This window comes from Brachionichthys hirsutus, chromosome 7 (genome assembly GCF_040956055.1).
Source record: "Brachionichthys hirsutus isolate HB-005 chromosome 7, CSIRO-AGI_Bhir_v1, whole genome shotgun sequence".
NCBI lineage: Eukaryota > Metazoa > Chordata > Actinopteri > Lophiiformes > Brachionichthyidae > Brachionichthys > Brachionichthys hirsutus.
In genome coordinates this window covers 8919205-8980629 of record NC_090903.1, presented here as the reverse complement: position 1 = coordinate 8980629, position 61425 = coordinate 8919205, and the positions used below count along the sequence as shown (strand labels likewise).

At 42.8% G+C, this 61425-nt stretch overlaps 5 protein-coding genes and 1 non-coding gene across 6 annotated transcripts in view; 5 read left to right on the top strand and 1 right to left on the bottom strand.

Annotated features, from left to right (window-relative positions):
* trnad-guc (transfer RNA aspartic acid (anticodon GUC)) overlaps window positions 1-15 on the top strand; it is a 72-nt gene extending 57 nt beyond the window's left edge. The window contains exon 1 of the tRNA in view: window positions 1-15. This exon is cut by the window's left edge and continues 57 nt beyond it. This is a non-coding gene — a tRNA (tRNA-Asp).
* Window positions 16-4975: 4960 nt separating this feature from the next.
* scdb (stearoyl-CoA desaturase b) lies at window positions 4976-9111 on the top strand. Its single transcript, XM_068741561.1, has 5 exons — window positions 4976-5273; window positions 6080-6210; window positions 6915-7120; window positions 7778-8010; window positions 8912-9111. The coding sequence occupies exons 1-5, from the start codon at window positions 5036-5038 to the stop codon at window positions 9109-9111; spliced, it is 1008 nt and encodes a 335-aa protein (XP_068597662.1). The 5' UTR covers window positions 4976-5035.
* Window positions 9112-12426: 3315 nt separating this feature from the next.
* wnt8b (wingless-type MMTV integration site family, member 8b) lies at window positions 12427-16432 on the top strand. Its single transcript, XM_068741560.1, has 6 exons — window positions 12427-12497; window positions 13152-13185; window positions 13775-13913; window positions 14275-14400; window positions 14507-14649; window positions 15863-16432. Exons 1-6 carry the CDS (start codon window positions 12427-12429, stop codon window positions 16430-16432), a joined length of 1083 nt encoding a protein of 360 aa, XP_068597661.1.
* A 4824-nt stretch (window positions 16433-21256) lies between these two features.
* On the top strand, window positions 21257-27958 carry hif1an (hypoxia inducible factor 1 subunit alpha inhibitor). The gene is made up of 8 exons (XM_068740910.1): window positions 21257-21567; window positions 24036-24286; window positions 24705-24853; window positions 24979-25124; window positions 25358-25464; window positions 25898-25961; window positions 26042-26152; window positions 26423-27958. Exons 1-8 carry the CDS (start codon window positions 21388-21390, stop codon window positions 26474-26476), a joined length of 1062 nt encoding a protein of 353 aa, XP_068597011.1. The 5' UTR covers window positions 21257-21387; the 3' UTR covers window positions 26477-27958.
* Window positions 27959-28091: 133 nt separating this feature from the next.
* cuedc2 (CUE domain containing 2) lies at window positions 28092-31429 on the bottom strand. Its single transcript, XM_068740911.1, has 8 exons — window positions 31352-31429; window positions 31121-31264; window positions 30955-31016; window positions 30662-30774; window positions 30100-30267; window positions 29949-30013; window positions 29802-29862; window positions 28092-29709 (listed from the first exon to the last, which is right to left on the bottom strand). Exons 1-8 carry the CDS (start codon window positions 31423-31425, stop codon window positions 29563-29565), a joined length of 834 nt encoding a protein of 277 aa, XP_068597012.1. The 5' UTR covers window positions 31426-31429; the 3' UTR covers window positions 28092-29562.
* Window positions 31430-32470: 1041 nt separating this feature from the next.
* On the top strand, window positions 32471-33481 carry LOC137896096 (dynein regulatory complex subunit 4-like). The gene has a single exon (XM_068741624.1). It carries the CDS (start codon window positions 32471-32473, stop codon window positions 33479-33481), a length of 1011 nt encoding a protein of 336 aa, XP_068597725.1.
* Window positions 33482-61425: the final 27944 nt, after the last annotated feature.

Sequence of the window (61425 nt, the reverse complement as noted above, 5' to 3'; positions counted from 1 at the left end):
TTCCCCGACGGGGAGATGTTCTTTGCTGCTGGCGAGTTTGATCCATCCCCACTTCATTGACCATTTGTTCGAGTCTCACCACTCAATGATTAATATTAGTCTTGCCTGGATTGATGGTTTTCTTTTCTTTTCTTTTTGTTATTATGTTCAGGACTCAGGGATGGACCAAAGTAGAGTTCACAGATCCAGGTTGACAATAATCACCTCTTCACTTGGTTCAACACTGTGAGGTAGAGCTGTCAAAAACATGTTGACAATATCATGAAAAAAAATAATGGGCCAATAAAAATGAAATATGTGTTGGCTTGGGAAATTCCTGATCTTCAACCTCTATGTTCATTTAGATTTATTACTCTAGATCTGGGAGGGTAAAGTAATAAACTTTCTGTTGGGGCAAAGTGTGTTGGGTCGCAGTCCTGTAACACAGAGCGGTGGGGCATGATACATGGCTGAGATAACAAGGATTCAAAGTCATTCAAATGGATGGCATGTATCTGTGAATGGTAAGAAGTTCCACCTACGCAAATAGATATACACCCAACATTAAGGAAAATCGGATTTTCATTCTAATTCATTATTGACTGATGGCAAACACACGTTTGCAAATGTGAGGAGTTTGTTTCCAGGGTTGAGGAATTGGGTCACGTTGCATAATGTCCGAATAGAGTGACATCATTCAACTTAAAATGCTTATAATTAAGCACATAAGTTCTTTCAGAATGAACTTTTCTGTATAAAAACATGTTTATTAAGTAAAGTTTTTTACTTAATAAACATGTGGCGCAGTGGTAAGCACTGTTGCCTCACAGCGAGCTGGTCACAGGTTTGTCTCCGACTTGTGGCCATTCTGTGAGGAGTTTGCATGTTCTCCCCGTGTCTGCGTGGGTTCTCTCCGGGTTCTCCCTGTGTCTGCGTGGGTTCTCTCCGGGTTCTCCGGCTTCCTCCCACCACCAAAAACGTGCAGCCTAGGCTGATTGGTGACACTAAATTGCCCATAGGTGTGAGTGTGTGTGTGGCTGATTGTCTGTCTCTGTGTTGCCCTGCGATGGACTGGCGGCTTGTCCAGGGTGTAACCCCGCCTCTCGCCCATTGACTGCTGGGATTGGCTCCAGCTTGGCCCGCGTCCCGATGACGGAATAAGCGGTTGGAAAATGAGTTTTTTCCATAGCCTGGAAACTAAGTCCAGATTGTCCAGGTATTACACATACTTTTGCACAGGTATGTGGTCTTTGAGCTTTTAATTTTGATTATTGATTGCCTGTCATTTCCTCCTTACCCTAACTGAAATATTCTACATGTTCATTGGCATTAAAATACAATCACATTCATTATAGCTGGAACCAGGAAATGTTCCAACTTCTCTTTCAGTGCCTTTCTGTCCACGCTGCAGTAGCTCCATCCGAGCAGTAGATGGCGTCCTTGAAGCTATCCCTCTCGAAGTTGTCCTGCTCAGTGAGTTCACTAAAGGTCATTGCATGAGTGTCGAGAACGAGCGGTCAGGTTTTACATTTCCCCCTCAGAGTTTATTACAGTTTATGTGATTGCGACAAGCTGATTTGGCTGATCGGATGATGCTTTATCTCTCGAATGAGGAAATGGGATGATACACTTGTCTGCAAAATCATGGGTCACAGAGCAGTGACGTGCAGTCAGGGGAGGCAAGTGAGGCACAGCCTCACCTGTCATCATATAAAATCATATAAAAATCATGTATTTATATTATTAAAAATAATATAAAAATCATATAATATATAATATAACATCAGTGATATGATATTATATATTTTATGATTTCTTTTCATTTTTAATAATACAATTAGTGCGTCACGTGTTCTTGTGCTCAGCTGCATTAAAATACTGCAGAATGAGGCCATGTGTAATATGGCCTTCAGCCGATAGGAGACCAGTGAGTGATTCAGCGCACTCGTCAGCTGATCCGCTCGTTCGAGACGGGCTTGTAAACACGGAAGCGCTGGCTGTCTGCATGTCTGGACGTCAAGCAAGAACCCGTGTTTTCTGCTTTTCCTGCCTTCTTTTCTCAACTTCTGAAGATGTCTGGACTCGGATGGGATATTGCGACATGAAGAATTTACAGAGAAGCCTCCAAACACGAGCAACGACTGCGCGTATTCAAAGTCAAAGTGCGCTAGACACTTTTGAGATGTCCCGGGTAGACTTGGCTTTGGACGGACAGCGGAGACTTAACATCAGCGTACACAAAGCTAAGGAAAAGGAGAGCCGAGAGATTTTAATCTATTTATATATTATATTGCACTGTTGCTGCTTCGAGCCCGTGAGACCGGCGTCTGGCCGTTTCTGGGACCGATTCGAGCAGAACCGTGGCGGACTGGGCCTGACAGAGAGTCCATTAGATGGGAACGAGTGTTCTGAAACGTTCTGGAGAACATACGCTGTCAAATGAAGCCCAGCTTTTCCTCCATCGCTGGCATATCTCTGCCGTTCCGTTCTCTCTCTCTCTCTCTCTCTCTCAGCGCAGCCCCAGCTGGACACAGACACGCCTCCTCACCCACACAGACACGTCTCAGAACATGTGTTTAACAGTTAAACATCAGTTAAACTTTAACTAATCAACACACATGCGCCCACACACATTCAACGCTGCACGCACACTGATACGCAGAGTTGAATAATTTCATGTCATATAATTTCATTAAATCTCTTGTAAATACGCAGATTATGTGTGGTCTCCCCTTTTTGTCATAAACTGATGAGCCAGGTTTGTGACAATATGTAAAAAATGCTGGTACGAATTTTCAAACAAAACACATTAAATGTTGCCAATCAAATGATGAATAAACTGTATGTTCATTTATTTGTAAATCTGACTGCCTCACCAGACACGAACCTCACCGCACGTCACTGTCACAGAGGTTAAGAAAGGCTATAGGAAATGAGCTTTTGCATGCCCACAGTACTGCCTTGGTGCTGACACGGTTCATCCTCCTCCAAACTATGAAAAAGAAGTTTTATAATGCACTTTTATTGTCATAAAATGAATAAATTAATCAATCACCAGGAAAATAGTTTATAGAGAAAAGTATGTCCCCAATATGTTATAATCATTTAAAAAAAAATCACTTTCGCTAATGTGTTTTTTATGGTCTCTCTTTTGTTAATTTCAACATGTAAGGGGATTTTGTTTCACAGAGTTCTACTGGAAACTACCAAAAGGTTTTAGCTGCAACAACGACAGTTGAAATATTTTCAAATACCTGCTTTTGAACTGTTCAGATTCTACTGGAGAAAAGTGGGTGAGCGAGTCAGTAAAGGGTTCTGGCGTGCGATTGCCACATCGCAGACTGCGACTGCATGACAGGTGAGTTGACTTGCATTTACAACCTGTTGCAATCTATCGACAGATATGTAATCAAGAAGATAAAGATCGAGCTTATTAAGATAAGGTGTTGGCTAAAGATGATATGACCGCATGGTGAAAAGGGGGAGGGTGGATGACATAATGATTTAGCAAACAGCCAATGAGCCTGAGACGTGAACTCCTCCGTCCACCAACTGCTTTAAAACGATGTTGATGTCGGCTATAAGAAGACCTGCATGGCCTTCATGCTGATCAGGGACAAGTGCTACCGCTGCATTTTGAGTCTTTACCTGCATCTCACGTCCGACCGGGATCCACCGCCGTTTAATTCAAACTGGCCGAGGAGCACACAGTGAGTAGTAATCCAATTATGACATACTACAGAGGCTTTGTTTTTCGTACCTACTAACTAAAGCTATTTTTAGTATACAGGTGCGCAATGGCAAATAAGGTAGAACATTCCATGTTGCACTGACAGCAGTGATAATAACTGTAACTTAAATTACATTGCAAGGTCAGTCACATAGACCTGCCACTGTCATAAAGATCAGCAGCAGTTTGCATACTAGTAAGGATTGATATATGACACTAATGAAAGTGGCACAAAACCGGTATGCTGATGAAAAGTGGCAAAACGGGTTGTGAGTCACATTCAGCAGTAAAAGTCCTAATAATCACTAAGCAGGACCGATAATCTGGAGAGCAAACCAAGCATGGCATGTTCTGAAATGACAACTAGCGGTCTGGGCAGCACGTTGGCACAGTGGTACGCGCTGTTGCCTCACCGCAAGAAGGTCATAGGTTCAAATCTGATGCATGTTCTCCCCGCGTCTGCGTGGGTTTTCTCCGTGTTCCGCGCTTCCTCCCACCAAAAAAAAAACCATGCTAATTGGGTGAATTGGTTACACGAAATTGGCCATAGGCGTGAGTGTGTGTGTGTGTGTGTGTGTGTGTGTGTGTGATTGGGTGTCTGTGTGTGGCCCTGCAATGGACTGGCGGCTTGTCCAGGGTGTACCCCGCCTCTCGCCCGTCGACTGCTGGGATAGGCTCCAGCGTGACCCGCGAACCGGTAAAAAGCGGTTCGGAAAATGAATTTATGAACTAAAACTCTGGATAAAATCATATTGCTGCTGCGGTTTAATTAACATTTATGTTAATAAAACATACCTTTTCATTAATTAACATATTTCCCTGTTGCTAAAGATGTCAGCTTTGTTCTACTTTTTTTTAAATTGTTGAAATAAATTATGAATTTGATCATTGGGGCCCCTTTGCCCCCCCCCTTTGCCCCGTCCCCGTCCCCGTCCCCGTCCCCGTCCCCGTCCCCGTCCCTGTCCCTGTCCCTGTCCCAATATGGAGACCAGCTGCGCCACAAATCGTTTCAGCTTCGCCATCTCCGCGTGAAACGCCGCGTAATCCCGAGCACTAACCCACGGGGGGGGATGAATGATGAAGCGCTTCCGTTTGTAAAAGCTGCATCGTGACAAACTAATGACGGTGACATAACCCGGTACCGGTAACGCTCCCGGAGAGGGCTGATGCGTGCGTGCGTGCGTGCGTGCGTGCGTGCGTGCGCGCAGCCGCCATACTTTCCGCTCCCGCATCCACCCATCCCACTCCACGCATGTCACGGAGCGACGTGTGTTTGTTTTTTGTTTGTTTATTTGCGCACTGTCGTTGCAGAACCTCACCGGCAAAATGACCGAAACGGAAAACCGCAATCACGACGCCGGGAAGCAGCAGAACGGCGGCGGCGCCATGGCGGAAACATCGACGGTGGAGGATGTTTTTGACGACACGTATAAAGAGAAGGAAGGTCCGAAGCCGCCGAGGAGGCTGGTGTGGAGAAACATCGTGCTGATGAGCCTCCTCCATAGCGGCGCGCTTTACGGGCTGCTCCTCGTCCCCTCGGCGTCAGTTTTAACGCTTGCGTGGAGTAAGTATGGAGTCATCTCCCCTTTAGGACGCGCACACGAACAAAAAGAGTTCAGGTGTTGCTATTGAGGACTCTGATCAAAGGGAAGGAAGGAAGGAAGGAAGGAAGGAGAAGTCATGTTATGAAACGGATGTTGAATATTATGGAATAATGTAGCCTCCGGTCTGAATATGTACCCAAATAATTTGAATTCCCCGGATACAGGATAAAACAACGTGCCTTTTTATATGCGGATGGTTGAGGTGTGACAGGAATCTCAACTTGGCTTCTCCTCTGGCACTGGTTGCATAATTCTTTGTGTGTGTGTGTGTGTGTGTGTGTGTGTGTGTGTGTGTGTGTGTGTGTGTGTGTGTGTGTGTGTGTGTGTGTGTGTGTGTGTGTGTGTGTGTGTGTGTGTGTGTGTGTGTGTGTGTGTGTGTGTGTGTGTGTGTGTGTGTGCGTGTGTGTGTGTGCGTGTGCAATGCTGAGCTGCGTATTATTCCACTGGGAAAGACAAAGCACAATCATCGCCATCCCATAGTCATTCCATTGTGAGCTGTGGCACCACAACAGAATGTTCTTTGCTGGTCAGAACCCCCCCCCCCAGTTCTCAAACCTCGTGCTTGCGGCTGAAACGCATTCAGCCGAGTGGGCAGATTTTCGGAGTGTTTCTCCCTATTCCACATAAACATAGATGGAGGTTTTTCTCCTGACGAATAGGGTTGGCTGGGATTAGAACATGTTTGTCATCCTGCTCGCATGGAGCTGCGAGTTGTCTTTTTTAAATGCCTGTCCCCTCCACCGCTCTCTCTCTCTCTCTCTTCCAGCTGCACTGTGCTACCTCATCAGTGCTCTCGGCGTGACTGCTGGAGCACACAGATTATGGAGCCACAGATCCTACAAGGCCTCGTTTCCCCTGCGAGTCTTTCTCGCTCTCGCCAATTCCATGTCCTTTCAGGTAAAACAGAAAAGTAGAAATATCTCATGCGTGTCCTTCCGATTAAATCTGCACCAAAGGTGTGTCTTTGCAGAAGGCCACGCTTTCACAGGTAGCTCTTAAATACCTGGATGTGAAAGTAAGGATTTCATGACATCACACTTGGTTTTGGAAGTCGCATAAGGGAGAACAGGTTTAACGGCAGCGGTGCGCACCCAGTGGTTAATGGTTGAAAATGAAGCGCTTTGCTGCACGTCTGTGCGCCCGTTTAACAGGGGAGGGTGGGGCTGGGTGACAAAAGTGGCACCTATCTGTGAGAGGGGGTGTGTGGGGTTTGTGTTTATTGCCCTTTGCACGATAACCACCATGCAACAATCACAAGATAGTCTTTATTGCCTTTACTCTTCACACCGATTCTCTCTCACCCGCTCTTCTTAATCCGATCCACCTTTAACACGTTGAAATGAAATGTATGAACATATTTATACATTCCGTATTCTATAATGTGAGGAAAAATTCAGATGTTGATCTAATAATCTTTAGATAAGCAATTATACGTCACGTCGTTTATTTGTTATGACATTTACCAGCAAATTAAAGTGGCCATGATATATATATTTTTTTAAATGTGCATTATTTCAGTATATTTCTAGAATTGGAATGACATGCATCAATGGTTTCATCCCCATCTGAAGCCCTCCACGTGTGCCTTATCTCTTCTGCAGAACGATATATACGAGTGGGCGAGAGACCACCGTGTCCACCACAAATTCTCTGAGACGGATGCAGACCCCCACAATGCAAAGCGGGGTTTCTTCTTCGCCCACGTTGGTTGGCTGCTGGTTCGCAAACATCCTGACGTCATTGAAAAGGGGAAAAAGCTGGAGCTGTCAGATCTGAAGGCAGATGAAGTGGTCATGTTTCAGAGACGGTACGCAGACATGACCCCGAGCTTGTTGTGTGGGGTTTACCGGAGTTCGTTCTAAGTGTGTCTAAGGAGATCCGAGTCAACACCTGGGAATAGATCCACTGATAAAGGATGCTTTATTCAGACCAAATGTCTGGTCGCTGTCAGCAATGTTGCTCTTCTGGATGCAGTCCCAGATTTTCACTTTTGCTCTCAGGCGAAGGGGATTCGTTTTTGGCCGGAGTCACATATTATCTGGATATACCCATGCTAATGTGTTCTATTGTGTCATTTGGAAACCATTCATACAGTTTTCCTGGATTTTTATTTTTTATTTTTTTTGCATGGCAGCCTTTAGCTTAGAACAAAATAGATTGCATAGACAGGAAGTGATAAAGTGGAGCATCTTCCCAAATATGCTTAATGTACTGTGTATAGTGGTAATACATGAGAGAAAGTAAGAAGTACAGTTAAGAAATATTCACCATAGAAGATTAACATCCCGATAATAAGTAACTAAATAATTAAATGAGAATTTGACGCACCTTTTTGTGTTGTAGTAAAATACATTAAGTATCTTTTGCCAATGAATTTTCCAATATTCTCTGTTTAATCCAATGAGAGTCTTTTATATGGCTTTATCTTCTGAACTGAAGTCATTTTTTAAAATCCTTTTTCCAGGCACTACAAGCTGTCTGTGACGATCCTTTGCTTCCTCGTGCCCACCGTGGTGCCCTGGTACTTCTGGGGTGAAACCTTGGCTGTGGGATACTTTGTCCCTGGACTCATGAGATATGCTGTGATTCTCAATGCCACCTGGATGGTCAACAGCGCTGCACATTTATGGGGCAGCAGGCCCTACGACAAGCACATCAACGCGAGGGAAAACCCACTGGTTGCTTTCAGTGCCATAGGTAAGACGAATATGTCCTGCGGGAAAGGCCTTAAATAAGTATATCATTTTAATTTAGCGTCTTTGTGTGCCTGGGGGATATTTGAATCCTCATTTCATGACTTGCCGAAGTCGTGTTTTTTCATGTTACTGTAATTACTTCAAAGAGTCAAGACTTTGTGACAATGACTCCCCCCCCCCCCCCCCCCCCCCAAAAAAAACCCTTCTTTCTGAGTCTAATGTTTAATTAGGTACATCATTTAATTCTACGGTTCTCAGTTTTTCTTAAGAAACCACAGCAGATGTAGAAAACACATTAACACCGTTTATAAATGGAAATATAAAAGACCCGTACTTTGTTCTAGAGGCAACAAATTCCCTTTTTAGAAGTTTCACAACATTCATCAATACAAAACATAGTGCCATGGAGTTTTACAACAGGGTGCCAGAGCTATGAATATTCATAATGCTTTGTGATTACAATCAGGATTGAAGTGCAGCTTGAATATAAATTATCCAGCAAGTTTACAGAGTGCACCATGCTCGGAAAAAAAAAGAAGCCAAAACCCAGGAAATAAACTCTGAATTTGAGAAGAAACTAACTTGATATCAATGAAATTATTTGTCTATACAGCTTCAACTCATATTTAACCTTGGCTACATTGAACAGATGCAGCTTGACTAATGAAGGCGTGGCAGCAGTGTCTAATGGGTCCCACAGAGATCTGCTCTAAAACCCCCCAAAATAGACCAATTTATTCTGATTTTTCTTGTGTTAGTTTTCAGCTGCAAACACAGAAACGGGTCATTAAATGTCTCTCTCTATATATATTCTTTAATTAAACCACTGGTAGAGATGAGTATGAGTGTATAAGAATGGCTATAGTATATAGTGGATAAAACATATGTTGTTGTTTTTCCAGGGGAAGGCTTCCACAACTACCATCACACGTTTCCCTTTGACTATTCCACCAGTGAGTTTGGCTGCAGGCTCAACCTCACCACCGCCTTCATAGACCTGATGTGCTTCCTGGGCTTGGCCACGGACTGCAAGAGGCCAGCGAAGGAAACGATCGCTGCTCGCGTCCAGCGAACGGGTGACGGCAGCCACCAAAGCGGTTGAGTCGGCCCGGCTGCACACTGCAGTTTGACAGCGATGTGGCGAAGGGCCGTAACGGAACCGGACGGAACAGCAGGCGTAGGAGGGTGAACACCATGCAATTTTGATTAGCTGTTAAAACCTCCTCCTGAGACTAATATTTGCTTTAAAGAGAGTCGCCCACCTTCCCATAAACTGTACGGGTCTCCTTTTAATTACTATAGTGTCGCCGTCGACAACGACCGTATGTACAAGCACAGCTTTTTCCACGCTAATATAAAAATGTTGACGCGAGAGGGATTGGGAAAGGCGAGTTGGGATTTAAGTCTCTTTTTGGCAGCAGCAGGACAACCAAAATGCATCCGAGTGAGCGGTTGTAGATTAATTTACTGTATCTTATTTCTAAATGTGCTATTTATTGACAGTCTTTGGCACTTTCAAAGATTTATTGAAACCGCTAAATGTGAGGTTTCTCTAAAAGCGCGGATGAAGGTTGAGTTTTATTTTACAGGGAGTGGAGTTTATTTGTTTGCTTTTTCAATTTCAGCCTTTTCTTTATTTTGGTGAGCTGGTAGATTGAATTTCAAATCAAAACCAATGGGCGTGGTTCAGATGTGTATTATGGGATGCATCCTTCTAATCAGGATGGAGTTTTCTGGTATGAAACGGTGTTTACCTCTATTTGGGTTGAGAAGCTAACCCTTTTTAGAGAATGCCAGTCAGACTCACACATACGATTGGAATTCTCATTCCTAATCTGGAAAGAGAGGATCACTTTCTCCAGATTAGGCCAGAGCAGTATGTGTCAGGGGTCCTATATTTACGCGTGTCCCAGAGAAGTTTTGCAAACGTTTAAGTTTAAGAGAGTTGCAAGAGAAAAATGATGCTAATAAATCTGAGTTTATATTTTCTGTCTAATCATGACTGTGGTTTGTGTTTTTAGGAACCATTCAAAGACTGAAATATATTATAATGTACACAGTGGGACCATTCAACAACAACAAGGGGTTAATATCATTTAAGTTTTGTGGAACAAAAAAAATACGGATGAAGATCCAAACTTGTCACTCTTACTATTTTACAGTGGAACCACTTTTCTACACTGTTAACTTCTCAAAGAGTCAATGCCTTAAACTTGGCAACTTTTTTTTGAAGAATGTTAATCCCACTTGTATGCGCTATAAATAAACTACATTTTATACTTAACACAACATGTTTTGTTGTTGTTGGAAGTCTGTGATACCCTTAAATGTTCCACATAAAAAAACTAAAATGGCTGTACTATTTTATTTACAATAGCATATTATTAACATAACTAATAACTTATATAATTAATTATTATAAATAGAAAGCAACAAAGTGCTTTATAAAGGGTGGCATCACAGGAATCTGAGTTTTATTATCACACACATACAAGCACTGGGACATTTCAGAAATATATCAGAAAAAAGAAAAGAAAAAACTCATGATGAATACATTTAATTTGTGAAGTGTCCACGATGCTTATATGTAAATGCTTTTGTTTCATTTGTATGCTCAACATATATTCTCATACTCCAGTATTCATGTGTTCACATATATGGTATTTAAAATGTATGGGATCCGTGAGATCTTTATTGATAACCTGTCTGTCTTTGAATAAAGCCCATCTGATCAACGTGCTTTCATGAGATGATTGAGTTGCTCAAACAGGGTTGAAGGAGAGGCAATGTAGAAAAACAGCGCAGATGATATATTAAAGAAAAGAACAGAGAAACAAAAAAAAAAAGGTGAAGGTGTGCCACAAAGAGCATAAAGACGTGTGTGTGATGAGATTACTCCCTCTGCTGGAGATTATCAGACAATGCGGATCCTGTATCTGTGGCGTGAAAAGAAATTCTTAAAGTGTGGCTTGTTGAAGTTTGTGATCTGCTGCTCTCCAGAGAGCGCACGGCTGATCTGTTGCGCCAACGACGCGGTCTCTGCCCATCGGCTGAGTGTCAGGTCATCCTCTTTGCGCCATGCTACCACTGGCCTTGCCATCAGGGCAAAGAGAGCTCGATTGCGCCACTGTGCTCCGTCGGGCAGTTCGGGCTCAGTATATTTGCAAAGTTGTGCAAAAAAGAAGGAGAAAATAAGTAATCAAATAATAAGTAATAACGAGAAATGGTTGCAAAATCTATACTGGACTGAAATCAAGCTAGTTTGGAAAATACCCTCCTCACTGTAGCCGTTGAATGTAAGAAAATGTAGGGAAATTAATTAAAACGTGCGCTTATTTGATGATTTCTGTTAAGAAATAAATATAATTTAATAAGCCAACTAAATGGCTTATGTTTTTGCCTTATTCTACGTCTCATTCCTCCTCAAATCTTAATCCAAAAACATCCCCAAATCCCCCTCTATCCCCTTTTTCCCCCCAAATCACCCCCCCCCCCCCCCTCTAATCCTAATTTGCACACAAGAAGATTGCTAAAGGCCTGCCTACACCAAAAGGGCAGGTTCCTAGGGTCAGATGGGGTTATTGGGGAATAACCCTTAATCTCATCCAGTGTCGGGTATAGGGACCGTCTGGATTAGTGATGCAAATGTCTCCTTTCAGTGTTTAAAACAGAGTTTATTTTCTTTAAAAAAAAAAACTCTCCAGTCTAACGGAATATTTATATTTAATTATTTTCGAACATTTTTTTAGTTGTTTGAAGTCATAAAAAAAATCATCAAGGCTGCATTGATCCGGAAAAAAGCGGATCATCCAAGATGATTATTAATCAACTTTAATGCGCCCTATAAATACAGTATTTTGTAAACGTATAAAGGCAGTTTGACCAAGTTGAAATGACCACATAGCACGTTTGAGGCGTCTTTCTCCTTCCGTGTGAGTAACGGTGATAAAGGCTGATTAAATCACAAACCTTGCGGCGCTATCAAACAAGCATCCGGAGGACTACATCTCCCGCTAATCCCCTCGCAATCATGATGCGCGTAAAATATCTACAATCCAAGCGATCAGTGTTGCACTTTTCCTTCAGGATTAAACAAATCCCCCCTTTGCTCCTGAATGGAGGTATAGGGAGCCTCTACCCGTTGCCCGGCCCTTAAGGCCCAGGGTGCCCTGATCATCTCAGGCGCTCCTTTTGCGCAAATGCTTGTGATTGGCCAAGAAAGTAAGAAGGGGGGGAAACTCTTTAATTAAGCAGATAATCTCTTGTTGGGACGAGAGCAGCTCCATTTCAAAGCCTCCTCCTTGAATATTGGAACCCCTGGTGAAGTTTCATGCGCTGGGACTCAGTTTCCTCTCCATCGTTTGACTGTCTGCAGGCTTTGGACGGGCTCAGTCAGCGCCGACGCTCACCTGTCAGGATGTTCATGCATTTGGAGGCTTTCTATTACATTTTCATTCTTCTGGCTCACATGAGGTCGTGTTGCTGCTGGTGAGTTAGATCTTAAATATTACAAATGAAGTTCATAATAATATTAATGTCACATGCAGATGTTTTCCCAACATTGTAAATCCTATTTTTTTTTTCATTTTATTCTCCAAATCACTGTAGATTAATACTCAAATTCTTTGTATGAGCCGTAAAAATCACTTAATTGAACAAAAAGAGAAGACAGAAAGGCAACTATTATTTGTTCAGCTTTTAACAAGGCATCGTTTGTAGACGGTTCAACAGATGTAACTAATCCATTTGCTTCTCATACCTTTATTAAAGGTTAATTGGATGTGACGATGATGAGCTATTAATTAATAATTTATTACAATTCACAATTACATAAATAAATTGTATTATAATTTGGAACCCAAACTTTTTCTTTTTTATAGATAAAATACAAACTGCTCAATGGGATTTTTCCACAATCTGGCAACCCAAAATGTCATGCCGTCATACATTAGCACCGTGAGAGACACTGCGCTCAGTGTGTCGTGTTCCTTGCAGTGCTGGAATTACATTTTCCTTGCGGTCCGGATGCCTACTGGTGTCACGGTTTAACATGTTATGATGAGCCCTAATGAGAGATGTTAGCAGAGGAATTTGTGGAGGACACTGAGCTTCCCTAAGTGAATAAGCTGTCTCCTTTTCCAGGTCAGTGAATAATTTCTTGATGACTGGACCCAAGGTAAGCCAACTTTCTTTTGATCTTTTCTTCCTGCCATTTTCCCAAAAGAGACAGAGAACATGATTTCTGTGTTCACTTGGCATCATTGTGATATCTCAGCCTTAAGTTAATTGAGAAGTTCTGGTTCCTTTCTCTATGCAACAATACCATTAATGATACATCAGTGATATGCTTGGCTGTTTGTAACCCCCCCCCTTGCACACTTAACCTAATTCATACACTCTGTGTATCGGCTTGGCTGCGTGTTTTAAGGGGGCGAGGGTGGACATTGCTGTAGTGGGTGGTCATCATTAGTGAGCCAGACCCCTGTGAAAGAGGTGCTACTCTATCTGCCCAAAGGCCACTTGAGACATATTAGTCAGAACAAGCAGCAGCAGAAGAAGAAGAAGACCAAACATTCACTGCATCCTCTGTGAGGTCAGAAAGCAAAGCTGACTTCTGGGAAGCTATCTTAAAGCTCCACAAAACCTATAACACCCCCCCGAGATGTGAGATGCTTCAGTTTAGAAGCACGTTGACGCCGTTGTGAGGTGAAGGGATGCCTGTGCACCATTTAGCGGCTTTCATATATCCTGCTTTCCTGCCGCAGGCATACCTGATCTATTCCAGCAGCGTGGCAGCGGGAGCCCAGACGGGCATAGAGGAGTGCAAGTACCAGTTTGCGTGGGACCGCTGGAACTGCCCGGAGAGAGCTCTGCAGCTGTCCACACACAGCAGCCTGCGCAGCGGTGAGTCCAGAGACGCCGGCTGAAGCTGCCTCATTCAAAATGGTTATTGTAGAGTGAACACAGGAGCTTCAGGCAAAACAAGCACACAGATCCATTTCAACACAACCCGCCAATTACTGCCTCTGATTGTTGCATATGTGACAGCAATGTACCCAAATGCACCGTTTAGCTCAAACACCTGAATGCAACACAGAACGCTGACTAAAGCCGAAATTCAAAGCTATTTTTTAGACATTAGATTAACATCAAATATGTAATGTGGGGCTTTTACACTTGTTGCAGGTGATTCGACCAATGAGATGCGGTACTAGAGTCTATTTCACCAACCTGCAAGGCAGTTATTGTGTCTCTCTGTCAACAGCAAATCGAGAGACAGCGTTTGTTCACGCCATCAGCTCCGCAGGGGTCATGTACACTTTAACCAGGAACTGCAGCCTCGGAGACTTCGACAACTGCGGCTGTGATGACAGTAGAAATGGACAGAGAGGTCAGAGGAAAACACAAATCTGTACATAAACATACAGCGGAAGAAAAAAAAAATCAATCATATAGAACAGGTGACTTTGAACTGAATCCCTTCCTTGCCCTTCTAGGTGGTCACGGTTGGCTCTGGGGTGGTTGCAGTGACAATGTGGGTTTTGGGGAGGCCATCTCCAAGCAGTTCGTCGATGCCTTGGAGACTGGGCAGGACGCACGCGCGGCCATGAATCTCCATAACAACGAAGCCGGACGCAAGGTAAAGTGGGCGCTGTCAATTCATCCCGTCGGTTTGGCAAAGAGAGACGACGTCCGAGAATAATGCGGCACAATTATGTTTCCATTGGAACCAAACTCGGCTGAAAATGTTGGGAGTCTCTCCCGGCCCTCCAACTGATTGCGCAGTGTAAAGCACCTTTTCAATCATTTTTTCCTTTCTCAGAATTACGCTCACTGTGCCACCCAAGGATCCCTTTCACTCCGTTATAAGAGAGTGCCACTCGTCCCCAATAATAACAGTGTGTTCGGTGTACCAGAAGGGCCCATTTACCAGCGCTGAATGCCCCTTATGACAATCCCTCAACTCAAGAATCTGACCGTCGCTGGTGCAGCCTTAATTAGAGGAGCATGGGGAGCCAGACAGTGCACAGCATTCTGCATTATGCTGCTTCCTTAAAATAAGAGTTTAGTTTTATTCTTGCAATAAGGATCCCACATTTATGTTGGTCTTTGTTTGGCCCCGGGGGAGTCTGAGGGGACCACAGGCGTGCAGCTGAAGTGCTCTTTGTTTACGTGCCTTTGCTCCCCCCCCCCCTGTTGGGCCCTAGGAATCTCCATGGCACCTGGAGCATCATTGTAACAGAAAAAAGTGGGGATAGAAAGGGGGGGGAACCCCCCCCCCCTCTTTTTTCCATTTCTCCACTCAATGGGATTTTCCATTGGACGTCGTCACACTGGAAAACATGTTGATAATGAACATGCTAAATAAATACTTCTATTTCTTCTGAAGGGACAATAGGGCTCTATGTGAAACTTTGGTGCAGCTTCAACTCGAGAGAGAAAGCTCCTCCCCTCCTCATGAAGTGAAAATGTCCCTTTTCAACTGACAGCTGTTTTGTGTTGGGTAAAGTCAGGAGACACTGAGGACGACAAAGACACTCAGCAATGGACCTTGAAGCTATCATTTCTTCTATTCATTGCATTCATCCCTCGTTTTCTTTTACTTAACTGGAACGCTAATGCAATCGGTGCATTTTGGAAACACATCAATCAAGGGACGAGAGACACCCTGCCCTGTTTTACACACAGACCTGTGGACACGTGTGCGTACGCATAAGCTGGAATCAGACTGGAATCACTTTTATTGTTGGTTTCTATTGTTCTTGATAAACTCGTATTCACCAGCACAATAAAACAAAATGAAACTTTGAGAAGTAAATCTATTTTTCTGTTTGCCTTTTCTCTTTCATCAGGCTGTGAAGGGGACCATGCAGAAAACGTGCAAGTGCCACGGGGTATCAGGAAGCTGCACCACCCAAACCTGTTGGCTGCAGCTGCCCGAATTCAGAGAGGTGGGCAACTATTTGAAGGAGAAGTACCACAGAGCCCTGAAGGTGGACCTCCTCAGAGGAGGCGGGAACAGCGCGGCCAGCCGGGGTTCCATCGCCGACAGTTTTAGTTCCATGTCTCGCAAGGAGCTCGTCCACTTGGAGGACTCTCCAGATTACTGTCTGGAAAACCGCACTCTGGGCCTGCCGGGCACAGAGGGCCGCGAGTGCCTCAAGAAGGGCAAGAGCCTGAGCAAATGGGAGAAGCGGAGCTGCAAGCGACTGTGCGGAGAGTGCGGGCTGGCTGTGGAGGAGCGCAAAGCTGAGACGGTGTCCAGCTGTAATTGTAAATTCCACTGGTGCTGTGCGGTGAAGTGCGATCAGTGCAGAAAGACAGTGACCAAGTACTTTTGCGTGAAGAAAGGAGGTCAGAGGGGAAGGAACGAGAGCGCCAGCGGCCGGCGGAAGACCCTCAGGCTAAGGAAGAAGCACTGAGCGTCTTCTTCATCATCGCTTCATATTTGCACCACTGCAGCTCCTATTAACACCCAAACTCCTTGCATCTTGAGATAGTCGTGTGTTGTTGTGTGAGAGAACTTCAGATCATCTGCATCTTCAGTTTTGTATTTAAGGGTACAGACAGTGCTACGAGGAAACAGATGATGACTAGGGGACGTTTTTACAGCGTTGTGAATCTTTGGAACAAATGTATTTAAGATATATTTTTTTACTCTTTAGAAAATGTCTCCAATTTCAGCGGTCGCCACAAGGTTAAATATTTATTTTCATACATACGCAAAAACTCACTCACATACGAGGAGCGTGTGATCCGGCTTTTCACGAATGGCAGAATAAACGGCCAGTGTCACAATGTTCTATTAACTATTGTTTCATGTTTCCATGAACGCATCAGGGCGTCGGGCCCAATCTTTGCATCTATCTCAACTGTAGCTGCCAAGATGACATTTATTTTGAGACATTTTGGGGACGCAGTGCTCCCCTGTTATCTGCCTTTCCCTCCTGCTGTATTTAAATGTGTATAAAATGAAGCACTTTGTATTGTACATTGTTAATTTATTGCACTGCATTAGATTTGCTTTGTTGTTAGTTGCTGTTTTTTTTTTTTGGATTGCCTTCTCTTAAAATGTAATGAAAGCATAATAAATCCTTCACACTGGTGTATCGTTCATACGTGTTGGCTCTTTGTGCGCTCTGAGACGGTGATACCTGGCAGCTTGCAGCAAACGCAGCCCCATTCCTCACATTCCTCGGGCTGGAGTTAGGATACTACGGGGCAAACCAAAAAAAGAATAGAAAACTTCCCAGCGAACTCTTTGTTCCGTCACGCCTTTCTCATTTTCACTTCAACCAATATCTTCGAGCTTCTTGGTAATCCTCAAAGAACCCCCCCCCCCCAACCAACTCCCAAGTGCTTGGAAGTTTCTTTACTGTTTAATACTAGTTTAATTAACTTTGTCCAAACAGAGTCGGGCCGTGGGGGCTGGAGGGCATGAGGCAAGTTGCCCTTAAAAATCATTCCGCCTCTAATTTTGTATGCTAATCTTCTTTTTCACGCCGCACCTCCTTAGGATTGGGGGGGAAAGAAATGTTGGGAAAACTTTGGTGTGCCTGTGCAGGGCTTCCTGCGGCTGTTTTATTTCTGGGCCCACCTATTTGGATCCTTTCACTGCTCTAGGGGCCTTCCTTTGCTCCTTTTAACAATGAATGCAGAGCTAATCAGCTCTTTCGGAAATGCACCACTGTCGAGGAAGGTAATCCCTTCTTCTCTGCCCTGAATGGGCCGTCGCCTTCTAAAGGACTTTGGGAAAAGGCTTTGCACAGATTCACACTGTTCTCTCAAAAGAAGTTAGTTCAAGTATTGTGCCCAAACAAGTGGGTTTTATAAACACATGCTTGCCAAGATACTCACTCCACCTGCAAGTAAGAAGTGCCAGGCCCGGGCAGACTAGGACATGGCGGCCGAATCCGAAACCCTTCAGACGAGATGGGTCATGAAAGAGGAGATTAGAGGTCCCATTGAGTAGGGGGGCGTTCATTCCTGCACCTTTGTCCTTTTACTCAATAAAGTGTCAAGGAAACACCTTGTTGACATCTTATTTACCAAATAATGATCATAATCAAAACTCCTCCCTCCTCTGATGACCCCTGCAGGCTGTCTGGGTTGCTCTGTCTGGCATGCAATAAAAAAAAAAAAACCTCTCGCCAACAAAAGCCCCGGCATACCAGGCTTTCCCCCTGCAGCTCTGGAGGAATCATGGCATTTTTTGTGATAACGCGTACAACTGGAGCACATCAAAATGTTCATTCGCAGCATTTTCAATGTGATTCAAGGTTATAATTAATCTTGGGTTGAATTTAACACAACCACAGATCTTGGTGCACAGAATAGCATCTATTGTGAGTTTTGCCAGCCGCTACGGGCTGTTGGTTCAACAAGGAGCGAGGAAAGGAGTTAAAGGATGCTTTCGTTTGCGCAGAATCGCAGCTGCTAGCGTTGACTCTGCTCCTCTGTGATCTCATGTTCAGAACTTCACGGAGCTGAAGCAGAAACCCGAACGACAGGAAATAGAGACGAACATCTCACAAATATAGCCGTGTGTGAAAAGGCACATAACGTCGATTGTGACTCAGACTAAACCATTTCCCCCGACCCAGAGAGTGACACGACCTTCGACTGGGGGGGCTGAACTTCCGTCTCACACGCTGGTCCTGTCACATTTTATTTGCCATAACGTATAAGCCCGAGGTGGCGGAGAGAGACGTGACACCACAGAGGAAGAGAGGAGTTTTTTTTTTTTCTTTCCAGAGACTTTCTCACAGTCAATTTTTACTTGTGTAGAAAACACTGGAAAATACAGACGAAATTATATCAAAAAGGTTTTTATGCAATATTTCCGTGACTGTACAAAATAACACTCTGAAATAGGAATAAAATAGACAGAAAAAAGATATATATAGTGAGGATGAATGCAATCAATGAAATATGTGAAAATGACTTGTAATGCTTCAGAGAATCCTTGACTAATAGGATTTATGGCTTAGGGGTTCCAGACCTACCACACCTTTAGGGGCGAGTGTCAGTGTGAATGCGAGAGAAAGCCAACACACATGACTACAGAGGAGTGGGACGCTTGTGCCCTTTGAGTGTTTTAAGCTTTAAGCACTGAAATCTGTGCTGCTGAGCAATGTTGTGTTATTATGTTGATTTGTTAGTATTTACTACATTCCCCAAAGAGAGAGAGAGAGACTAATTAGGAAAGTGTTTAATTGTAATCATCACACATGAAGAGTCTTCGTTTTGAGTGAAGCTCAACATAGAAGGAGCACGGCCGTATCGGGGTATGTCGGTATTGGCGGGGCTGAGATGCAGGCTCCTTGAGGGCTCATCGGGGTGGCCAGCGGGGGCAGCTGAGGGCATCTGCAAAGAAAGAGGAGCAACAGCCAGATCAGCTCAGATCAGCTCACTGAGCTCCACAGGAAACGGCGAGCACGGGAAGCCACCAGGGCTTAGGACTAGGTCCCTGCTGACGAAGCATGATTCAAAGGAAAATGCAGAAGATGCAACAGATTTTGCACAAAACAAGCAATAAATAGAAAATCGAGTTATAAATAGACCTTTAAGTACACGTTTAGCAAGTTTAGCCTTTTCAACCACATTGAATGTTTATTGGATTCTTTGGGTTGAACAGGAAACAAATTATATTAGGCACCTTTTTTCATTAACTATTTAATAGAAAAAAATATTTTAAAACAGTTATGCTATTAGAACAGAAACAGCAGTTTGAATGAGATCAGTTTAGAGCAGAATGCTGAAGAACGTGAGCACAGAGAAGTTGCGGCTCGACTAGTAGCACATACATAGGGTGACCAAATGACACGCAAAGGTTCAGTCGAGACATGCATTATGGTTAAACATCCAAAATCCCATCTCATTTGTAAGACGATTGAGATTGAACCTTCGTTTTGACTAGTTAGAGCCTAACAAAGCTAGTGGGGGTGGCGTTACCCACACACTGGCACGGTTATCTTCATAGTCTATGAATTGGGGTGGGGAAAGATTCCATGTGAACCCTTTCTTTACTACTTAAATCATTAAATGTAATCTATGCAATGCATTTTAGTAAATCAACTAAAAAAATGTATAATTGGAACAATGCCACCCCCCCAAAAATAAATAAATAAATAAAATAAAGCCATGTAACAAGACAGGTACATTTCAGGGGCCATCCAAATCTCATTTTGCTCCAGTGCCACACCGTCTCCGACACTGGTTCTGACCCTATTAAGACAGAGAATACCAATGGTCAAAGTGGATCTACTCCATCTACTTCAACATCAGTCTGAAATTGACCAGAGCAGGGCTCCGTCTGCTAAACTGACCCACTGAGCAAGGTACAGTGTGCTTTGCTTTATTTCATAATGAACTGACCATATTGTACCACAGGCAAATATTGGCTCAGCATTTCAAAAGTGTTCATTTACTCTGGTGCTACTGTGTCTCTCACAGACAGAGAATAAGGGAGCGTGGACTACTACCACTTTGTCCTGTATCATGCAGATTCTGCAATAATACAGTCATATTATGTATTATTGCTTCTTAATATACAGTGTATTGTTCAGACTACTGGTAGAGATGTAGTAATACTAGTGCAGTACACAGACATTTACAGAAATCTATAAATACTCTCTCTCTCATGCGCTCTCATCGACTTTAGAGAAGTATCAAATTAAATTAAATTTTATTAAATTAAATACTAGTATAATATAGTATATAAACGCATAACTTGGCATATCTGTTAAACAAGTATGTTAAAGCAAAATGTAACTGGAAACACTTCCCCTGTGAAACAAGGTGCAGTAAGTGTAAATAAAGATAAAGTAAAAATAACGTCCACATTACTATTATTCTGTATTATATTTACGATAATTGAAACGAAGGCCAAGATTTACGCGAGCAACTTTAATCTAAATAGTTTGTAGAGCAATGCGTCCTCCTAGCGGTAAAGGTTAGTCATTACAATAAGCGTTTCCTCATCCGATGTGCTAGATGTCGCTGTCGAGCTCTTTGCTTGCCCACAGCGCTGGGAAGCATTTCCTCATCCGGTGCGCTAGGTGTCGCTGTCGAGCTCTCTGCTTGCGCACAGCGCTGTGAAGCATTTCCTCATCCGGTGCGCTAGGTGTCGCTGTCGAGCTCTCTGCTTGCACACGGCGCTGAAGCGTTTCCTGACTGATAATGGCGTGCGTCGTGTGTTTTTATCGGCGGCGACGCGATGTGTAAACAACAGTTGCACGGATCGGCGCTGGAGTCGGTCGAGCCGCGCAGGTTCTCCTGCCGTGATTATTCCTTCTGTTGATTCCGGAGCGCTGCCGAACAGAATCCGGAAGGACAATTCATTTAATTTGGAGGAGGACGGTTCTTGACGACGATCATGGCAGCGACGAGCGTCGTCGGCGCCGACCCGCTGGAGAGTGAAGGCTGCGCGGGTTTTACCGGCGTCACGAACGGAGGCTGGGATGAGTCTCAGCTCCGGAAATATTCTTTTCCAACTAAGCCCATTCCCAGGCTGTCTTACGCGGACCCGAGAGCAGACATGCTAATTAACAACGAGGTAAATGCTTAGCTTGCGTGAACTTTTAGCACAGCTTGTTCTCAGAGCTTCGCAAGTAAACCTCGTTGTGATATTTTGTCCAAGAACGAATGATGAGTTCATGATGAGCTCTCGGTGTGTTGATGCTGACAGAATAAGGAATGATGGACGAGTTTAAGAACTTTGCTGAGTTTTCTTTATAACGAAATGTCCCATTTTCAGCTTCAGGATTTGACCCAATAAATCTGCTTAATTGACATTAAATTAAATCCCAAAAGTGAGTATCATAATTTATCAGTATATTTACTGATCTGTTCAAGAAAGTTCCAAGTAAAAAAAAAAAAAACAAGAATCTCAATTAACATAATAAAAAAAATAAAAACACACAAAATTCTTGCTTGGTCCAGTCCTGTAACGTAAACCAGTCCTTGTGATGTAGAATAGAATAGCAAAGAATCGTTTTTGTCATTGCACATTTCTACACGGCTACATTTGGTTTATCAGGGGGGGTCTGTGTTGAGGATGATGTTGGTGGAGATGAGGTCTGTCGGAGAGGAACTCCTCAATCCGGCTGCAGGGCTCGTGGTCCAGGCCCAGCGAGGGCTGCTTTTTGCCCAGACGGTTGTGGTTGCAGCCATCAAGCAGGCGAGGAGCGTGGTTTACGTCGATCACCTGTTAAATACAGAGGCAAGAACGGCGTCCACTCGCGTTTAGGGCCCGAGCCTGGACCCCTTCCGGCCGCTGATGTTGAGCCGAGCCTGCTAGACCTGGAACCGGTGCAGGCGTAGCCTGCGTAACTCATCACTGATTTTTGCATCGAGCGTTTTCTGTGCAATGGAATAACCTTTTTTTTTTAGTTTGCTTTGTTTAAAATCTCCCAGAATGTGTTGTTGTGCTCGTATGCGCCTGAAACCTCACGTGCGTGTCCAGTTCTACGGCTTTGCCGGGGCGCTCGGGTGACAGACATTGATTTTAACAACCTCGACCTTAATTCCATTATACCTTTTGTAATTTCTATACACAATTAAGATGCAGTAGTTTAAAAAAAAATGTATTTAACTTTTTATTTAACCAGATAAGTTAATTGAGAATTAATTCATTCTCTTTTGCAATAATGACCTGGACCTAAGTTGCATGTTTTTAGTGCAAGCAGTGGTCTGGCTTGAGGCAGCTGTTTAGGGGAGGGGGGGGGGGGGTGCTGTTTTCTTTCCCTCGTGGTGTGGCTGTCCTAATTTGGAGGGTTCTGGGGTCTGGTTCTGTTGTCTACTCGCCCACCTATGGTTCTTGTACCCATTCCCGGGGACTTTCCCTATTTGCATGTTGCTATTAAACTCCAACCTTCATTTGTCTTCTCTTAAGAAATGATTTAGAAGAATGGCAGAATAATCTTATTGAACCAACCCGAACACCACATCTGAGCTCGGCTACGTTTAAATACGGTTTGAAGGACATGGGAATCGTTTATATTCACTGTCTAACTTTGTTAGCTTTCATTAATATATACTCCTACCATGTGTTAATTTAAATAAGAGGCCATTTTCAACAACTCCATGATTGGTCGGATGAATCAGTGAATGCTTCGGTGTTTGGTTTTCCCTTTAGGGAACATGTGTGCACCAGGCCTTGCATTTGAGATGTCTCTCGATCCAAGAGGGCCAATAACAAACAAGAAAATAAAAGAAAGGCGATGCCTAAGATTGTATTTTTATTTTCTACAGTATTGTCTGTATATTTGGCTGAATCACGTTAACTGCGAATAAATCAAAAAATTAGACAGATAAAAAAAACCCTGCAGGGTTTCTTTCAGCAGCTCCTTTCACGACAGATTCATTGATCATTTAAAACGATACAAAGCTAGTTTTACAACGCGTGACGCAAACAAACTACGAGGGGGGGACATAGAGGGAGATTGTCCTCTCGCACCGCCAGTCTCCGGGGCTTTCCTACAGTATTTGGGCTTCTCTCTAACCTGCATGTTTTATACGGAGGACGGGGGGAGCAGCGGGAGACGCGCCGCGGGCGCGCGCTCCGCGGTCTACGTTCAGTTCGTCACGTAGCCCTCGGAGCTCAGTAAACCAATGACATGCCACCAAAAGGGATGCGTTCAATGACTGTTCGAATATTTACACCAGACGCCTCTTTGAAGTGCTTTTGGGATAATGACAGACCTGCAGCAACTGAAAGTATTTCTCTGAGAAGTCTTGTACTTTGTAATGGAGTTTAAATTGTGTTAAAGCTTTTCTGGGAACGTTAGTTGAAAATGTAGAATTGAAAAACTTTCAATTGCTTTTTAATGTAACTACTATAAATCTAGGAAGGCCGTGAAAAGTGCAATAAGGGTCACCTTGTTCACCCACTGGGGTGTGAGTGGGTGAACGTGAGGCTTTGCACAGTGAAGTTGTAGATTTTGCTATACAAGTGCAGTATATTTACATTATACTGTGTATTTGCAATCAGCTCGTGTTAAAGTACAATCTGTGTGTTTCCAGGAACCAGTTGTTTTAACAGACACAAACCTTGTGTATCCAGCTCTCAAATGGGACATCGCATACCTCCAGGAGAACATCGGAAATGGAGACTTCTCTGTTTACACGGCAGAAAACCACAAGTTTCTCTACTACGATGAGAAGAAAATGGATAATTATGAGAACTTTACCCCAAAGTCACAACGAATGGAAATGAAATTCTCTGAATTTGTGGATACAATGCATAGAACAGAGGAAATGGGAGGAGAGGAGAGGTAAGTGTCCGACTTTAAACTAATTCATCAGTTGTGCTCAAGCTTGGGCGGGGGGGGGGGGGGCTGAACAAGGTGTGATTGAGCTGCAGGGGTGCAATGAGGCTTTCCTCATGAAGTACAATACAACCATTTAAACTGGACATTGTGTGCTGACTTGATCCGATGCTGCACATACAAGTCCTTTAATGTGAACTTTCTGAATGAATCACTGATGCTACACATCCCCCCCCCCCCCCCCCCGATATTTGGATTTATCCACCATCCACCTTCCTCTTTTTGCTCTTCATTGCTTGAAATGAGATGTTTTCTGCTGAAGTTCAACAGCTGATAGACAGACTCATATCCTGCAGGCACGTTCAAAGTATGTTTGAAAACTAGACAAAAGTTCTGAATATATGTATTTTTAATGCTTTTCAAGAGTGTATCTGCAGCAGACCTTGAATGACACAGTCGGGAAGAAGATTGTCCTGGACTTCCTTGGCTTCAACTGGAACTGGATCAACCAGCAGCAAGCCCAGAGAAACTGGGGACAGCTGACATCTAACCTTCTGCTCATAGGCATGGCGGGTAGGAAATCTAAGCGCAGGAACGCTGCTTCACGGCGTCTTTCCGTATCACCACTCCTCGTTGGACTTTGCCCGTAAGGTTTTTTTTTTTACATGGCGCTTTCTTTTTATACTCTCTCATCATAGGTAATGTTACACCGGCACATTACGACGAGCAGCAGAACTTTTTTGCACAGATCAAAGGCCATAAGAGGTGTATACTCTTCCCCCCAGACCAGTTTGAATGCCTCTATCCGTACCCTGTGCATCATCCATGTGACAGACAGAGCCAAGTAAGCTGCGTGTGTGCAGAAATCCCTCCAGAGTTTAGTAATGGCTTATTATGTCGGAGGTTTCTGGTGGTTACAAAAAGTAAATTAACTTTTTTAATGATGCGATTGTGTATAAATGACTTGATACAAGGATATTTATTGTTAAATAAAAAAATCAAAATGAAATACCAGATGGGTGGGAGGGAATGAATTGTCTTTTACCACCAATGAAGTATTATCTTCTTCTCCTTTAGGTTGATTTTGATCATCCTGATTGTAAGAAGTTTCCCGACTTTAAAAATGTTGTTGGCTACGAGGTCGTCGTGGGCCCCGGAGATGTGCTCTACATACCCATGTATTGGTGAGACGCACGTTTGCATGGCCTTTCAATAGAAGTTGTCTGTGCTAGAATAGTACTAATAAGTATTCAATCAGGTCACTGAATGACTTGGATGTGTGGGGCGACTTGTGCACAGCAGCGCTTGCTTCATTTCAGAAAGACGTTATTTAGTGGCTCAAAGTGATGTTTGAAAGTTATTTAATCAAATTTTTTTTTTTTTATTGAGAATTTACTGTTAATCACAGTGACGTAGTGGTTAGCGCTGTCGTCTCACAGCGAGAAGGTACCGGGTTCGAATCCTATCTGTGCGGAATGTTCTCTCCGTGTCTGTGTGGGTTCTCTCCGGGTTCTCCGGTTTCCTCCCGCCTTCAAAAACATGCAAATTAGGTGAATTGATTATTATACGATTGATTATATCATGGAAAATCTTGGTTACTTTCTCTTCCTCCTTCAGGTGGCATCACATTGAATCACTGCTGGGCGGTGGCGTGACGATCACCGTAAACTTCTGGTACAAAGTAAGTCACAACTGACTCGTTAAAAACAACTGACATTTACGTTGTTTTTTACCTCGCTCCTTCTCCGCTCATTCCTTCAGGGTGCGCCTACGCCCAAGAGGATAGAGTACCCCCTGAGAGCTCATCAGAAGGTGGCCATCATGAGAAACATTGAGAAGATGCTGGGAGAAGCACTCGGAGACCCTCGTGAGGTGAAACCACTGACTTCCATGTCATCTTTGCCATCGGTCTGTTTCTAGGACACCAAACCCAGATCCATTTTTAGGTCAGCCGGTCCTTGATTTAAATGCCTTGGGAATACTCAGCCTTCCAGCAACCCAATTACTGTGAATATTTATGGTTTACATGATTTAATAGAATAAAAGACACGAGCATTCTGGGACAGCGAGTACACGAATATAAGACTTGCACGATCTAAAGTAGCTCGTCCTAACCCAAAAATTCTTTTGTTTTGTGTGCAGGTTGGACCTTTGCTAAAAACGATGCTCAAGGGTCGATACGACCAGGAGAGTTAGAGCCCCGCCCCTCCGACCATCTACCAGACTTTGAAGTGGCGCATTACTGCATGGCAATAAGTGGCCGTCTTGAAGCCACGCTGCTTCGTTTGTGTGCCGTAGTCATTGCAAATGCGACGACAGGAAACGCAGCATTGGAATTCACCTCCTCTTTGAAGAGGCGACCTAACGTGACTCAAGGCTCAAAGTGCTTTTGAACCGGTGTCATAATTCAAGCTACTCTGTGTTCTTGTTGCGTTTACTTATCCAGTCAGCAGAGATTGGATCCCGGTACGTCAGTTCATTACAAGACTTTTTATTATTATCTGTATAATGAGAGATGTGGGGTTGAGCACTAAACAGGGAAGGGCCTTCATATCAGCTCCATCCTCACCACAGCAGCTTTAAAACGGGTTTTAGTTCATACCAATGAAGATGACTGATCTTGCAAATGTTTGATAAACATAATATTTATTGATCTAATACATAATCCCTATGCTTACATATGTGGTCTTGGATAGTGATCGGCGTAGTTTAGAGAATAGCATAGGCAAGGTAATTAAATTCACAAGTACAGCGAGGAACTGATGAAATATGATCTATAATGTGTACCTGAAGGAATACATGACTGGGTGAAATATTTTACGTGATCGATTGCTTTGTGTTTTATTTATATTCTTGCTTGGTTTATATTTTGAAGACTTGATTGGATGTGTTATTCTGGATACCACTAAAAAAATGACTTGCTGCAGTCCTAGATAAAAACAATACAGTGAGTTACTCTTTCTGGGTAAACTTCTAAGAGTAATTACAGTGTATTCTTGGAATGTGCTGCTTGAAACTATAAATTGCTTCATTGATTTCTCATGTTTTTCATGTTATTCATCAACTGAACTCACAAGACTCGCTGGGAAGAAGCTTGTTTCAGATTGCGGTGTGATATGAGGTACCATCTAGTGGTCAAATTTGCAGCTGCATGGTAAGCTTGGTTCATGTATTATTTACAATACAGATACTCAACATTTTGTATTAAAGGTAGTGTGTGTGTGCGTGTGTGCTGAAATTACAATGCAATGTGCACAAAAGTCAAGTTAGAGCTGGAGATATGCTCTTGTGGCTTTTGCAGGGCTAACCTCTGAAGTGGCTTTACTCTCTTGCATAAATGCATCCGTGTTCTTACGTCTTTTAAAGTTTATGCTTGTAATTGCTGTAAAACGTGCCAAACCAACATCCAAACTATCACACGGGTACACATCTCCATCTCCACGGAACTTGACTCTGATAATCTGCGGGTTTCCGATGGACTGCGGAGCAAAGGAACGTCGATGCTTTGCTAAGAGATGAGCTTTTATTGGCCGTCAACACTCAGACTTGCTTCCGTTTACGGCATGTGCCTTGCTCAACAATGGCATGGTACTGAAGGGTCGAGTACTTGAGGTTCTTTACATCTTCTGTTTGTTTTCACTCTGGTTGTGACGGTGAATAAAATGTGATGCATTTAAATTTACAATGTGTGAATTATTCAAAGCATACAATGTGGATGACTTACAAAAATTGGTGTTTATTTACCATAAATTGTGCGTCAATGGTTAAGTCAGTTGTGACTTTTGTCACACAGTTAAGACATGAACTGCCGCTGATAATGACAAATCTGTAACAACACATCCTTTGAGCACTCGTTTGTTTTACAGCTACACTCAGGAAAGCTGGATTATTCAAACGCACAAAAGCAACTGCATATAATTGTCCCGTGTGCCTGCTAAAGGGCTAACAAACGATCAGCGTGATAAACCACAGTATACACAAGTTAAAGAAAACCCGATCAATAAAGTCTACTATATGACAGTTAGCAAATGAGAATCCAAACATAAGTTTTAACAGTTAATAATCACAAGCAAACAATAAGAAAGTAAAGGAGTTATAATGGAGGACCACTACTTTATTGCATAAATAGACCCAGAAAGCACACACCAGTCCTCCCAATAAATACAAGATCAGTCTGCAAAGCTAAACATGCATACAAAAATACCGATAATGCTGTTGGAATCATTTCAAAAACATCCAGCATGTTTCACTTAACATTTTTTGGGGAAACCTCAGTATTCCAACAATTCCAGTGTTGTAACAGTTTGTGCAATCCTTGTGAATTGAATTTGGTGTGCTAGAAAATGTCAAACTACATTTATTTGTGCTGTACAGTATTGGGGCTGCTGACGGTCTCTGAAGTTCGTAGCAACATGCTGGCTTTTCTCAATTTTAGATGATTTATTTTTGTCATCTTTAAATTGAATGTGAAATTACATAAAATGTCAATAAAAATAATAATTCCATGTGAAATTTAGCATTTTCATTCAACATTCCCCTTTCACCTCAGGAGTGCAGCAGGGCAGATTCTTGAATTAAAATGTAGCAATTTAGAAACAAATGTATCGTTTCTACGTGAACAATGGTGTGGGTTTACCATAACTACTATGAAATCTGTTACACACCACTGGTTTGACTACGATCAAACCAGTGGGTGAAGTCACTTTTAGTTAAACAGACAAGAGTCTGATTTGAAAACAATCTTCTTGCACCGAAAACTGATCAAATCCAAAGGCTTCGCAACTTTATTTTTACTAGCTATTCATGCATGGTGTAAAAATATAATTTTAAAGAGAAACTGGCATCAATATTTAATATGTACAAAAAAATCCCGTTTGGAGTGTTGATGCCCAGTAGAAGCTCCACAGCACCGCCCAAACTTTTTACAGATGTGATAAATATTTAAAATGTACAACTTGTTCTACGTTAAAAAAATGCAATAATGTCAGTGCAACATTGGACCTGTTGAAATGGCAAAGTAGATCATTTGGGCTGTTAAAAGGAATCACAACGTCTTCACCAAAATAATCACAAGATCGTCAAAAGCTCCTCGCGGAAGTGAAACAAATGAAATATTGTAATGTTTAAACCAAGGCATAAGATGTTTTAAAATAAGCCACTTGCAAACACAAAAATATCTTGTAAACACTAATAAATTCTGACTACCGGTATATGGACTTAATAAATAAAAAAAATACTGTAAACAATATTGTCAGTAGCTGCTCTTGAGATTATGCTGATCATCAATGGAACCTGTACTTCCGTGCAGGCTTGAGCTTTACATAAGTCTTCTTCATGTCCTCCGTCTCGTCTTTCTTTACCAATTGATATCGCTCTCCTTTGGTGGTTACCACCTGGTTGCCATGGTACCGCACTAGCTTTTTCGGAGCCTGTAACGAGCACACGAGTAGGTTTTAGAGGCTCAGACACAGGCATGGTGAGGCTATATTGTGTATAATATGGTAAATAATGAGGGACTTGCATCTTTTGGGGTGACAGGACGGTGTGTTTTGTTATCTTCCTCATTGTCAACCAGCATGTACCTACAAAACAAAAAAGGAGTCAAATAGACAAGGAAAAAAATTACCTGTTCTGCTTTCAACAGGATTAAAATACCAATTTTACTTACTTCTCAAGAATGCTTTCTTTCAGTTTATGGTCCGCCAGTGAGGAAATGCTTTTCCCGTGGTTTACCTGAGGTAAGAGGATATAACGAACAATTTTGGCAATGACTGATAGCAAACAGAGCGACTGTGCTCCTACTTGCAGGAGATACTCACATTGAGAGGAGAGGGCCTGAGCTGGACATCACCCTCCAAGATGAGACGTACAGCTTCCTGCATGTCTCCTTTGGCTATGGACAGAGCGCTGCGAGCCTCAGACAAACTGCACTTGGGAAACATCTCCAGCAGGTGTTGCCCCTGGGAATCGCACTCAGCCACTGGTGGCTGGACAAATGCACAGTATACAGTCTCCAATAGAGGCTGATGCTTTATTCAAGCCCCACTGTATGGTAGGCGTACTGGCAACATCTCATATTTATCAAATGTGTGCAATAATCAAATTAAAAACCCAATTTTACAACGACGGTTGCTTTTACTGACGAGTGCAGGACCAGAATTACTCTACGCCATTAATAGATTCTCTCTTAAGAGACCACATTTAAAAACAAGATATTGTTTAGAGATCCCATATTATTATTATTTTTATCAAAGCAATTTCGAATTTGGTTATTTCAAAATGATAATAAACATTAATTTTGACAACAAACCTAATATACAATGAGGGTTTCAAAAATGTACTTCATAAAATCATTTGGTTAATTTGCGCTAAACTGGTAACCTTGGCCGTGGCACCCTCCACCCGTGTTCCGCTTCCTAGTGGATGCTCATTGGGCATGGTGGGAAGTTTCAATGAACTCTCTTCTCTCCTTTCCTTAGGCACAACGTTTTCTTCTTCAGATAAAAAGAAACATACAAATTAGAATCGGTCCGCTTTAATTTTAAAGGTTAAGTCACCAAGAACGACTGACAGCCTAGTTAGTACATCTTGTTTTGATGACGCCTTCCACAACAATTGGAAAGAGTGACGCTGCAATAATTGTGTACATATTAGAAGTAAAATAAAAGCACCACCTATGGACCGAGCAGAAGCTAGTTTTGAAGCCAGGTTGAACATCATCTCACAGACTTTTACACTGCCAAAAACAGAAAAGAAAAAGGTTTGTAAAGCTAGCAAATGTCAGAGTAATACATTGTCACCTGTGAACAGTCAAAAGAGAGACAAGGTATTACTGTTTACCTATCAATTCCAGCAAAACCAGGGATGTACGCTTCCAGCATCTCTGCAAAAACCTCAGCGTCAAAGTTCTCATCAACACTCTGTTGGGAGCCAAGATCCTCCAAGACGCCAGTAATGTACGAGAGAAGAACATCATCCAGCGTGCTGTTGTTGATCGGTGAGAATGGAGATGCTGAGAAACTGAAAGAACATACATTTTGGAGAATGCCAAAGAGCCAGGAGTTCCTTTACCTGAGATCTGCATCAGGAATGTACGCCTTAATGAACTCGTACAGCGCACCGTGGATGATTTTGTGGAGGTCCATTTCGTGCTCCTGTTGTGCAGAAGAGGACATCAAAGAGCCATGTATGCGTTACCAAAGCATTTCTCACAGAAGCAAGCTTCCCACGCATTCCGTGATATACAGTTACGGTGGGACGCCAATGGCAGCAACAGCATTTCACACACACACACACACACACACACACACACACACACTGATCAGTCGCTAGACTCCGGGATTTCATTTTAAAAACTGCAGTCAAATTAGCCCGGACGCAACAATAACACTCTTTTAATCTAATAATTAATTAATTAATAAACTAAAATCACCGTCAGCACCGTCGTTAATCAATAGAGCACCGCTCATGCACAACAGCATCATAACAAACCCGTCTGTTGTGCCCAGTTAGCATCGCAGCTACGCTGACGTTCGTTAGCGGCTAACACAACAACACTGACGGTTAGTTACGAACAATTGTACAATTCTACGCTGAACTGCTGCGTCACAGGCGCGTTGTCATAAACCCGCTCAGGTGAATTCTGTCGTTAACCGTCTCCTCTAACTCGGTTGACCTTTCCGGCTCGGAGCAAACTGGAACTAGCGACGTGTTTTTTTTTTTTTAATGTAGCTAACGACTGCTAGCCAACAATACAACACTTTATGTCTTACCGACTTGGTCGCAGTATCGCCAGTTCTCGCGAGAGAACCCACCTTAAAAAAACAAAAACAAATTTCTTTTTCTCTTTTATTGACGGTTGGTAGCCAGCCTTGCCTGCCGCCTACTGGTGTGGAGCGTGGGACGTGAGTAAAACGCGGAAATCGGAACTAACAAGCGCTCACACTCTGCATCCCATCCCGTTAACCATTAACGGTAGGTCAAACCGTAGCCTTCTTGCTGTGAGGCAACAGCACAACCCGCTGCACCACCATGCCCCCCCCCCTTCAAGATCAAAGGCATTAAAGTAGTACTTTCTTCTTAGTCCCTCTATAAATATAGCTGCATTTATATTGAATGGAACACCTGATAGCTGGCAAGTGATTAGGTCTTGGTCTATAATTTTAATTACATTAAACATTAAAGGAAGCGATGGCCAATCAGACAAATGGCCTTTCATCGGATGAGATGTCCACCGAGCAACTGGAAGAGCTCATTGTGCACCTTAAAGGGGAGCTTGATAGGGAGAAGAAAGAGAGAGACGACTTGCATGCGGAGAGGGACACAATCCACTCCTCTCGCAAGGTGACAGAGAGAAAGGAGGCGAAATTAGACGCTGAACAGAGAGCAATTGATAAGGAATCAGAGAATGAAGTGATCCGCCACAAAAAAGAGATCATGCTCTTCAAACAGAGGGTGAGAAGCGCCCTGTGTGAACACCAGACATCAGTGTCTGAGTTGAAAGATAAAGGTTTGGCCACCACTGAGGCCGTACATGAAGAGCACAAGCAATTGGAGGCTAAGCTTCATCAGGATGGAAGGTCCATCATGGTAGACATGCAGGATCACAGTAATGAAGACCTTCGAGAAAAGCACGAACTGTTGCAGAGTCCTGATGAAGAAATGGTTAAAACGTACTGGGAGAAGGAGCTCAAAGACAATAGAGCCAGGCATGAAGAAAATATCAAGTTGCTGCCACAAGAGTTGGAAAGCATGCAGAAAACGTTGGTCATGAATAATGAGGCTCTTTGGAATAAAAAAGTTACTGATCTGACAGATGACTTTGAAAAAGCTGCCCGTGAGCTTGATGCATCTGCTAAAGATTTGCAGGACAATGTGAAATTGAATAAGTCAATCAAAAAAAAAAACATGGTCATGGAGATGAACCTGAGAGAAAATCGGAAGAACTCTGTGGTAAAAGAAGTCAAAAAACTCACTGCAATTCTCCTGGATCTCAACAAGGAAATTGAAAAATTAGAAAAAGCGAAAATAAGAAGATACTGTGGATTTGAAATTGATGATTTTGAAAAGTTTCTGAAAAAGAAGCTGAACGATATGAATTCAGATTATGAGGCACTGAAAGAGAGATACGCCAAGGTGCAGCTGGAAATAGACGAGCTTCAGAAGACAATCCAAGCAGAAAATTTAGAAAATAAGGGATAAAGCCTGAACGGAGATCCTCCTGCTGGAAACGAGTGAGAAAGATCTTGCAGAAAATCTTGAGAGGGTAAAGGCTCTCACAACAAGCCGCAGCTGATGTAACCCCCCCCCCCCCCTCCCCTCCCCTCCCAGCCATATTCACATTACCCATATTATCCACTGAAAAGAGCAAATCGCAGACATGTTCTCCCCATGTCTGCGTGGGTTCTCTCCGGGTTCTCCAGTGTCCTCCCACCACCAAAAACATGCAGTTTTTAGGTTCCCTCCACCAAAAACTGCATGTTTTTGGTGGAGGGATGAAGCCAGAGAACCCGGAGAGAACCCACGCAGACACGGGGAGAACTGCAAACTCCTCACAGAATGGCCACCAAAATTAAGGGTTTCTGAGGTCTGTTTGTTTCCGAAGTACAGTACGACTTTACGACCACAATCTCTCTCTCTCTCTCTCTCTCCGAAAAGTATTTGATGATGTTTGACGCCCCATCTGTCAGATCAGCAGCTCTCTCTCTCTCTCTGGAAAGCATTTGATGATGTTGACGGCCCACAGCCAAGCACTAGTGTTGCCAGCGGTCAATGATTTTTGTATTTCCTATTTTATTAAAAACAATTCTCTATTTTTCACACCTGTATTTTATGCTTTTGTATATTTTGTACATAAGAAAATTGATAAAATGGGACTTTAAGATGAATACAATAGAATAGCTCCGTTGGAACACTCACCACCTGTCGATGTTGAAATGTTTTTAAGCTGTTACACACACACACACACACACACACACACACACACACACACACACACACACACACACACACACACACACACACACACACACACACACACACACACACACACACACACACACACACACACACACACACACACACACACACACACACACACACACACACACACACACACACACACACACACACACACACACACACACACACACACACACACACACACACACACACACACACACACACACACACACACACACACACACACACACACACACACACACACACACACACACACACACACACACCATAGTTAAATTTATTTAGAGAAACAGAAACATCTACAACAAAATGTGAGAAGTTTAAGTGGAAAAAAAAGTCAAAGTAAGATTTGGTTATTATCCTATTGCCTGTACATATTTAGGGGAAAAACTCAAATACAAGCAAAGCAAAATAAATTGGACTACACAAGAACGAGTGTTCGGCCACGAGAGGCCCTGGCAGAGCAGATGAACCCCAGAATGCGGAGATGGAGACAGAGTGTCAGTTCAAGGTCTTCAATAATGATTAAAAAAAAAGAAAAAACTCAGTCAAAAAAAGGGTACTGAGGATGGTCGGGCTGGAAAGTCCAGTCAGAATCACAGCCAAAAGAAACTCAAGAACGCCAGCCTGAAATATCCAATAAGAATAAAACCAAAAATCACAGTCAAAGACAGATCGAGACAACGGGCTGGAAAAACACAACAGTCCAAAAACGCAGGAGACACAGTCAATGGGGATAGAACAACCAAGTACAAGCTGAAACTGGCAGAGAACGGAACGGCATGGCAAAGCAGCACACGAGAAAGACACTAATGCAGGCACGGGAGACAATAGAAGATCGTCTGGAGGACGGCAGCACAGGTGAGCAATAACTTAAAAGATTGATCGCAGGTGTGCCTGCTCTGCTCTGCCACGCCCACTGCTGAGAGAGAAAGGAGAAAACCAGAATGGAAGACAGGAAATACGCAAATGATCACAATATGCCATCGGAAACCAACTCCTGGCAACAAGTTTCTGTTTAACGTGTGAATAGCAGAAACTCTTCCCTCCAGCTGCCGTGGCACATTTTTGCTCCTGTGAGTTACAGTTCATTTTCCCCTCATGCTGGCTCCTGTAATTAAATATCCAGCTCATGCTACCAAGCAAGCCGTCCCACCTTCGTATGCGGCTTACTCTCACTTGGTCATTATTGCCTTTACCAGATTCATACATAGTTGATGGCTTTGGCGTGTTATCTGAGGCAGCATCGATGACGTCAGTCGAGGCCGCTCTCAGTTACCGCCGCCCCTGTTGGCATTATAGCAGATATGTACCTGTAAATTATTAACGGCCAGCCAATTGTTTCCTTGCTCCCTTGGCAGTGTCTCTTATCGTCTGTAGTATTTCATCGGGAAATATGGTGCACGCCACTGATAAAACGGGCAAGAACAATCCTCAACTTGGCTGAACTCTGTTTCACCCCGTGAGCTCACGGCTGTGTAGAATCTACCGCAGGTTTTTCCTCCATGTGTGACGACAGTTACGCTACGAAACCTCTGGCAGTGTAGGACACTGTCATTTCATGTTTGCACAACTCAGTTGCACAAAAGTTAGAGCCTTTCTTTGTCTGCACTCATGCAAAGCAGAAATATTGCAGTGTCACACTTTAACCAGCCTAATATTAAATTCAGTACATTTTCATTTTAATTCAGTATTGAGCGGTAAGTATAGTAATACTGAGAGGCCTGCAGATTTCTTTTGCAACACAGGGTGGCAGCATCGAGTTGTAACTGACTGCAGCGTCTCCATCTGTGTCTGGGTTTTTTGGTTGCTTATCATTAGAAACAAAACAATGACAGATATATATATATAAATGCTTTTGCTGTCACAGCTCCATAAATGAAGGAAAGGATTTTAAAGTGATTTCATTAGAACTGAAGCAACATTCTTGTGATTAAATCTGGTCAGAAACTAAGGGAAGCTGTTATCTTTCATTTTACAGTCCTATTAGGGAAACAGCAACTCGGATTGTTTTATCCTTGCCTGTATGGAAGTCCGGTGTTGTGTATAGGAGAGTGGAGGCCGGTGTGCAAGACATGCATGCACTGGTTGCACTGACGCATCTTCTGGCATTTAGCACTCATTCTGCATGTATTCAGTACAATACTATAAATTAGTGCATGCTAATGCTAACACATTGAAAAAAAGAAGCCTTTTCTAAAAACCTTGAAAATGAATGAATGTAAAACTATCTTTTCACATCTCTTAAAACATTATTTATCTGTATATTCATTGTTTCAACACACACACATACACACACTGATTTTAATGACTGTGTACACACATACTGTATAAGTTAAATCAGTGTACGTCTAGTAAAAAACAAAACGTAGGAGCATATTGCACGTTTAGCCTCATGCAACATAGTTATTTGAAAACGATTTTAATGGAGCCATAAATATATATTTGTATTTAAAATAGTTTATAACAGTAAAATAGCGCAAGTAAATATATTTGCATATTTTGAAATAATGTATTCAATTTAAGTTTTGAATTTGTCAGGTTGTCTCAAGTGTATATATGTGTATATACCCTTATATATACCGGTACTTAAGGGGAATTAGTGAATACACTTGCTCTGCATATAGGCATAAGAATATAGCTAACAAATATCTATGAGGTATTTAATTGAAAGGTATTATTAAAACTTATTCATACACATCACATTAATGGGATGTGCGCGTGAGTCTGGGCGTAAAAGGTGAATATTGTACTAGTGGCACAGTTTTCCATTTTTCACACTAACAATGGGGGGGGGGGGTTGGGTTGGAGGTGGGGCGTTGGCTGTCTGAGCAAAAAAGAAATTACAGTTCTCCCCCCAAACACTGACTGATTTACTGCTAAATTAATTACCCCTTAACCAACTTTAGATGATAATGCTCAGAGCTGCCTGCCGGAGCAGCATTTATTCTATTAATGTTCGCTTTGCAGTTCAGCCAGAGTGACTTCATATTTAGATTTTATTGTATTTTCTTAGTGAATGTGCAGCATTGCATCCACAAAAGAAAGGCACAGAATTATCTGACAAATCACCTGTGCTGCCGAAATGGGATTAGCACATTATTTCGATTAGAGAATTTGTTAAAAAATTCTCAAAACTTCTGCTCCAAAGCAACACAATGGGTGCATTTACAGGGTGAATTCAAGCACACTACAGTTTAATTAATTGAAACTTTCACAATATAAGTCCCCCTTCAACAATCATAATCCCCGTTTAATAAAATCTACGTAGAATTATTCCACCTCTCTCCGCTTAGTTTTGAAGGTCGTTGTGTCGACTTTTCACCAAAGTCTAAATGTTAATAACATTTGTGAATTAGGAGTTGGCATTGCATGTTCTTAATTAAAATGAGCAGTTATTTCTTCACGATGATGAGCACGAGATTAGCTGGGTTTGTATTGATGTGTGCAGCTGACCTGATCCAGATCCGGACCGCCCACATGGGTCCGCTTGCCTCCTGTACTCTCCAGGAAACAATCAGTGCCATTTTTTACCCCTGAAGTCATACAATTATATAGTAAATAAATAATATATGTCATATGGTATGTTCATATGCACGTACTGGATGTGTTAAATAACTGAAATTCAGAAAATAAACACTGTTTGTTCGGCACAATAAGGTACAAGAGATTATTCCAAAAAAGTAAGGGAAACGGAAAACACAGCTATAGTCTCGGTTCCTCTCAGTGACTGGACGCGCCCCCCCCCCCCCCCCCCCCCCAGTCTGAGTCCGTGTGTCTCTGTTCAGCAGTCGATAGGTTAACCTGCCTGTGGCATCCATCTTGTATGGCCCCCCTCGCATTACCATTGATCTGAGGGAAATAAAGAGCACACGTGTTATTATATATAGCTGAGAAAACCCACCCTCTCACAGTGATGGAGTGAACAGGCCAAATGCATGACATATTGCTCGTGCGACATTGCTCTGTCTTGCTGTCAATAGTGCAGCGTTTGCACACAACCCAGATCAATAGGGACTTATCTTTTCATGATGCCACGTAACGATGCTGTCTGCTGTCTTTTTCTGCTATTGAAGGTCCAATCTCGTCTGTCCACCTTTTTTTAATCATCCACAGTGATATGTATATTTGGACTCTTTCCTGCCCCCCCCCCCCCCCCCACCCAAGCGTTTTTCCAAAACTGGTGCTTTGCTGCTATTCTCAGACGTGGCAGTTACAAATTTACATGTTGTTTTTCTGGATGTTTCTCTGAAGCTTTTGGGGGTCTCTCATGTGTGAGACTGCTCAGCGGAGAGAAGACACCCCTCTGTAAAAACATCTGTTGTGGAAATGGCTGTCAGACTCCCTTTTGTGGGCTCTGTCTCGTCTTTGCGCAGAGATTGTCATTTGTTTTGATCATTTCTGTGGGTGATGGAATAATGATTGAAAATCCAGAGAATGTAGCTGCGCAGCTGAGCAGTCTCCAGTCGGACAGGATTTTTGTTTTTTTAAATGGATAGAATATTCCTTACTGATTTGCCTTTGTGGTTTACACATTGAGCCACAGAATCTAACAATGTCGGTTAATGTACAAAACAAACAAACAAAAAACAGCCTATAATGAACTGAGCTGAGTTTTTAGGAAAGGTTTGCAATTAAGGATTTCAGTGTGTTTTCTCTGTACATTATGCTGGTTAGCGATGATAAGGGACACTAATCTTTAATTATTCATGATGTTATCAGTATAAGTCACTGGAAAAATTGAATTTAAGTTGACTGTTATTTTTTTTGGGAGGAAGTGAAGTTCTTCTTCGCATCAGAAAATCAGAATCCAGTATAATAATTTGTCCCGTCAGCAACACTGCTTCCTAAGGCTTCTTAAAATCTATTGTCAAACACACTAACTTCCCTTGCTTGTGGCATTTTGGTACCGCTGCACTCCATTTCCAGTCGCAGCTCGGAACGCATCATCCTTTGCAATCTCTGATCAGCTGCCATTCATCTCAGTCAAGCTCCTATTTCTGTGTATTTGTTTTTGTTGCGCAATACTTTTTGTCCACAAACAAACCTATACTGCATGCATATAGGACAGTGAGGCACATTGGCTGAAATGCTGATGGTTGTATTAACGTTTAAGAGGTCCATTAGTGATTTGTACATTGTCTACTGAGTTTCATTCACAATAATCTAAACTCTGCAAGAGACCTGGTTTTAAAAACTTTAAAAGTAAATTATGATTTGACCCCTTAACAGTGAAGTTTCAGCATTAATGGAATGGAAGGGATGGTTTTGTGATCCCCCCCCCCCCCCCCCCCTCCACCTGCAGAACAGGTGCGTGTTTGAGCAGTGAGACCTCATAAACCTCATAGTCCCTGTGTTTTATCTGTCTTTGTGACAATCCCAGGTTCTTGAGCATGTTGTCGTTTCCCCGTGGGCCCATTGTCAGACCCTCTTTGTAGGTTTTAGACCCCACGTTTACAGCCCCTTGCTGTTTGTGACACGAGCTTTCATGGGATGGTGGTCCTTTTTTTTGCCTTTGGACTGTGGTGCTTTTCCACGGTAGTTGTTAATTTCAGTATATCAGTAAAATATAATCAAAATCCTACTGATGAATTTAATGCTGTATTCAATATTGTTTTCATATATTACATCAAGAATCCTTATCCAATCGTGTCTCAGCACTCATCGGTCTCTCCCACTGTCTGTTGTAAACGCGTTATCGCCCTCTGCCATTCATGTACACATTTATTGGATTCCAAGTCTCTGGGATGAATCCTTTGGCCACCAGAGGAGCATAACTAATGGCAGCATTAGAATGGCTTTGTGAGAGGGACTGGCCGGATGCAGGTTAACCAAGCAGGAAATAATCTAGGATTTGATATCCTGCATGAATGGCCGTAGGATATGCTGAGAATAAATTAATCCCTTACTAAATTTTTTTATCAGTGGGTTTATCTTTTGAATGGAAAAGTTTCAAAGGGGTGGGTGGATTGTTTGAATATTTTATTTTTTCTCTTAAGGAGTTGGAGGGTGTTTGTTCCCCGGATAAACGCATGACATTTTACGGCCGATGATGACCATCATCTTCATGCTCAGTCAGGGTCAGCGTATCCATTCTGCCTCCGACCGCAGGCATAGACTGCCTTTCTCTGGAAGCCTTGATTTCCCCTTCCTTTTAAAGACCCGCTTCTATTTTCCTGTTGTGCCCAAACAAGGATTTTATAAAATGGGTGACACTGCCACACAAGCTGTCTGCTGAATCCCCCTTAATTAAAGTGACTTCTAAAGCCTTCCTCCGACACTAATAAACCCGCTCTCCATTAAGATCCTCCTAATTACTGTGTGCAAAGGAAAGGGCGACACACAGAGACAGACAGTGTGGAGGTAAGCCTGCTGGCATTTGGCCCCATAAGCTGAGCGCCACACAAAAGAAAATGTCCCCTGGGTTACTCATCCTACCAGAGAGATTCCTTCCTTTTTCCTCAACTTCGCCTCCCCTCTCCTGTTTTCTTCTTTATGAATGAAAAGCGTATGACATGTGGGGCTGACGGTGTCCATTCATGGAGCCGGTGGAATGTGTGAATAAGGGCTTTGAATGAGACATGAATCACAGTCACCTGATTAGTCAGTAAGCGGTTTTTCAGTGTAACCATTGTTTAAATGTGCACAGTGGAAGGGAGAGCGCATTCATTCAAGTGTGGCTGATTAGAACATATAAATATTCAGGCTCTATCTCCCCATAGAGCGTCATAAATATTTTTTTCCTACTAAAATAAGGCCTTATTATTTTGGCCAATAGTCCCATTTTAGTTCTGCACGGTGGGGCTAAATCGATGTGGATGAGAGAAGTTCATATCTTTACATGCCACACACAGCATGGAGTGTGTGTGGACAGACCCTGCAACTCCAGTGGCAGAGACCTGCCCAGAAAGGTTAAACGTGCTTGGTTCACCTCCCAGTCAGCAGATTAATGACATTAACGAAGTTTCCATTAGTTGTGCAACTGGGGAAGACATGAGCATTCACGCGGAAAGCCACATGACGGAGGCAGAGATAAGAGAAAATGAAATACGTCTTCACGGAGACAGGAGGGGCCAGGAAGTGCCACTCCAAATTAGCCGCAGGCCCAGTTTGTTGTTACTTCATTAACCTAACAGCCTCGGGAAAAACTAAAAAGTGGGGTCACAACCTGTAGCAACAGGGAGGCTTCCTCCGACTTTGGTCGGATGCAATTATTGACACAATTCAAACGAGTGAAGAAGATTTATTATTGAAAGGAAACTCGCTTCGATATCACCGTCACTGCATTTTAGAGTTTTCCATTCAGCAAAAGTCTGCGATTGCCGTAAAACTTAATTTCACAATTTCATTCCATATAATATGTGATATGTATGTATAATAATAATAGATCATGCAAAGACTATTGCTAAAGCATTACACCATCAAAAGAAGCATAGGGTTTATTTTGTATTTATAACTTCATGTTAATGTGCCGAAGGTGACTGTTCAACAGTAAAGCTCTTTAACCCTTCAGTCATAATGCGCGCTGTGCTTTGTTTGGTGCTCTCTGACATTTGATGGAGTGCTTTCAGACCAGGGCCGGGGTGCATAATGCCGTTCCTGTTGTTGTAACATGACCTGCGCAGCGGCTCGTTATTTGCAGGCAGGGACTTTATTCGAGTCTTTGGTTACAGACCCTTGGAACCAGGCCTATTGTATTCTCACCCCTTCTCTGCAAACATACCTGTGCTGCCCTGTTCCTGTGCATAATGTAACAAACAGGCCTGATGGGTTTTACAGAGTGTCAGTAGCGGTATCAGAATTCATTTACGTTATATTCTGTTAATTAAATGGAGCCAGCTTCAGTCACAATTAACTTGAACCTCAAATCTTAATGTTTGTCTTGCATCTTAATTTTATTTTATTCTTAAAAGTCAGCTGGATTATTTTTTCCATTTCTCTACTACTCTCTCTTACTCTGTGTATATATATATATATATATATATATATATATAGTATTCCGCCACATGGATCAGCTGACTTGGCTAGAAACGCTGTGGCACAGGTAGACAGAAGCAGGGTCCAGCGAGTGTCTACTGAGGCTGCAGACACATCTGCCTGCTTCATTTCACCTGGTAACTGAGCATGTAGTATTTACTTCTCGGCTGAAGTGCAATCAGGGGCTGCTCGCTGGCAAGGAAGCAATGAGCTTGTGATTAGGTGTACTTTCTCATCCACAAAGAGCAAAGAATGAGAATAGCTGGGATAAAATGCATTTTTCGCTCTCTTCCCTTGAACATGCCTTTTAATATATTATGCGTCTTTTTAATTGATTGGTATTTTGCATCAATGGAGTAATTTTTTTTTTTTTTTATTGGTATTGTTACATGTCGATGAATTATGCACGAAGGACTTTCAACAGAAACAAGACCGCAAGGGCTTTTTTGAAATGTGGTGTTTGACTGTATTTGTACTGTAATACATACTATTGTTTGACTGTACTTGTACTGCCCTAACATTCTAACATTCTATCTAATAAATATATTCATCACCATCTTCTCGTTTTGTAAGTTGTCACGGTCAAAGAGAGCAGCGTGGAATATTTTACATTATTTCAAATGAATTTTCTTCATATAAAAATGACAGCCGCTACTAAGATAACATTTTAAAGTGTAGCTTAAACTGCAAATAAATTGGCTTCATTTTAGACAAATTAACGTAGAATCAGATGCCTCTACTAGCAGCAGTTTAAAAGCAGACAAGCAGAGCCCTTTGGGTTCCTGATAAGCAATGTAGTGGTGACACCACTGAGCTTTCTATATGGTCTCCTGCTCTTCTGTGCATGTATAAACATTTACATCCTTGAGACAAGAGTCACCTCTCTAATCCGTCTGAAGAAGTGTGTGGAGAGGCCCTTTATCCCACCGTGCGCACAGAAGAGCCATTTACCTCCACTAATGGGGAGTCTTCCCCTCCAGAGGTCTTTCAGTTTGCCTCTCAGGTCCCTGAAAGAAACTTCACCAGAGAGGAAGCTGGTTAATCTGGAGCGTTTTGTCCCTGTCTACGCCCGCAGAGTGGGCCGAGCTCCTTGGTGCCTTCCTAAGAGCCACAGCGACTGTAGAAGTGCTAGGTCAGCACATTTCCTAAAGTTGCCCTGAACTAGACTCAGAGGTTAAGCAAATAAGTGCAAAGACTCCTTTTAGTTCTTTTTTTTTGGGGATGTTTTCGATTTAATGAATAAGCTTAATTTGCTGTATTCGTTCATGCTTGTTACCAGGGGAGCACATCATTGTTTTGTTCTGGTTCTCAAAGGAGCTTCTGAAGATGAAGCAGACATATTTTAGGTCATTGTCATTACTTGTAGCCTTGTGGATTTGAATGGCAGATAATAAACTCTATATACTATAGTCTCTTGCTCCATGTAGGCCGTCTCATATCCCGAAAGCTCCCTTGTTAAACAAAGGAAATGCTGTACTCAAAGCACATCTTCTTGGTCATTTCCATTTTCACCCTCGCTCTAAAAATCAAATCCTTTTACCTCCATTTATTTAGTGAGTGAGTAAATACCCGTCAACACAGGACCAGGCGATCAACTGACTCGGATGGCCCTGCTATAAACTCCAACGTTGACTGGACCTCCGTCTGCAGAATAAAACCAGCTTCGCCTGTCCTTCATCCAATAAAACGTGTAGAACCCCTTTACAACTTCCTGTGCAATTTATCTCTCCATTGTTGGATGCAAACACAATGGTGGAACGCAGAAGCACTTTTTATTCTAATACATGCATCGTTTATTTTGACAATGTACGCACAGCTGTTTTATTTTACTACATAAAAATGTGACATTTAAAAAAAAGAAAAATCATAGTGAATATTTCCAAAGAGATTGAGATTGCAGCACGAGAAATGACTTTACTGGTGTCGGCAAACTGCAGCGTCTGTCTGTTGGATAATAAATGTGTGGTAGCATGCTAATGTGCGATGGAGAAAACCTAAGTTTAATTCACTAAAAGGCGTAAAAAAATAAAATGAACATGCTGGTGGCGATACTACAGAGAAAGTCAGAGATTCACAGAGTCTTGAAATTTATCTTCTGAGGACAAAGACTGTCCAAAATTTCAGGGAATTCCATTCAGTCGTTTTTGAGACATTTCCTTCTGGACCTGATGATTAATGTGAAACACCAACAATGTGAAGGAACATTCAACAAAAGACACCATTCTGACTTTATTTCATCTGTTTAAATCTCTATCTGGCCTATGCAGAGAAAACAAATGATTGATTTAAGAGCAGCAGGTAACGCTCTGAATGAGGCAATAAAGCGCCATTCTCCCTAAGAGGAACCTGAGGAAACGATTGTACCAGAAGGAACAGAAGCCCCCCGCCACAATCACAACCCAGCCACTGTTACTTACCTTTTGTTTGTGATAGTGGAGGCTTTTAACCCTGCAGACACTCAGTCTTTCCTCACCATTTATGGAGCAATCCTCCTGGGACAGGGGCGCTAGACCAAGGTCATCAGTGGCTACAACCAGAGTGACTCGTCGTTAAAGACGTGACGGGATAAATAAACACACTGGGAGCGCCGCAGACTGGGGATGATCGTGTGGGCTGTGTAACGACAGGTGGTTTTGCAGGTCTGGATGAGCATGGGGGGGGGGGGGGGGGTGGAATTAGTGAATTTCTGCATTTCAATAAGATGAGTCAGCGGGTAGAATCAGAAATGCAAAATAAAGTATACTGTAACACACAAACGGACCCACAGGGACGCATGTAAAATACACGCACGTTTGTGTTGCAGTGGGAGTGACGGATGCAGCTATGTTCTTCGCCTCTTAGTGGGGGAGCCTGAGGGTCTGCACTGTTTGCACTGACGGCACACAGCGATCACCTGTAGCACAGTGATTGTTGTCCATGTGTGTTGTGGGTTTTCATCGAGTCCGTTCAAACGCTGCAGATTCAGCAGCTGGTATGACGTCGCTTCGCTTATCTTAGGTAATCATCTTTACATTGAGTGTCTGCCACACTGTGTAAATACACTGGTGGCATCATTTTGCTTCTAAATTAGAGCGTTTTGGGAAATCAATGCATCAATAAAGCTGTCCAGTTGAGGACATGCTTTCCTCAGTGTGAGCAGTTTGACTCCGTTCACCACACATCCTAACACTTTGGTCCACTTCTACACTCAAGATGAGCATTTACATAAATTATATGGATGTAAAATCAGATCACTGTTTTTGCCCCAGGCAGCGGTCTATAACGTAAAAAGTACAGTTTACTCAAGTTCTGGGTGGAATTTTTAGGTGACGAATATTTTATTTGATCAATATACTACTACTGTACTTCCGGCTTGTGCCATCAGGGGACTCCACAGCAAACCAACGTTCTCCACCTCACCCTGTCCTTTGCATTGTCCTCCCCAACACCAGCCTCATGTCCTCCCTCACTATGTCCATCTATCTTCTCCTGGGTCGACCTCTAGCCCTGTTCCCTGGCAGTTTCATCCTCAGCATCCTTCTACCGATTAAAGGAAACTTGATCAATATACTGTTTTTTTCCAGTGTTGTATGAACTTTTACTCCCATAAAACAATTATAATAAATAAATACATTTGCTATTTTTCTTTGGTTAAAGTTGGTGTTTTTAACTCTGACAATAACTTAAGGAGGCATTAAAACATGACTGCAATATTAAATAAATAGTTTTACACCACAGTCATTTCACTTTTCCCACGCACACATGCATGCAGTTTCTGCTGCTCCCCAACATGTGTTGGTCCAGGCTGGTCTTTTTCCAGGTGCAAACCTCCACTGGAAACTACCTGTCAAATAGGTAAGGCCAGAAAGATGTGTGGCCTGTGAAAGGGATCTGCTCACACTGCCAGTGGGCACAGAGACGCTCCTTTGTTTCCTGGCATGACTCACATACTTTCAGAGGCCAGATAAGCCTCAGCACCATGAAATACTGCTTTATGTTTGGCCTGGGTCTTTTTTTTTTTCCCAGAGAGGGCAGAGTAGACTCAGAGGGAGAGACCAGTCAGTGAACAGGTAATATGTCCTCGGTGTCACACCTTATTAAAGGGCCAGTTACCAAGAAGGAAGCTGGTCATGGAGTCCTGATGCATTTAAGTACCTACTGAAAAACCTAAGCTACTTTAAATATCCATCCCTTCAGCTCCTTCACTGCTTCTCCTTCTCTTTAACTTCACTCCCTCTTATGAGGAGAGAGGGTAAGTTTCAATGGTGCAAAGCATTGGAGTAGGAGGGGTCGATGGCTGGGGAGGTGGGGGCTCGGCCGTTTCCTGAAATCGGATTAGCAGCTATACTCTACACTTACATTGCAGGGAACGGGGCTTTAGTTTAGCCCAGCTCAAGACCACCCAACAGGTAAGCAGTTACATTAGAGTTGAGCAAGAAGGAAAGTGAATGGTGAGAAATAGATACACAGAGAAGGAAATAAATAGAAGACTAGCCGACACACTGGTGAAACTAGATTTCCCCCCATGCTGTTAATCTGAAATTGGGGAAAATCAAACAAACATACAGCCCAATGGAGTGGCAGGAATGTACAAATTACAACAAAATACACAAACACAATATATATATATATTTTTTAAAACCTAACTTTCTCTTAAAATGTATTCACAACAGCCAATTTGTGAACTTCCTCTTTTTGAGCCAACTCTCTGGACCTTCACAAAGACCTACCTATCTCAACCCCAGCCCTCCCCATGCACAAGAATCCAAACCGCACACTGTCATGCTGCTGCCACTGCACCCCATAGAAAACCTCCGAGAAATTAGTTTTTGGCAACTGGCTTGCGAGCACACTCTCCTGTCTGCTGCAAGCCACCAAGGCTTTGTTAGACAGGCCTGCTCTGAGCCCAGAGCCTCCCAGTCCCCCATTATGCAGCAGGACTCAGCGGGGCAGAAAGAGCAGCAGTGTTTTCGCCAGTCATGTGGGCACACAGGCATTATACACTCTTCAGTGGCACTGCACATATTTTGTGAGTCTTACAAACAGAGGGAAGGCCCACAAAGACTGCAAGAAGTTTTGATAATTGGGAGTTATATAAGTTCTAAAACCCTCACAGGAGGATTTTTAAGTCCCCCCCCCTATTGTGTGTTTTGAAAAGCTGTGTGAAGGCCCCAACTGCGAAGGTGACAAATCCTTTGACATCAATCATTGTGTAAAGGTTAAAGGAATACAGTCAAGTGCTCAGGAAGAGGAGCCTCTAATTGCCTGCATTCCTCCGGCTTTGCTGAGCAGCGTTTTTCAAAGCTCCTGCACACTGCAGAGCAATATGAACATGTGTTGTGTCTTTTTGTTTGTTTGTTTACGTGCCACTGTGCCTGTCCCACCGGTGTCTATTGCACAAACACCCTTGAGTGAGTAGCCAGAGATGTGCAGATCAGCTGGACGAACTCGGAGCACCTTGCATCTTAAACATCACTGCCTCTACCAGGGGCCCTGAATGCAGCGCACACAGGCTCAACGGCGCTGATCAACAGTGCTGTGTTGTTGTTTTTTTCCACAGTGAATCACACTGGGGGAACATGTGTGTTGGTGATGCATGGTGCAAACCCTCCCCTGAGTCCTGAGTGGTAATGCATGAACTGTTTAGTAAAGCATTGCTGCTGAGGCTGTTCCCTTGTATGTTAATAAGACTTGGATTGGGGGGGGGGGGGGGGGGGGGGTGTCGGGTTACACAGATGTTTCACAAGGTTGACGTCACAAGAGTCATAATGCACCTGCAGTGAGGGGGTATCATTCATTCATTTGGCAGACCTTAGGTGAACTTTACAGAAAGCTGATGCCGCTACATGAGTCAGAACAGATAAATCAAAAAACTATTTTCATAAATGCATGGATTGTGTAACGTCTCGACGCAGTGAGCGCTCAGCTCATTACCAAGCCTCTGTATTTGTTATCTCTGCACCTTTTATGCAGCATTTCAGGCTGTCAGGCTGCTTAGCCCCCATGTCGCTCCAGAATGTGTTGTAGAGACAAGAGTTCCGCCTGTATAAATCTATTTTTGAATGCATGATTTTCTCAAAATGTGTACTTGGCTCTTCCCTCTTGCTGTCTAATAACTGGTAACCCCAGCTGTGTGTGTGTGTGTGTGTTTTTTTTTGGTCTTCCTGTGTAAAGCTGAGGCTCTCTGGAGCACTGAGGCGAAACTTGGCCCCAGTCAGGCCAGTGCGCAGAGGGCAGAGACCAGAAAGCCTCCAGCCGTGCTCTCCCTCGCTCCTTTGCTTTCAACCTCTCCGTCTTCCACTGGGACTTGGAAATAGGTAGCCGAAAATATGTAACATGGATTTATTTTGTACACAACACTCGGGGATTCCTTGCTCTTGAGTAAATGCGCATACAATACATTTTATAGTCCTTGCAGTTGCTTTCAGGATTAGTTCATCAAATATCTTTTCACCGTACTTAAACAGCCTCCCTTCATCGATGACTCTTTTCTGACCTTAAAATTTAAAAGGCAAAGCGCATCGATACAAAATGCCCTTCAGAACAACATGTGGCATTTTTGCACAGGAAGTAAGTGGAGTAAATAAACACAGGCAAATTATCTGACTGACTCATTTTCAAATGCCAGAAGATGACTTTAAAATTGGAATAGTATCTTTAATTCCCTTTGTTAAATGTAGGTTTGATTAAATCTCTGGTTTGAATGTTATTCAATAACATTGGTGTTTCATTTTATTTACATATAATATAAAATGTTACGCGTAACAGCGGTGGTCAATAAAGTTATGATTTAAACACTGAACTTCTGATGGAAGCAGCTAAAGATTGAAACAGTTCCAGAGCTTTCAATGTTATATATTTATATTTTTATTTATCCAGCAAACTCATTGCTGACCGAACGATTGAGGACTATTTATGTGTCTACATCTAGATCCAAGATTTGTTTTTGCTTCTGTTAGGATACTATTGTCCCTTGGGGGTCTCTGTCAATGCAATCAAATGTTGCATTGCATTGGGCCAGTTCTTAAAACCTTCCATTTTTCCTCTTTCTGGTTTAGTGAAAACAGTTTTTATTTTTTATTTTTAAACAAATGTTTTCGCATGACCTTCCAGTAAACAGAGGCGGAAAACCAGCATGAAGCCAAGACCACTTTTCATGCTGGATTTGAAATCGGATTATATATAGGCTTGCTTGATTGACATAGTGGACTTAAAGAGACTTGATCCTATTAATAAAGGAATAAAAGAGATGGAGAACGGGAGGAAAGGGGCGACTTTGCCCCTGGGGCAGAGGCCCCGCCAGTTGACTAGATGGCTAATATGCCATGCAAATTAAATCGTGCCTCTTTGCAATGGCCCCTCTAATGTACTCCATTACACACCTTTTATTTGTAGCTGTCAGATTTCGCAAACATGCATGTTTCCAGCAGCGTTCGTGAATCAGCCTGGAAATGAAGCGACATGGGTAGATGGCATTTACTGAAACAAGGAATCGGCTGACACTTACTTGGCATCTTCTCTGGGTGTTTTCGCTCCCACTAAAGAATCCACCTTCATGTGTTGCAGGCAGGATTATCGTGCGGTTGAGACTGAGACGTTTAATCAGTGTGAGCGACAGTATTTAGCCGGTAACAGAGCTTACCTCGCCATTTTCTCCTTTGTCTTAATGAGGTTGTACTTTTGCTTCATTCCTTGGAAAGTCTCACCTCTCACACTCTGTTCCTGTCAGGCTGTCAAATGAACACAGGCTGTGCACACACACATGTGTCACACATGCTAATCCGATTTGTACTAAATCATTACAGGGATTATACTGTACGTACAGTAGCAACAAAGCTGTGACATGTTTGGTGCTTTCCAGCAGGAAAGTTCACCTCCCTGTGAGTCTGGTTCAAATTTGTGGCACAGACAGTTTCTCTCTGATTAGGAATATTAAACAAAATCCTGGGAACACTTGCAGAAGAAGCTTTCGCTGTCTAGGTTTGAAAATAATCACATTAATTGAGTAGATGAAGCACTGGCTCGAGCGTTTGCTTGCTTGGGATCCGGCCAGTTGTTGTGATCGGATACTATGAAAAAGTGAAGCACAGCAGATGAAGAGAATATGGAATACACCTAGATGCAAAAACGTTGTACATCAGACTCTTCCATACCAAAGAAATGCACTTGAACCCAAATGCATCATCAACTCAATGAAAATTAAAGCTTTGAATAGATACATAAATGTATCCACATGCATTTGTAAAGTATTAGGAAAATAGAAAGGTCAAAACACTGACAATTTCTGCTGTATGATGGAAACACCGTGCATGTCTTTCTATTGCCTTTTTTTTTTTTACTCTGCAGGAGCGGCATCATTTCTGTCCAATCGTAACTGAGAAGCCCCCCCCCCCCCCGACTCCAGTTCAGTCCGGGCGTTGTTCTACCTATTATCAGTATTTGACTATTTTTGACCAATCACTGCAGGAGAAACTGCTTCTGCGGGATAAACACAAACTAAATATAGAATATATCCTGTATCTTTGATATCCACATCCTGCCAAATAGAAATGAATATCCCACCTTTCAAACAAAGGTATGCCTGGGAGTGTGGACCTCATTTCAAGCACAATTAACTTGAAATGGAGTGCTGCAAGATCAATAGTCCCCAGTTGATCCAGAGGGAGCTGTCAGTCTATGGAAATGGCACACATATGGTAATATCCCCCGCTTAACAACAACTTAGAGGATTTACTGTTGCTGTTTTCAGACCCACATGAATAACAAACAGTGTGCAACCCCCCTGGGAACCATTTTGTTTTATCCCAGCCTCAATTAATCTTTAAGGGGGAGGATACCATTTGGAAGAAGTGGCAGGGGGGGATATGAAGAGGGCAGTTGTAGATATGAAAAGTATACTGCTAATTATGAAAAATACAAATTGGTGATTGATTCATGCAAATTCAATGATTTGTGTGCTTTTTCTCTTTCTGCCTCCCTCTCTCTCTCACACCCACACACACAGACACACACACACACACAGTGATGAATAAAGTGCAGCTGCACGCTAATTTTCTAATTAGGACACTTTTGTCTCTGTGAAAGCTGCTATTGACAAGCATCCAGACATTAGCAGGATTATATGAGTTCTTACACTGATGAGTGTGTGATGAGGCGGCCATGGATTTTACCTCCTGCTGACTGCACTTCTCTCCTCTTAGCCCCAGGCCCAGAAACCTGTGGCATAAATAAAATGCTTGCCGAAACGAAATGAGAGCGAGGATAACTGGCAAGCACAATAGTTACACTCTCCAGTGTGATGTCAGTAAGTCAGATTCATTTAGCAGAGTCAGGTGCAGAGAGCTGGAGCTTATAGACACTGCAGTGTCATCTCAGAGGGCTCTGGGATTGTGCTCAATTCCAGATTGATTTACCTCAACGCTGCGATTGATGAATGCCGTTCGGGTTCGACTGCGGAGCTCTCAACTGGACACGCACTTTGGGGACTCCCTGCTGGAACTGGCTTCTGTGCGTCTCCCTCGGATCCAGCCGGAGGGACACTGAGTTACGAAGCACAGCATGAGCGGGACAGATGACCCCTATGACAGTTATATTTTGTGACAATCAGTTGGGTCACTTTTACTCTTTTAACGCTCTTGTCATCTTCTCGCAGGTTGTGCTTGCTTGAAAATAAGACCACTACAGGGAATGACGCATTGAAAACATGAGTGGAAAAGGCAAAAGTCACCCTGTGGCGGTGCAGGAGGAGGTACGTAAAACACCCCCTCTCTTTCAGAAGGGCGAGATGCAGGTGGAGACGCATGACAGGCAGAGAGGCAATTCCCTCTCCTGCTTCCCAGGGAGTGCGTTAAACTGGATCTAAATTTCTAAATCATTTTGTCACTCTGCACTGATGAAGGAGAAGTGATGTTGGTTTAAAAAAAAAAGAAAAAACACACACACACACACACACACCACAGCTCCGGCCCTGTGGTTCCAGCTTTTATCATGTAAATAAGGTGAATGGGGGCGGGTTAGGGGGGGCAATTCCCCAGCCGACACTAGTGCCAAACGCAACTTTCCTGTGCTTTAGGCCCACAATGAGGAATGCATGTGGAGGCCTCAATTTTAATTTAACTACAGTGGCAGCTGAGGGGACACCAGGGACCTCATCTCATGACTGCCACGATCACTCGTGTGGAAGGAGGGGAAACCTCAACCTTGTGCTGTACATTTTAATGTGAGGGAGCTCCTCCATCACTGTGTGTGTGTGTGTGTGTGTGTGTGTGTGTGTGTGATACAGCTGACTGTTGCGTTCTTTCCCGAGCATTTCTGTTGTTTCCCATGAGAAACTCGCTTCTCGCACGGCTGTAGCACTTGATTCATTACGATCTGAGGCAGCACATCAGTTCGCTTATTATGTCTTAAAAAGTCCTCCCAGTGTCCCAAAGAGTGAGGGGGGGGGATCCATCACAGAGACACTGCCTTAAAATTGACAGCTGCTATTTTTTGTGGTGCCATCTGGTGCATTTGCCAGGGAACAGAAAAGGGTTAATATTCTATCATGTGTGGTAGCAGTGGCACAGCCTCTTCTGCACAGCCAGAATGAAAAGCCGGGTGCCAGGAGTCTGTGCACCCGATGGAGAGAAACCCTCAACATTAGCATGCCACCATATCAGCCAATGTGGCTAATTTAATGGGTCAAATACGGTTGGGAGCGTGCCAAACTAACAGCCGCGCCGGCAGAATTTCTAACAGAGCGGATAATCACAAAGGAAAGTTGCAGTTCTGCTTCCAATTGTGCAGCTTTTAACCAGAATTCTCAAAAGAGAAATCAAAGCAATCCCCGGTATTTTTCTTTTCTTTTTTTTTTGTTCACCTCACATTTGAGAAATGTCTGTTCAGCTTGCGACTACTTGTGTTCATTCGTGTGCAAGTATGTGTTTTGCTGTGTCGGCGCTGTCATTATTCATTGACCACAGATGTAAATGGATCTAAACAATGGGACTTGCGTGCTGCGGGTAACAATCGCCCCTGGAGAGGACTGGGCCTACTGAAATTAATAGGCCTCCCGTGGCTAAATAAGCAATGGTGAAATAAGCCTAAATGTCCCCCAATCGCATGACAGACAGGGCCCAGGAATCTGAACAGCAGGTAGTTATTATATGAATTTCTGGAGAGGGACATATTGCAGACCCAACATGCCACATCAAAACCATCACACTGCACTGGATCTGAATCATTATGTGTGCACAGTATGTGTCAGTGGAGAGGAAGGCTGCACAATGCTTCCTGCTATGTCGAAGTGTGTCAAAGCATTGTTAAACACAAGTCATTCTTTCACAACATAGAGAAAGCCTTAATACATCCCATATAATAATAATAATAATAATAATAATAATGCTTATTATTAGATTAAGCTTTTTGATGGAAGAGATACAAATCACTAAGCATGATAAAGCATCAGACAATAAATAAATAAACAATAATAAATCTGTTCTCCTGTCAGAAAGTACCACATATGGACACTGGTGTGCCCAAAGCGCTGAAAAAACTGCTGAAGACTTTGGGTATAAATATGTTCCTTAGCTGGAAGTCACACACGGTTCTATTTCTGAGAAATATGAACTTTAAAAAACCTGGCAGGGGGTAAATTAGTACGCTGAGATGAATTTTCATACAATTAAAGACATGAAAAATATACTAGAAAACAAAACGTACAATACGCAAAAAAGGCTTACTAAATTATCTTGATTCATCAGATGCCTCATTCTCTTTGACTTGTTAATCCACTTACACTCAGACTACACACTAGTGCACTTTATTGACACACGAGTTAATAAACCTCTGTCTTTGTTCTGTTTGAACTCCATTTTAAATGTCAAACTGTTTCTTCTGCTTGTGTCCCTCTATTCAGATATTGATATTAATTTTGAAATCTAGCTCTAGTGTGTGCAGAGAGATTCTAATGCCAGATTGCAATGACTTGAAAAGCCACAATAATTCCCATGCATGCAACTCGGCGGCTGCAGCATCAGCAACTCTCAGCATTTCATTCATCATGGCATGTGTTCCTCATGCTGTCGTTTTCTCTCCTTCATCTTTTTTTTCTTATGGCTTCTGTGTGGCAGTAAAGGCGGCTGGGGATCTGAGCTGTGTGGAATGATGGGACTGCTGAGGTGGTCAATAATCTATTACGGCACACAGCCCTCTGCAGAGTGACAAATGCCTGTCACAGAAATGGGCCCAGAGAGGTCAGAGCTTGTCTGCTGACCTCAGTCCTCTTCAGCTGTGGCTAGCATGGAACACTGCATGCTTAAGGAAAGTTTGACGGCAGCTTTCTGAATTTGTGTCTGCCCGTCTTTGTCAAATCCTTTTTAAAAAATAATTCACATTTGCAGTTTCATTCTCATTGCACAATCCAAATCAACGATAATGGAAGGTGCAACGTAACCTTTCACATAGGAACAGAGTCAACGTTGGTACAAAGGAAACTTGAGATCATGTTCATGATTGCTGTGTTCTAGCCTGCTACATTGTCATTACAGTAAAATCTGCCAGTCTCTGCGTAGATTTCTGGGTTGTCATGCAGTGCACATATGGACATCAGGCATTGCATTTAAATGTACATTAGCATCCAAGCTATAATCAGGCTTTTAGGGGGGGGGGGGAATTCACAAAATAGATGGTGCATGAAAAAGTCCTGGATTCTAATAAACCGAACAAAGATTTGTTATCAGTGTCCCACTGTTAAGGTGGTCTGCCAATATCTGATGTAATGATGGTCAACATTCTGAAATTAACATCTAATTTTGGTGATGCAATGGATAAGTTGTATTGTTGGTTTTGATTGAACGTGCCAGTTATCTGAAAGTGTGCAGTGGTGTTCAAATTGCTGCAAAACTGACTGTGATGATCCTGCTGCCGAGACGTCAAGGAATCAGACACAGTTGCACACATATGATCTGATTAAGATAAGGCTTAACTATGAGTTGAAACTACAAATTCAATGCACTATTGAGCTACATGCATGAATGCAACTGAATATAATTGATTTCCTTGAATCCTAATACAAATAACTGCAAGAAACACCAATGAATAAATGCAGCTTCGATCTGCATACAAGTCTATGGATCTAGATTATTATTGCATTCTAATCCTCTAGTTGAATATTCTCCCGTAGAATATCATATCATGTATATATATATATATATATATATATATATATATATATATATATACATACATTTCTGGATGCCTTCTGAGAATTTGGCGAAAAGCCTCAGCCTTCAGGATTCACCAAGAAGAATCAGTGGCTTCTTCTATTGGCAGCCTTTCTTTACATGTTATAATGATAGGAAAGGACAAACACCATTTAAGTATCAAATCAATAACAAATTACACTTTTTTTTAGCAGTGCAAGCTACAGTCACAATCACCTGTAATCACCTCTGACAGACTGTGGTCACGCTGCCCTCATCTCACTTTAATCCCGATACAGACTCATTCTCAGCAGTTGCTGGTTAGATTTCCATTGACCATCTTTGCCCTTTATACGCTCTTTATGTTTATAGCACAAACAAAAAACACACCGTTTTCTGTTGTTGCTCTGTCCATAGTAGGCCTCCTCCAAATCGAGGAGGAGGTGACATCATTATTTTTATAGGAATTACATTTTGAGGTTAAGGCGGCACTTTCATGCTTGTTTTGTCCTGTTTCTGTTGAACGGTTATCACCGGAATCTGCATTGCAAATGAACCGCCGGGCGAAGCGCTACTAAGCGGCAGCTCTTTGAATTTATGTGGAAACATTGACGGCATTTAGAAATGAATCTCACGTTATCAGTGCAGCTGGATGTTTCTGCAGCTTCATCTTCAGCCAGGAAACGCCTCAAAGGTTCAGGATGGTAAAAAAAAGCACGTTGACATGCGTGATGCTGACCTGCCAGTCCCTCTGCAGCACAGCGACTGTTGAGCAAGTGGAAATTAACTGGACCTGAATGACGTGCCGAGCCGGGAATGTGTACGTTGGCTCTGACTTTTTAATAGACTTACACCTCATTTGGCCTCTAAAGCCTGGTGAAGCCTCCCGTGGGATGGCCTGAGGCAAAGACACTCGATTGCATGCACATATAGAAAACCAGAAGGAGATGTGTGCAGGCCCGAGGGGGGGTACAAGCATGCGGGGCGGGAAAAAGAATGAAAGAATATTAAAGAGGAGAGATGAGGGGAGGGCTCAGGGGTGAGAGAGAAGAGAGAGCCACTGATTGCTGAACCACAAATGTAGAGAGGAACAGACAAAGAGACAATGGTGGATGGAGGAGAAAACACAGAATGAGCTTGTGCTTTCTGCGTTGGGCAGCAGCGACAATGGCTGATTAGGCCATTGAGGCCTGAACAATGGAGTCCGTTTCCCCTTCATAACAGCAGACTGTCCCGTCTGACCCTCCCGGACCTCTGTCACCGGCAATACGTGTCACAGCTACGACGCCACCCTGTCACGCCCAGCAATCTCTCCCTCCCTCCCTCCTTCCACCATCCACCTCTGCCTGTCAGCCCAAGCTTCTCCCCAATCCTATCAACATCTTCTCATCCATGTTCGACCCCCAATAATAGTATTAATATAATAAGGTTTGGACCTTAAACAACTTTATGCACCTTTTAAATCCCATTGTCTTCAGCTGCTTATCAGAGTCCGGGTCACGGGTTTAAGATGCAGACCATCCTCACTGATAACAGTGGGGAGGCAGGGTACCTCCTGGACCAGTCGCCAGTTTATTGCAGGGCCCTACAGAAAAATATTCGCTCTCGCAGTCAATCCTTTGAACAAGCTGGAGAACCTGGAGAGAACGGACACGAGGAGAAGAAGTGAACTCCGCAGGTGGAATCGAACCTGGGAGCTTCACAAAATGGATCAAACATTTGCAGGGGCCAGTGAACATCCATCCATTTGGATTTGAAGCCCTGCTTTTGTTTGACCCGTCAATCAGAGTCCAACAAGCGTGGACTTTATTTAAGTACAGACATTCATGTCCTACATTCTGGGTAATTTTTCTCGTCACAGGCTTCATGATTTAGGACGGTCTTAAATGGGCTCACATAACCTGCCAGGCTGTCAAAATGCATGGGATGAAAATTCTGAACATGCAAACAAATTCGAGTTGCAGCCACACAAAGGGTTTTCCAAACCTCAGTTGATAAGGACGCTTCCTGTTTTCAATCGCTTTGTTTGGTTTTCATTTCGTGGGGTTGGAAATGTAATTCTAGCAGATGGTTACGACAGAGTTAAAAAAAAATCTGCTGCAGAATAGCATCACTCTATCAGAAATGAACAGTTAACAATTAAAGCCGTTCTCCAGTTAAACCAGATCTAATTAGCTTTTGCCAATTTCCCCGCTCTCGTACCCCTAAACATTCCATCTGCTGTAATGGAGCTCCCGATAGTGAACTCCTCTTCAAGGAAGACGAGCAAGCGTCTGCAACTCTCTCTCCATCTACTTGTTTGAAGTCATCTTTTGTCTGGTGACGATGGCGGGTTACAGTCTTCACATTAACTGAGCTTCTTTAAGGGTTTCGGCAACACCCTGGCTCCTTTAAGCTGAGGGGCAGCTGAGGTTAAGTGGTCTCCTCGCTATGTCACCCATTTTCTTCATGGTGACATCTGGGGACCACACTGTTGCCATAGATACAGTCTCCACCCCCAGTCGACTGCTCATTTAAAGTAAGCACACATACATATGTAGAGATATGCTGTGCACAGTATTATCTAATAGTGATTGATCCTCCATCTTTTTCTAGCTGAAGATTTTTTTCTGATTATTATTCTGTGAAGCAACAAAACTGCGAAGTGAATATTGGACAAAATCAATAGGCCCACTGGATTTGAAAGCAGAAAAACATTTTTTCCTTCACGCATTCTAAGGTTTAATTGTTATCTAATAGAACTGATTATGAAAAATGGAAAGTCAGTTTTTGGAACAGTAAAAATAAATTCCCGTCACTGTAGATGAATGCATTTCTGTTTGTTTTGCTCAAATTCATGAACTTTTCATGAGAGGTGGACGTATTCCCAGAGATAAACCAGTGATCAGGAAAATAATTCCAAATATTATTTTCTAATAACACACTTGACAGGGCAACTTCTTTTGTGCCAAGCTACCAAAAAATACAGGTCTTTGTCACTCTTTGAACAGACTGGAATTTGCATTGTATGCAGGAACTCGGAGCAATTTACAAATATATATAAGTTGGAAATATGATATATGATAGTTTCATTTTTCTCAAGTACATTTTCTTTAAAGTAGCTATTATAATATTAACTAAAAACCTACAATCAGTGATAAAAGAACAAAGTCAAACAAAATAGAATTGACAAATCTACTTTACAGACTAAATGAAATACTGAGGAACAGGCTGACCAAAATCTTTCTCCATTTATTTTACCAACAAATTAGTCACATTTTTCTGCAAACGTGAGCTGAATAGTGACTATGCAAACACATTTATGAGGAATATTGTATACCTGTATACGAGTCAGTTTATTAATATCTCAAATCAAAGCGAAGTATGCGCTCATTTGTTTAACCGGAAACGACTGAAGACCAAAGTCCTAAGAAGTCATCTTTTAATCTGACCTGTTAATCATAATTTATAATAAAGGCAGCAGACGATAAGCAGTCTGATGCAGGCCTGTAGTACGGCAGCTACATCAGCCTCTGTTCTGGTGAACAGTACACCGGGTTCCAGTTCTGGACACTGGGAACAGCAGCGTTCTTTATTTATCACACATAAATAAAGCTTGGCCGAGCCTGCCAGACTTCTAGTCATCACACTAAAGATTAAAGAAACATTTTAGGCTTAGAGTTTGGACACTGGAATATAAATAGTCTAGAAATAAGTAAGTCAACTTGTGCAATTCCATGGTTTTGTGATAAAGAATAATTCTGTGTGTTCCTCTTATCTCGATGAAGCAAATCAGTTTATATATAAACTTTAAAACTGGGGAAAACAGCCGCTTCACATTGGATGACTTTGAAGAGCTTTTGGGTCAAAGTTCAAACTTTATATTTCGACTTATGTTGATTTGCATTTTGCTTACAAAACAATTTCCAACAGTTAATAATCATAGGTTGTAATTTTAAAAGGGCCAGACAACTTTAAGAGTGGATAGGCAGTGTTCGGATTGGAACAACGAGGAGGCCCGATGCAGGACACCAGTCCAGAAGGCTGAGATTAGAGGACATTTGTTCCACAATATTGCTGCCTCCTGGTTTCCTAAGGCTGGCACGTTTGCACAGAAGGCGCAGGCAGATATTTGGGCAGCGGCCAAAGTCTTTCCTTGCTGGCGGGCCACCTCGAGAGAGCTGCAGGTGCTGCGAAGGGCTCCCCACTGCTTCCTGGTGTGGTCTGTGACCCTACAGGCTGATGGAACAAATGCTGTTGGAGGAACAATAAACTTCTCTCGTTTGGATGACAACGCATAGCCTCGGGTTACTGAGTGGTGCTGCACCAGTTCAGAGAAACAAGTCGGACGGGGTCACTAGCTCGTTACGCAGGGAGAGTAGTTCCGGTTTTACAAGTGAGAGGCCAAAATTGAGTTTGTCTTAGGATTTGAATCTATTTGATATCCAAGCACCTTTGGAAAATCACAAATTTTGTTACTCCATCTACCAATACTGATCAGAGGGGAAATTATAATGATTATAGTGTGAGAGCCTTTGGCAGGTACCTGGGAATGCTGAAGATACTCTCTGTGGATGGTCTGACCTGGCCCCGACCCCTGAGGTGAACCCCATCACGGAGAGGTGTTGGAGTGCCACGAGGTGTGATGGATCACCCCTCAGATCCCTGTGATCTAACAATCACTGCTAATCACCAGGACTCTTTGTCTATTACTATAACGATTGGCAATGATTCTGGCCTGGAGTATTCAGATGATGGATGGGGGCTAATGCCGGGTCCTGGGAGACGGTGAGTCGGGCTGGATAGAGCTAGGACTGGAAGTATTGGTAGTTTGGGGTAGTTGCTTACATCTTTATCATAATGAAGTGAAGATACTTAACCTTGGAGTACGTGGGGGGTCTCTTGGCGCCTTAACACTGATGTTGAAGGTGACCCCCTCTGGGAGACTCCCACATATTGACGAACCATTTTGCCAGATGATATGCTAATTTTTGTGACCTTAGATTGAGTTGGGCTACTCCCAGGTCTGCCGAAGGACCAGAGGATGTCAGAGGATGATTAACGCACGTGCTGTGTAAGGGCTGGGATTTTATCATTTGACTTTAGTCTTCATTGTTTCATCAATTACTTAAGTAATCGGAGTTCAGTTTATGTTGCACGTAAACAGCAGCGATGGAAATGTTTGCAGCTTCTTGTGCTTCCATCTGCGTAAAGGTTGTCACAAGCTAGCATGAGTGCATGCATCATGGAGCAGTGGTACCCATTCAAACCCCACCTAAAAACCCACTCCCCTTGTGTGTGGGGAATCACTGGGCCTTTCCCAGCTCCTGGTAACCCCTTCATTAGCCACACACCAATGGGTCCGGATCAGATTCAGCTTTTCTGCAGGGGGGGGGGGGGGGGATGGAAATTGGGAGGCAGGGGCTGCAGCCCTTGCATCTGAACAATGCCTCAATGTTTAAGAAATAGCCTCGTGGTTGGGAAGTGATAGGGCTCAGTTATGCTCGGTCTGCAGCAGGCTTCTTTGTTATCATTTGGTCATTGGAGAGACCGTTTAAATGGATCCTTTTTGAACTTTCACATGTTTAATTAGCAGCATTGCTCATAGAAAAATAAATATTTGATATTATGGGATGTGATATAAACATCTCACTGTTCCTATCTTGTTTTTATCTCTTAATGTCCACTAGTTACTTTTACATTAAGCTCCTAATGTACCTCATCTGTCCTGCGTGAGCCTATTACCTTACTCCCTAGTCTCATCTAGGGGCCCTGTCACAGAGGACCACAGACCCCACCCACATGAATCTGTCCCACCACTCATCAACCGAACAGCCTCACACACGTGTCATGTCACAGAATCAAATGTGGAGAAAAACGAAATAGTAACAAAGGGATTTCATTGTTCCTAGTTAATTATCTACTGGTCCATTCGTAAAAGTAAGAATTACAGGTCTTTAATTGCTTTACCAACTGGGCTTCGTGAGCCCAGCGACTCAGCAATAAGCCTGATTGGTTTTCAATGAGCTGCCATGGGATTGGAGGAGG

Bases quoted from the DNA above. Each gene is read 5' to 3' on its own strand.
- scdb (XM_068741561.1), top strand. From the start codon at position 5,036: ATGACCGAAACGGAAAACCGCAATCACGACGCCGGGAAGCAGCAGAAC. The intron at 5,274-6,079 runs GTAAGTATGGAG...TCTCTCTTCCAG, and splicing joins AGTTTTAACGCTTGCGTGGA to CTGCACTGTGCTACCTCATC. The intron at 7,121-7,777 runs GTACGCAGACAT...TCCTTTTTCCAG, and splicing joins GTGGTCATGTTTCAGAGACG to GCACTACAAGCTGTCTGTGA.
- wnt8b (XM_068741560.1), top strand. From the start codon at position 12,427: ATGTTCATGCATTTGGAGGCTTTCTATTACATTTTCATTCTTCTGGCT. The intron at 12,498-13,151 runs GTGAGTTAGATC...CTCCTTTTCCAG, and splicing joins ATGAGGTCGTGTTGCTGCTG to GTCAGTGAATAATTTCTTGA. The intron at 13,186-13,774 runs GTAAGCCAACTT...TTCCTGCCGCAG, and splicing joins TCTTGATGACTGGACCCAAG to GCATACCTGATCTATTCCAG.
- hif1an (XM_068740910.1), top strand. From the start codon at position 21,388: ATGGCAGCGACGAGCGTCGTCGGCGCCGACCCGCTGGAGAGTGAAGGC. The intron at 24,287-24,704 runs GTAAGTGTCCGA...ATGCTTTTCAAG, and splicing joins GAAATGGGAGGAGAGGAGAG to AGTGTATCTGCAGCAGACCT. The intron at 26,153-26,422 runs GTGAAACCACTG...TTTTGTGTGCAG, and splicing joins CACTCGGAGACCCTCGTGAG to GTTGGACCTTTGCTAAAAAC.
- cuedc2 (XM_068740911.1), bottom strand. From the start codon at position 31,425: ATGGACCTCCACAAAATCATCCACGGTGCGCTGTACGAGTTCATTAAG. The intron at 31,265-31,351 runs GTAAAGGAACTC...GATCAACAACAG, and splicing joins ATTCCTGATGCAGATCTCAG to CACGCTGGATGATGTTCTTC. The intron at 29,710-29,801 runs GCAAGTCCCTCA...TGCTCGTTACAG, and splicing joins GTCCTGTCACCCCAAAAGAT to GCTCCGAAAAAGCTAGTGCG.
- LOC137896096 (XM_068741624.1), top strand. From the start codon at position 32,471: ATGGCCAATCAGACAAATGGCCTTTCATCGGATGAGATGTCCACCGAG.